At 45.6% G+C, this 72,089-nt stretch overlaps 1 long non-coding RNA gene across 1 annotated transcript; it reads right to left on the bottom strand.

Moving 5' to 3' along the window:
* Positions 1-33,529: 33,529 nt before the first annotated feature.
* Positions 33,530-42,106, bottom strand: LOC146177159 (uncharacterized). Its single transcript, XR_014701266.1, has 2 exons — positions 41,710-42,106; positions 33,530-33,663 (listed from the first exon to the last, which is right to left on the bottom strand). It is a non-coding gene; the product is annotated as an uncharacterized LOC146177159 (long non-coding RNA).
* Between the last annotated feature and the right edge of the window lie 29,983 nt (positions 42,107-72,089).

Raw genomic sequence — 72,089 nt, 5'->3', positions numbered from 1 at the left:
GTCTCCATATGACAGTTTCCTCTCTGGTGAGAGAACTGTGCGGTGGGGGATATCGCATTCTTCTTCCTCTATAGTTTTCTAGTATGGCCGAGTATGACTTGGGTGCTGGCAAAAGTTCCGCGGACTCGTCGGATGCTCGGAAAGTAGTGTATGCTCGAGCTATCCTGCCAGCCTCTAGGTTCCCTTGCAACCCCCATGTGCCCCGGTACCCATATAATTTTGTGTCTGGTCTTGTTTTCTTTGTGGTTAATTCTGTCGCTCGCTTTGAGGAGTATACGGAGCGCGTGACGACCAATCCTACCATTCATGAAATTTCGACAGGCTGTTTGAGAGTCCGTGAGTATCGTTAGCGACCGCCCAGCTCTATAGCCCTCCGCCACCGTTAGAGAAATGGCTACTTCCTCGGCCTCTGCTACTGTACAGTGTCGGATAGAGGCGCTGGTCACTTCGCGTAGAGACGAATTGACCACCGTGGCCACTGCATTTTTGTTGTGTCCTCCTCTCGAGGACGCGTCTGCATACATAGTCGTGTCTTGAGGAGCGTATGTTTTTTGAATAACATCGGCCCTTGCTTCTCTTCTACCTTGGTGGAGGTTAGGGTCCATGTTTCTTGGGATTGGAGCTACCTTGAGGGACTTGCGAAGTTCGTCGGGGATCGTTACCGGCCTCGCTATTTCTCGCATCTGCTCACAGTATCCGAGTCTCCGTAAGAGCGCTCTTCCAGTCGTTGTCTGCAGCAGCCTGAGTTTTTGCGACTCAAGCTGCGTCTCGCGTAGTTCTTCGAATGTGTTTTGCAATCCAAGCGCCATGAGCTTTTCTCTAGACGTGTTGCGCGGTAATCGGAGTGTCGTCTTATACGCTTTGCGTAGCAGGCCATCCGCTTGTTGTATTTCACTCTTGTTGAGGCACTGGTAGGGCAGGCTGTACATAATTCGGCTCACTACCACATTTCTAACTAGTTTTAGTGTGTCCCTTCGCGCATGCCATGCCACCTGTTCGTGATGCAGGTGATCATGCGTGTCACTTTTAGCGTTGTTGTTTTGAGCTTGGTAAAAGTGTGACTACTGCGTTGGTTCGATTGAACCCACATACCTAATATTCTTATTGTTGTCTTTTCTGGGATAGGCATTCCTTCCAGGTAGATGTTGAGTTTCAGGTTCTCACTGCTTGGGACGGTCCGGTTTTGTTTGCCTCTCCACACTCGAAGCAATTCCGATTTCTCGGTAGAGCATGCGAGTCCTCTTTCTCCGAGATATTTCTGTAGACAGGAGGCCACTTCCTGTAGTTTTTCTTCCTTCTCCCCGAGGGAACCGGTGTTCGTCCAGGCTGTTATGTCGTCTGCATACATGGCGTGCCTGATGCCTTCGATCTTCTCTAGTTTTCGTGCTAGACCTATCATAGCTATATTGAAAAGGATAGGTGAGATGACTGATCCTTGTGGTGTTCCTTTGTTTGGCGCGTGAATTTTGTTCGATCGAAGGTCTCCCATGCCGATGGTGGCAGTTCTATCTGACAGGAAGGCTTTGACGTACCCGTGGATTCTGCGTCCGCAGTCCAGGTCGTCTAGGCCTCTAAGGATCGCTTCGTAACTGACGTTATCAAATGCTCCCTTGATGTCAAGGGCCATTATGACATTTTCACCTGTTCGGGATGCGTTGCGGAGCACTTCTTCTTGTAGTTGAAGCAGCACGTCCTGCGTCCAGAGTTTTGCTCTGAAGCCGAACATGGTATGGGGTACATGTTCATTATCTTCCATGAAATTTTGCAGTCTGAGCATCACCACCCGCTCGTAAAGCTTGCCGAGACACGACGTGAGCGAGATGGGCCTGAGATTTTCAATTTGGAGCTGTTTGCCAGGTTTAGGTATCATAATTACTTCGGCGTGTTTCCAGTCTTCGGGAACCGTCTCCGCCTCCCAGTGTTTGTTTAGAAAGCTTACGAGCTCTTGTATGAGGTCGTCACTCAGGTTTCGGATCAGGGCATTGTCGATTCTGTCGGCTCCTGCTGCCGTGTTTCTGGTCGTATTCCTTATGGCCGCATAAACTTATTCCACAGTTATTGGGCGGTCGAGTCTCTCGTTTTAGGCTCCGCGATAGGTTCCTTGGTATCGTGAGGGGTTGCGATCACCGAAACATTTTTTTCGTGCCTTCTCTAAAAGGTCGGTGTCCGAACCCTCGAAGGAGTGGATGAATCTGTGGATGTTTTTATTGTTTTCTGATTTTGTTTTGGTCGGATCGATTAGTGCTCTTAGGAGATTCCAGGTTCTGGCCGTACCGTAAGCGAGTCGCTGAATTGTTCCCAATTTTGTCTCGCGAGTTGCGCTGCGTATTCTTCAGCTTTTGCCGTAACTTCTGCTATCTTTAGTTTTAGTTTCCTGTTGTGTTTTTGCTTCCGCCATCTTTTGCTGAGACTGCGTCTGGCTTCCCATAGGCGCAGAAGGCACCCGTCTACTTCGGGCGTTGTTGTTGTTCGTCTTACACTTTTTGTGCATTTGTCTCGCGTTTCTGTCAACATGCCGCTCCAGTCTTCTAGTGATTGAATGCCGCCTTCAGATTTTTTGCAAGCCCCGCGGAACGCGTTCCAGTCCGTGAGTTTTGCTTGTCCGATCCGGCATCTTATCCTTTCCGGAACGAAGAGGCATCCGTGTGCTGTGCGACGTCAGCGCACGTTAAAAATCCCCAGGTGGTCGAAATTACTCCGTAGCCCTCCACTACGGCTCCTCTTTCTCTCTATCCACTTTCACTCTTCCCTTCCGCCCTTTCCTTACGACGCGGTTGAGGTGTCCATAGAAAACAAGTGAGACAGTTACCGCGCCTCTCCCTTCCTATAAATCAACCAATCAGGTTGGCTCAGCTGCCCCGCCGGAGTGGTGCAGTGGTAAGACGCCCTACTACTGTGCCGGAGTACCCGGGTTTGAACCCGACCTCGGCGGCTGCGTTTCGATGGAGGCGAAACGAAGAGGCGTCCGTGAGCTGTGCGATGTCAGCGCACGTTAAAAATCCCCAGATGGTCGAAATTGCTCCGTAGCCCTCCACTACGGCTTCTATTTCTCTGTTTCCACTTTCACTCCCACCTTCCTCCCTTCCCTTTCGGCATGGTTGAGGTGTACACAAAAAACAAGTGAGACAGTTTCCGCGCCTTTCCTTTCCTATAAATAAGTAGGTGGCTCAGCTACAGAGCCAATAGCAGGCCTGCGCATTTTCTTTTCCTTTTTCCTACAGCCGGAACAACACCGGACGCGGCCACCGCGCCGTAAGGGTCAAGAGAGGAAAGTAGAAAAATGACAAAGGTGCATCGCAGTGGAGGGCTTCAGAGTGAGTTTGGACAACTGGAAATATAGCAAGTGTGACAGATACTGCGCCTTTCCCTTCCTGTGAACCAATCAATCAAATTTTTTAACGTGTCCTAACATGGCACGCCACGCAGACAGCTTTCCATTCGCCCTTTATTGAAACGCTTCTGTTGCGATCATATTCGAAACCGGGAACTACGGTTCAGTAGCCGAACATCTTAACCAGTGAGCCATCGCAGCGGGTAAAAAAAAAAAACTATGCTTAAGAGAGCTTTCACGCGCATGCTCAAGCCAAGCTTTAACCCCACCTTTTGTTGACAAAGCTGAAATTCTCTTCGTGATGCTGTGGAACTATTAATGCTGCCAGCTCCGTTTTCATTGATTTGCAATGTCATGACAACTAACGGTGTCTGCTAACGAAGACAATGCAACATGTGCCCGCGCTTTAACATCGCAAGCGCTTAATCTCTGCTATCATTACGAAGCACCTTGACATCCAATTTCATACCTGCTTATTCGCCGACCAGAACGGAATTTTTATGATAAACTATCAGCTGGAAAGAGTAGGAGTGCATCAAGGATGAACTTTTGCTCATCTGTGTCGGGCGCAGCACTGTGTCGTGCACAGCAGAGTTGAGACCGGGGCCGGACTAGGCAGCAAGAATAACGTGGATGCCATCAGAGCGCCCACAATCAGAATGGCGATGATTACCTTGGCCTCAGACGAAGCTCTGAATTGGCGGTTAGAAGCTGACGGTAGCGAGGCCGAGTTCTGTGACAGAGTTAGAGCAATCTAAGACTGACGCACTTTAATTCAACGTGAATCGTGATTAGACCGAGACCTTTGATGAATAATAGAAAGGAATACCTCGCTTGCTAATCTTTTGTTAATTAAAGAATAATTGTGTAATTAGCACGAAGAGAAATATTACAAAGATTAATTGAACTCTAGGGCAATTATCGACATAAGACGAAAAGTACACGATACAACAGCGAGGAAAATAAGGAGTAGTCTGAGCAACAACCACGAAAACAATCTTTTCCTATGAGCTCACACGACTGAGACTTCAACAGTGCATTTTAATTCCACGACTTTTTATTTTGCTTTATAATACAGGTTTTTAGTACTGTAATTAGCGCAACATCAGACATGCCAAAATACCAGCTTTTCATACGCAGTAGAACACGTTTATTACCTGCTTCCCTAGCATGCTTGACACCAACGACCCTCCGTGGCAGCAACGTAACGCACTCAGCTCTATACGATCACGGTTGCAAAAGGCACGTACCATATTTGTGCTACACCAGGTGATCAAGAAAAAAATTCTTCTTTATGACCCATGCGTTAATTGCTTGTCCCCATGTCATGCAGAGGGCTTTGTTTCCAACCCTAAATGATACAAATTTATTTGTGGAAATGATGTCGGTTGCTGGCATATTTCTTCGTAAGGCTTCTCAATTTTGAATCAAGGTAATGGGGCAGCGTAATGGTTGAACGAACCCAATAAGCTTTTGCGTAATTTAACGGACGTCCCCATCACTTCAGGGCTGCTCAGGCGCAAAAACAAATGTAGACAAGATCAATATACAATACAATTTTTTCTTTGAAACCAATGCATGAGATGGTGGACAAGAAAATGCACTACGTCATAAAACACGTAAACGAAGGTAGGGAAGAAAAATATTATTTGCACGTTCTATTTCAAATTTCTATCGCTTCACTGACAATAGTAAGCACCCAAAAAAATCTTGAAAATTATGTAGTCTAAACTCGGCAATATCAGTTCAGCATTTGTGCAGAGCAAGCTGATATTTCCCGAGTACAAATTTAGACATCACCAGTGAGGGAAAAATAAAGCATTTTTATATTTTTGGCGTGTCAATTTACAGAGTAAGATATGGCATCGTCGAGTATGGCGCGAGAATTATGGTATACAAACTGTCAGGTTGTCTAGTGATAATAGTGGCTTCTTACTAGTTCCATCGATTCCCTATCCAGTTGCAAACTCGCAATGATGAACTTACGAGATGTTTACATCAGTGGTATCACTAACCCTCATAACTTCATATTCCCGCATCTTATTGTGAAAAATCTGGCGCTGCTGCCTGTCTGGGAGACAGTGACTGACCGCCACCGAAACTGCCATCATCACTGTAAATGACACCATAACAGTTGCCAACCATATGTTATTTTTTTCTAAAACAAAGGCAAACGATTGCGTAGGGTCTAATTTCTCAGTGATTACGTCATACACGACCAGTTTATATTTGGCTGTCTCACATCCCTTACTTTCAGCAAAATATTAACTTTTTGCGTGTGGATAAGTGTAGTAGTCACCGCGTTTAAATGGAGTTTGTATGACGGTTTTCTGCTCCCCGCTTTAAAAGCAATGTTGGCAGTGCTTATATCAAGCAGCGCTGGCCAAGATTTAGTGCTTCTAGTGTTATATGCTGCTGCAGCACTTTTAGCTTGCCCTTTCTGACTGCGGTGGCAGTTTTTGTGGCAACATCCCGATAGCGGAACTATTCGGAGTTAAATATTATGACTTCGTTACAACTGTCAGTCAACACAAGTAAGCCGGATAAGACAGTACGCAAGGCCCAGTATTTTAACCATCCAAACCGAATAAAACAGCATGGTCTGTTTCCTCCTCTCAGTTTTTCCAATACATTAGCAAAGGCCTTGCTGAGCTCAGGGTAGCAAAGACTTTCAGCGCAGATTTTGTGCACCAATGTGCCCGAAGAGCAGAATATCAGCTAACTTTGTTGGATGCTGCATCTGTGCCGGCGGATAGTAGCTCGTTCAGTGCCTTTATGGATTCTGTCTTCATCCCCGAGCTGGCTGCCTTCGATGCAGAGGGGTGTAAAGATGTCGCAAGTGACCCAAGGGCCAGTGACTGCATGCGCTGCGGGGATGTCGTTCCGGAAACGGAGGTACCCGGATCCGGTGACTGCTGTTGCTGGACGGCTTTATTGGCCTCCTGCGAAAACGAGTTGACTTTGACCACTGTCTGCAGACATAACACGATGATGCCGCAATCGTGGCGCATAACCGTGCTTGCAGTCTGTGCACTCTCTAGCGACCTTGAGTTTGTTAAGCTTCGTCATTTTGTTTTCCCAACTGATGAGCAAAATTAAGATTTTTGGATTTCAGAATCTCGCAATTAGTAGGATTATCCATAGTACCAACCTTAGTGAAAGTATCCTTACCCTCATCTGCTTATTGACTCGAAACTCGGCATGTTTCTGGCCGTCGTAATTCGTAAGTGCTGTTAGAACACTTCAACACACCTGATGGCCGCGCTACTTCGTCGATGCACTCCAGGGGATACATGGCACTCTAACACTGCCGCTACAAGCGATACTTCTACAGGCGCATACTTTAAATATTTAGACTGCATGCAACGTAAATAGCCACAAAAGCAAGAGGTTTGGCGGTCGCTGCCATAGCGTAGTTTGGTGGAGCTTCGTACATGGAATGCGGAGGCCAGGCGATCGGAGCATACTGGCTGAGTGCGGGTATTTCGTCGTCGGCTATCTGTATTATCTATAATTCACAATGGGTTTGATACCTCAAATTATTCTATGATCGATGGCAGAAATGAAAAAATCCTCTTTGCTCTCCATGGTTTTTGGGACTATTGGTTTGCACCCTATGCTCTGCAGGGCTGTTTTGCAGTGACCTCGTATTACTTTATTAGCTAACAGGAAGAACAGCTTGACACGTCATGCCTTACACAAACATAGTAGAAACAATTAAAGGAAGGAAGCTTATTCTTCCTCCGAAATCATCGAGTTGCTTTGAGTATTTGCGCTATTTAGGTATATCTTGATGCAGACGTAACGTGCTGTTCCCTATGCACAAAACATTGGCTGCATGTGTTGATGGTTCTTAGAAGCATTAGTGGGAAAAATAATGCTCCGAGAAAGGACACAAAGTCGTATTTGCTCGACCTGTTAAATGAAATACTAGCAACTCCAGTGTGCGCGGATCGGCATCGTTACCACGCGATGTTTGCAGATTATGGCATATTTTTGTGGTTTTTGATACATAGTAAAAATGCATGGATAGTCCATTGTGCCACCTGGTGTTCTCCGGTGGCGCCTGAAAGGAAAGGACGTTGAAGTGGGTTGACGCGCTGTCGGCTTGTTAAAAAAACCTCGCCTGTCTTTTCAGTCATGTGTACACCTGCCTTCCGTAACATTGTAGTGGAAGTGCTGGGCATAGATCCTGGTACATGTCCCGTACACCTCCGCACGCTCAGGACTCAACTTCTGAGCCAGTCGACACCTCTGTGCACCATGCTACCCTCAGGAATCAAGGTCTGCACCCTGAGCACGGGCCGTTGGAGTTCAGCACCGCAGCCGACACACGACCTGCCATGCAAGAACCAGGTTACTACACCTTGCAGAACCCGCGACTGCCTCAGCCCTTCTAAGGCAGTCAGAATGAAGACGTTCAAGACTGGCTCATCCAGTTTGAACGGGTCGCCTCATTGAATTGTTTGGACGACGCCGTCAAGCTTAGAAACGTCCTCTTCAGCCTGCAAGATGGCGCTCGTACTTTGTACGAGAACCGAGAAGACACCCAAAGATTATTGCGTGAGTACTGCCGACGCACCCTTGAGAATTCCAGCGCGGATAGGCGAGAACTCACAGGAAGAGCTTTACAGTCTCGTATGCAGGTGCCGAACGAGACTTAAGCGCGTACGTGCAGGACATGACCCGGCTCTTCCGACGATCCGTCCCGGCCATGCCCGAAGGAAAAAAGGTTCCCCACCTCATGTGTGGCGTTAAAGAACCACTGTTTCCTGCTCCGTGAGTAATCCACCGAGCACGGTTGCCGGGTTTCTTGCGGAAGCTGCCACAATGGAGCGGATGCTCCAGCAGCGGTCTACCACCTACCAAAGGCTGGTGCACACCACTCCGGTTGCGGAGCCGTATTCAGCCTTCCTGTCCAGCGAGAATCTACGCAACATCATTCGCCCAGTTATACGCGAAGAGCTCCAGAAGCTTTTCGGTGCTCCCCAGCCGATGGTCGGCTTTATAGCTGGCATCGTCCGCGAAGAGCTTCAAGCATTTAGGCCTTCGGTACCGTCTGCTGACCCACCCCACGCCTACTACGACGCCATTACAGCCGCCCGATCAAGGTTCTTTCTATTCCGAACAAACTGAGCCGTACATCGACAATCGACGACCACCCCAGCGGAAGGCGGACTTGGCGCGCCCAAAATCGCCAGCGCCTGTGCTACCATTGCGGGGAACCAGGTCATCTGTATCGCCAGTGCCCCTATCGACACCTGGGACTGCACGGATTTCCCATCGACATGCGTTACCCTCCATTAGGCTAACGACCACGTGACATTGAGGATTACTTAGCCCAGCAGCGCATGGCGTCAGATACCCAGCGGCAAAAACGCTCCCCGTCTCCACGCCGACCTTCGCCGCAGCCCAGATCCTCCTGGATGGCGCAGCGATGGTCGCCAAGTCCCCGTCGGGAAAATTATAGACAGCGACATTCGGGGGTGAGGCCGCTTGCAATCGACGTAACAAAGACCGCCCGACAACAAGACCTGTAGTCAACCAAGATTTTACGGCACCGACGACAGTTCCGACACTTGAAGATCGATTCTCGCTGGACATACCCGTGGCTATCGATGGCTATAAAGTTAGCGCAATGGTGGACACTGGCGCTCAATTTTCAATTTTAGATGGGAAGCTAGCGGCCCTCCTTAAAAACGTTGACTCCATGATCTGGCACGCAGATTCTCACCGCTGGTGGACATGTACCTCCGACATGTACATGTGCCGTGCGGCTTGTGCACGGCAGGAGTTCAAACTAGCAGCTCGTTCGTTGTCAGCTGCCTCGTGATACCTGACTGCTCCCGTGACTTTATCCTCGGCGTTGATTGTGTCCGAGAGTGTGGAGCTATTATCGACCTCCGGAAGCGTACAGTGACATTCTCGACCGAGAAAGCTTCCGATACTGATACCGAGAATCGCCAATGCCGCGCCGCTCTTCGAATTGCCGCCGAGAGTGTTTCGAATCAGCCGCGCGACAGTATTTTTGTGCCTGTTACCTGTGACGACCTGCCTGACGGACCTGCGGTCGCGGAAGGCAACTTGTCTCTTTTGCTCGCCCATGGCATATGTACAGGCGCAGCCTCAGTCACCTCCGCGACGGCCGGGCTGAGCTCCTGGCGACTAACTTCACCAACAAACCCCGAAATCTTTTTCGTGCTACTTCCATCGCACTCGCCGACTTTTTAAGGGATGTTTCCGAATGTTTCACGTTTGCAACTGTTAGCACTGTGCAGCCGCCCTTTGACTGTGTTGAAACTAGTCCGGACCTCTCGGAAACACAGAAGCATGACATATGTGCCCTCCGACGAGAGTACAGTGCTTGTTTCGGTTCCCCATTGAAAGTACGGCAATCGCCTTTTTGTTAAACACCGAATCATTACTACCGCCGACGCCCGCCCTATCTACCAGCAGCCGTACTGTATCTAAACGACGGAACGTGAAGCGGTTCAGTCACAGGTTGATGAGATGCTTTGTGATGGCATCATACAACCGTCCAACAGCCGGTGGTTGTCCCCAGTTTTGCTGGTAAAGAAAAGAATGGGACCCTTCGCTTCTACGCTGATTATCGAAAGTTGAACTACATCACAAAAAAGTCGCCCACCCGCTGCCCCGTATCGATGATTCACTCGACAGGCTTCGTCGCGCCCAGTAGCTCTCCTCAATTGACGTAAAGAGCGGGTACTGGCAGATTGAGGTCGATGAGCGGGACCGCAAGAACACAGCCTTCGTCACCCCAGATGGACTGTACGAGTTTAGAGTGCTGCCTTTCGGCCTATGTTCCGCGCCAGCTACTTTTCAGCGCATGATGGACACGGTTACCGCCGGCCTGAAATGGCAAATTTGTTTACTTTATTTTGATGATGTAGTGTTCTCTGAAACCTTTCGCGAACACCTTGAACACCTGCTCACAGTATTAGATGACCTCCAATCAGCTGACCTGGCGCTCAAGCACTTGAAGTGCCACTTTGGCAACAATGAGTTGAACTTTCTCGGTCATCTCGTGAGCGCTGCTGGCGTGAGGCCAGACCCTGACAAGACTTCCGCTGTCGCCCAATTTTTCGTTCCTGACACAAAGAGAAGTTTGAAACGCTTCCTGGGTCTCTGCGCGTACTACCGCCGCTTCATCGCAGATTTTTCCAAGGTTGCCGCCCCCTGACTCGCCTCACGCGCGATGACACACAGTTCGTGTGGGGCGCCGAGTAACAAGAGGCTTTCGCGGAACTGCGCAAGCCACTGCAAACAACCCCTGTTCTTGCGCACTTTCATGAAGACGCTGACACTGAAGTCCACACCGACGCCAGCAATAGCGGCCTCGGCGCTGTACTCGTTCAACACCAAGCTGGCGTCGAAAAGGTCTTCGCGTATGCCAGCCGCACGCTCTCCCGCGCTGAGACAAACTATTCCACTACGGAAACGGAATGCCTTGCGGTTGTGTGGGCAACCATGAAATTTAGGCCTTACCTCTATGGCAGCCCGTTTAAAGTGGTCACCGACCATCATTCTTTGTGTTGGCTGGCTAACCTCCATGACCCATAGGGGCGCCTAGCACGATGGAGCCTTCGCCTCCAACAATTTGAGTTCCCCATTGTGTATAAATCTGGCCAGAAGCATGTAAATGCTGACGCGCTGTCGAGCGCACCTGTCGGTTTAGTCGATGAGAGCACGGACGACGAGAGCAGTTTGCGTGGACTGGTGAGTGCCTCAGATGTAATGACCCCATAACGAGCTGACCCGGACCTTCAACCTGTCATTGATCACCTGGAGTGTCACGCTGCAGATATCCCTCGCCCATTTGCTCGGAATCTGTCTGCTTTCTGTCTGCTTTCTGTGACCGAGCGTACCTCCTCGTAGTGCCGGCTGACCTCTGTGCCGATGTCCTTTTTGCTTGCCATAATGAACCCACGCTTGGCCATTTGGGCTTTGCGCGCACTCTCTCCCGAGTTCGTCAAGTCTACTATTGGCCTAAACTTGCCGACGCCGTTCATCGCTATGTCAGAGGCAGTCGTGAGTGCCAACATCGAAAGGCGCCGCCTTCCAAGCCAGCGGGTTTGCTCCAACCTATTGTCCCTCCACGAAAGCCGTTTGACCAAATCGGCATCGACCTTCTGGGCCCATTTCCGCTTGACATCGGCCGGTAACAAATGGAATATAGTCGCAACCGACTATCTCACATGGTATGCGGAAACCAAGGTGGTGCAGCTTAGCACGTCATCTGTGATCGCCCAGTTTATGCAGCAAATCTTATTGCTCCATGGCGCACCGTCCCAAGTTATCACCGATCGAAGCGCGGCGTTTACGGCACAACTTATGCACGAAGTATTTTAGCTTAGTCACACAAGCCATCGCAAAACCACTGCCTGTCACTCACAGACAAATGGCCTCGCGGACAAACTGATCGCCAACATGATTGCAATGTGCATAGACTCGCAGCAGAGAACCTGGGACGAGATTCTCCCGTACGTCACATATACCTACAACACTGCCATCTAATAGACGACGCGTTTTACGCCATTTCGCCTGCTCTACGAACGCGACGTTCAGACGATGTTGGATGCCATGCTTCCGTGCGGCACTGATGGTCATCCGCGCACGCCACACGCCGACGAATTTGATCAGCGCGCCGAGGAAGCACGTCAGCTTGCCACATTCACATTCAGCAACAGCAGGGCAAGGATACGCATCGCTACAACCTCAACCATCGACACGTCACATATCAACCTGGAGAGAAAGTTTGGGTGTGGACACCAGTGCGCCAGCCCGGCTTGTCTGACAAACTGATGTCGCGGTATTTTGGACCTTACGAAGTTCTGCGCCGTGTCGCTGAAGTGACACATGAAGTCATTCCAGCCGGTGCTGTGTGGCCCTCCCCTCGGCAACCACGCTCCGAGGTGGTGCACGTTGTCCGCGGGAAGCCGTATTTCACGCGGTAATGAGCAGTGTACTGTTGTTGTTGTTGTGGCTGTAGGCAGAAGGAAAAGAAAATGCACGGGCCTGCTACTTGCTTCCGCTGCCTCGTGCAGACAGAAGAGAAAATGAGAAGAAAAGGAAGAGGGAAAGAAAGACGCGCCCCGAAAAAACAGCCGTCGTCCCCCACCGAAAAGGTCGCGGGTGCAATGACGGCCTACAACAGATAAAAATTCGGTGGCAGGCCAGCCTGCACTGCAAGCGGCGGCCACCCACCTGGCCCAGCCCCATCAGGGGAGTATGCGCTTGTTTCTTTGTCGTGTAGGGCACCTCACCCCGCCTCCGTTATTCTGTTCCTGTTCTGCTTATTTTGTTTTCTCTTTCACTGCCCATCGCTCGCTCTCAGTCTCTGCTTTCGTTTTTTAGGATGGGGAGTAATGCCACCTGAGAGCACCAGGTGGCATTACTCCCCTTCCTAAGAAAACGAAAGCAGAGGGGCTGGGGCGTTTGGGTCACCACTGCTTGCGGCGGGGGTTGGCCTGCCACCGAACGTTTATCGGTTGTGGGCCGTCACTGCACCCGCCACCGCTTCGGTGTTGGTAGACGGCTGTTGTTGCGGCGCGCGTCTTTCTTTCCCTCCTCTTTTCTTTTTTTCTTCTCTACTTTCTCTTCTGTCCGCACGAGGCAGCGGAGGTGGCTCAGCTACAGAGCCAGTAGCAGGCCCGTGCATTTTCTTTTCCTTCTTCCTACAGCCACAACAACAACAACTGAAAGAAAAGGAGGTTAGTGGGTTCACGCGCTGTCGGCGGAACGCTGCTTATTGAAAAAGCCTCGCCTGTCTTTTTAGTCAAGTGTACACCGGCTTTCCGTGACAATATTGTGGTGGGCGTGGACAATGCTGTAGGTTGCGCATGTGCTGCGAATTAAATCAGATGTGCCCATGAAAAACGAGCAAGCAGAATTTTACACTCAGTGTGCCATGGAACTACAAATTTGCTCGAAAGTTGCAATGAATCAAGAAAATGTCTCGCCCTGCGATACGGTCACGATAAAGGCCAAAGAGGGAACTGAGCCACTTTGCAGGTTGTTATGGGAGCAGAAATAATTTTAGGATTTTCTTTTGGCACTCGGAAAAAAAACTATTCGCGTGTTCTTAGCGGTGTAAGTTTTACGCATGCCCATATACAGAATAGTGTAAGACTGTTTTTATTTCGTGTAAAAAACGATGTGATTGCACACAACCCTCATGTTTTAAGTCTCGAGAGTTGAGCAAAAAGACATAAACGTTTAAAATAAAACATATACCTAATGTAGTTAACGGAAGGAAGTGTATAGATAGATTTAACCAAGTTCTAAACACTATGGCTGCCTCACACCGAAGTAATTTCGGGGTGCACGAAAATCAGCTTTCCTTAACATGAGTCACAGGGATGCAGGGTTAAAGTCTGGTTGAGGTGGTGGCATTTGAGAACGAGCTCAATATTAATTTTCAAAGTAGCTGAGCGTGATCCCGCCATTGAATTAATGAGGTACAGGAGCCGAAGAGGATGCCTGTGCGAAACTAGCGCAAGATAAAATAGCGAAATGTTTTGAAGTAGATCAAAGGGACAAATGCAACAAAAAATCTCGTAACTTCCGGTTTGCCTTCAAAGCGGAGGATATATTGCGTGCAAACATTTTGTACTCTATGCACTGCACCGCGACTTTGTCCCCTGCCATGGTGGCTCAGTGGTTGGGCAGCTCGTCTCGTAGAGCCAAAGTCCGGGTTCGATCCCGGCCACGGCAGCAACTTTTTAATGCATGCAAAAAGCAAAGAGTCTTCTAGTGTGCTATGCCCTAAGTAATAATTAGCTGAAAGAAAAGAAAGTGGGCAGTATCTGCCTGGCTGTTTTTCTTCTGTGGACACCTGATCCGCCCTTTAAAAGAAAAGAAGATGAAAGGGAAATAGGAGAGAGGGAAAGTGTTTCCGCGTGAAGCGAGTGATTTCGACCTTCTAATAATCTTTATCGTGTTCCAGCATCGCACTGCACACATATGCTTCTCCGTTTCTCCTACATCAAAAAGCAGCCACGAGTAGGCGGGTTCAAACCCTTGTATCGCGGCACTGTAGTTATGCATCAGCTGCCGCAAAACATGGCGGGTCGCAACGCCCATGCAGGTAAACATTTCCAGAGCCCTATATGAGGTATTAATTATGGAGGCATTGCATCAGGATATTAAGTCACATAAACCAGCTGTAAAAAGCGATGACATTGAACCTACTGGGAGGATGGAAGAAATCTAATATTGTAATAACCCTTATGAAGGGGTTTACCAGTGTCATTAAATACCGAAGGACTCTGGTAATACTGAACACCTGAATAATTATGCATCGAGTAGCTTACATTTCCTAGGCACTTTGCAATTACAAGAAAATCGGTAATATAGTTGATTTCCAGGCCTACTGTTAATGGCATTGCTGATGCCATGATAGTAGTAATAATATGCAGTCCTGTTAAGTCTCCCCGCTGTTCCCTAGGAGCTAACCATGAGGGGGTATCCCGGCCGGTGTTTGGCAGGTAATTTTGAGTATTTGGTTGGTCTGGTTTGGTCTGTGGTGTTTAACGTCCCAAAGCGACTCAGGGTATGAGAGAAACCGTAGTGGAGGGCTCGGGAAATTTCGACCACCTGGGGTAGTTTACGCGCATTGAAATCGCACAGAACACGGGCGCCTTGCTTTTCGCCTCCAGAGAAAAGCGGCCTCTGAGGCCGGGGTTCGAGGTGGTGCAGTGGTAAGACGCCCGACTACTGTGCCGGAGTACCCGGGTTCGAACCCGACCTCGGCGGCTGCGTTTCGTTGGAGGCGAAACGAAGAGGCGTTCGTGTGCTGTGCGATGTCTGAGCACGTAAAGATCCCCAGGTGGTCTAAATTGCTCCGTAGCCCTTCACTACGGCTCCTCTTTCTCTCTTTCCACTTTCACTCCCATCTTCCTCTCTTCCCTTACGGCGCGGTTGATGTGTCCACAGAAAACGAGTGAGACAGTTACCGCGCCTTTCCCTTCCTATAAATCCATCGATCCCGTATCCTTGGGAACAGTAGTCGAGAGCCGTAACCACTGCGCCACCCCGGCGGGGTAATAATGAGTACTTATATTGGTCAATGGTTGTCCAGCTCTCGTACATGTTTCAGAGAGCTGCGACGCCGCATGTTCCAAGCGGGGCACAGATCTCTGCAGCTGCGAGAACCCTCCGGGGCCGGAGGCAGACGCGTCTGGAGGGTTTCCAGCTCGGCGGCTTCATTTGACCCATTTGTAGGAAATACTAACCTTATTTCACGATGGTAACGCTGTTTTTCTCCGCAGAAGGTATTTACTTTCTGATAGATTTAGTAAACATCTTAAATGGCCGTGTGGCTTTAAATATTCTGACCGAGAGGATTGTGTCTTGCATCCCTGGTGGAGAGATCTCTATGCTCAGAGAGCCTAGAATGCAGTGTTTTCAAATACAAAGAAGCACTCAAGATACAGCACGTGAATAAAGTGATGTGGATGTCACCTCTGCATTTGCAAACGAATGACCCCCGATTCACATTCCTAAGCTACCTGCCACTTATGTTGCCGTTGCAGTTTATGCCTGTTAAGGTTTAGTCTATCTTTGGAGCATATCTACTTTCTGCGCCTGCAGCTCCACTTGGTGATCCTCTTCGTGTACAATTCGTTTCGTTTACAGAAAAGGAAAGGCGCACTATCTGTCCCATATTTTTGTGGGCACCTGATCCGCGACATGAGGGAAAAGTAGGAAAGAAGAGTCGCAGTTGAAGGCTATGCTGTAGCTTCTACTAATGCGGATATTTAAAGTGCTCAGAAATCGCACAGCACACATACACCTCTCAGTTTCACCTCCACCGAAACGAAGCCGCCGGTGGTCGGGTCTTCATGTACGCGTACTTTTGTCATGCGTTCAATAACTACTAATTACCTAATTTATGCCTCTACGTTCATTTTCTCTCTCCCCACACAGATTATTTGAAGGAATACCCAAGTAGGTATAAAATGCCACTTCAACTAAGCCGTACGTATTTTCATACGCTGCCTATTGTGTTTGGGTTTGGATCCGAGGGTCCTGGGTCTGATTCCCATTTCACCTTCCCAACTTTTAGAAGCTAGCTACCCGATTAGTCTGATGCCGCAGAAATGTCTGCGTGGAAGTAGTTAACTGTCTTCTGTCTTCATGTGAACTGGTTATTTGCGCTAAGGGTCAGTATATATTAGAATTACGATGCCTACTTTACAGAAGAAAATGATGACAGCTTAGATGATTGCTGATCACTGAGTTTGAGGCCTTTAGGTTTACAGAGCTTCAAATGAATTGAATAAAATCTACCGCTTTTATTCCGAAGTGCACCTACGAATCTCGTGAGGTCAAGTGAAACACTGGGAGATCATAATGCTAAGCAATATAGTGGTACGGCCAATTAAACATTACAAGACAGAGCATAGCTACTGCTGTTAAGGTACTCAATAGTGCCCGGCAACTAGTTATTGCAGTACTGGGGGAGTTCTTTAGTGCGCACTAAGAACTCAGCACGTATGCTCTTTCCATTCAGCCTGAACTATGTGGAACTAGGGTGGCCGGTAACGATGGGCGCCTGTTGCTGGAACTCAAGATGGAGCATGATGCCTCGTGTTGGACATGCACATGGGAATCAGTAGGCACCCGAGCATATAACTGAAGTAAAACGGTTCGACGCATCTTTCGCACTGCTTTCTACAGCGATCACGATAGCTGGAAGTCTGCCTAAATGACCGAACTTATAACTAAAACTTCATGGCCTGCATTGCCGTGGCGGTATAGTCGCTATAACGTTCGATTGTATGAAACACGGGATGAGAAATCGAAGGGGGTGAACTGACTTGTTGATGATGCCTAACAATGCGATGTAAAAATAGGCAAGTATGCGGATTAACCGCACGTACCGCCGCGTGTGCAAAAGCCGAGGGCGGAGCAGTGGCAGAGGGATCCTGCGTAGAGATCGTCGCCGGCGGAGCCTTTACTTCGGAAGCCGTCGGCAGGAATTTCGACCGCTTATGTTTGCTGTGTGTGTCGCTTCGGGCTATTTGTAGTGGCCTCTTTGGTCTGCGGCCCAGGCTCGAGCGCACGATGAACAGAGAGAATGGCGATAAGCAGAAATCCTAAATAACTTAACACAAGCAATTATATTATAAAGAGTAATTCAGCTTGAATTTATTTATACGGGATGATTGGGCATGCACCTCACTTGTGTGGTCTGAATTCTCGCTATGATTGCCGGCCTCCAAACTGCCAGGCGGTGATGGATGGCGATGTCTGGGAGGCTGTTTAAATTGTAGGATATATTGATTGAGCAGTAGAGAATTCGGATTTATTGCCAAAAAAAAAACGATTTTATGAGTGCTAACACCCCGTCAAGCACGCAATCATATCCTTTCAATCTACTGCAGCTCCGGTAAAAACTCTGACAAACTGTCTTGTCAAGGCAAGAAGTTCCAGGATCGATATATGCCGCTGAAAATATACCATATCAATTGAAAAGTGAAAATGACACTTCGGACAGGTCAAGGATGCATAAAAACTTTTGAATATGAGTTTTCATGCACCCTTGACCTGTCCGACTTGTCATTTTCACTTTCTCTTGCAATGGTTAAAGTATTTCAAAGATGTCTGTTGGGTTGCCTGTCAGCATTGACAAGGATTTCCTGTGTTTGTATCAATACGTTGAGGGCAAAAACAATGCAATGAAGAATATGGGGCCATAGATTTCTATATTTGTGCGTGCATTTCCTGCCACACATCAATCCCAGGCTTCTGCTTCAGGGCGAGTCTATGAAGAACATCCTATAAGCATCTAACAAAATTACTTTCCATGTTTAGGTATATGTAATTTTGATGAGGCACAATGACATATATACCGCTCAATTTGAAGGTCTATCTGTGCATGTCATGGAGATGCTTGGCAACTGTTCAGTCATGCATGTTGAGCAAAAACATACCAAAAATAGGGCATGGAGATTCTTCAAACAATAATGGGAAAACGTGTGTGCTGCAAAGTTACTCAGAGGCAGCTTTACAATAATATACAAGTGACACCTACAGTTTTGGTAGCAAAGTTTATTCACACTATCAGCAAGTTATTTGGCTGGTTTAGAGGGTAGGACAACTCAAAATTACTTAGGCTGGAGCAATGTCTACAATTTATTACAATGTAGTATCACAACATAATGACATGTCAGAGCAAAATATTGCATCACTTATTTAGTGCGTGGCACCCTCTCCTAGACAGATGGCTAAGAAATGTATAGATATACAAAAAACGCATGTATATTTATGACAAGACAGCAGAACATACAACTCCTAGCACATGAAAATTGAGATACTTTAGGTGACTGTTCAAGAACTTGGTAGCCACCACTCTAGGTACAATGCATAATGAAAGAAGAGGCACCTAGAACATGTGTTGAATAGCTTGCAGTCATACTGATTGTTGAAGACCATGTTGGCGGACAGAACCGCTGCCAGTCACTCCACCCACTTGTCGCAGAGAACAGCTTTTCACGGTCCAGCTGGTTGCGCAGCAGGTCGACATCTTGAATATTTTCCCCAGAGTATATGCTGACAGGAGTAGCTGGTACACGAGTCCTGCAGTGGCAATAAAATATTGCATCAGTGCCGATTGCTGAAGAGGTATTCTTGCAACAAAAATTGAAAGTGCACAGGAAGACACACTTGAGTAAAGACGACACAGGACACGCACTGTCCCGTGTGTCCTGTGTCGTCTTCACTTGGGTGTGTGTCTTCCTGTGCGCTTTTACCTTTCGTCAAGTTGCAATGCATCATCTAGTCCATCTTCAAGATTTGTTAAAGTATTCCTTCAAACCCACTTCTTTTATAGCTACTCAAATGCTACAAATTATCTCACTATAATAAAAAGAATGTTAACAATACAAACGGCTTGTCTGATATTTATGCACACAAAAGTTGCTTACGCCAAATGTAAATTTATGGGAAAAGGCCAGCAAACCTACAATGTCTAAATTGGCAGCTTTCGTTTTTTTTTTTTGTAATTATTCAAAATTTCCTCACATCAATATGTTTGTAATTTAATTAAACACTGATGAAAATACACATGACACAATTTCTTTGCCAACTATAATCTGCAAGTTATTTAGAGATGTCATTAAAAATTTGTTATGAAACAGAAAAAGTGGCACGAGTGCAGGTGGAATGCTGACAATAGGTATGTGCGTGAAGACTGCACATTTTAAAACTTAGCCTTTAGTTGAAAGCAGCATTTGTTTTTTTTTGTTTTCATGTTGTATGATTGGGAAACTGCTCTACCTGATGATATAATGTGCCACCTGCCCTTGCTCACAGTTCTAGGGCTATTTGATGCTTCTGTTGCTCTTTACCGTTATAGCTCTAAAGGAATTATTTTCTTCTGACAATACAATTTTAAATGCTACATAGTAAAGCTTATAACAAATCCTGAAGACAGTAAGCTATGGAATCAAAATGACATTCAGAAGCTCTCCATAATGTGTTTCTAGGCCTTTAGATCACCTTTTATTTATGGTTTTACTTTGCATGTAGATTGACAGGACTACAGTTAGTCTTTCAGACTATAGACTGCCTTTTGGGCGGTATAGGCCTATAGAACTGTGGCCATTACCTGTACATAAACATACTACTTATTATAAGATGATCCTAGATAGAGCAAGAGCAAGGTGACTACATAGCATGAAAGAGAATTGAAGAGTAGCAGAAAAGCTTCAGTTTGCAAGCCAAGCCAAAAGTTTGAAAAGGCGATTGTCTATCTGGACACCATGGTCATCACTGGCAGGGAAAAACCTTTTACTTCCCAAGACGAAAACTAAGAAAAGGAGGGAGGGGAGAGAAAGAGGGGCAGAGCGAGAAGTGAAATTATGTTTAACTGGGTATTGACTTCTATGATTTTGGTCTTTGTGGTCTATCACCAGAAAAACAAAATAAAATGGTGGAACTAGCAGGGAAAACTACAGTATGGGGTAGAAAAGTCAGCATCTAAAGCAGGTTCAACGCTGGCACATGTTTCTTGAAAGGAACAGGCAATACAGCTGCAGTTAAATAGCTGTTAAAAGCTATTTGGAAATAGTTAAGTACTAGCATAGGCTAAGAATGCCATGCAAAACATAAATGAAATGCTGACGAGAAAGAATAACTTAAAAAATAAATTTGAGTAGCCTTACCTGCCAAAAAAGGCATTATCAGACGAAAGATTCAAGGGGTAACCAAAGTCACCAGTGATAAAGAGGAAATGTTTAATAAACACATTGAGCTTATGCTAGTAGAGATACACTTTCTGTAAATAAATTGCACCATTCATGGTGCATGTGACTGCCTTGCCAACTACTTATGGTGTGGGGGATTATATTTAAGGGATTCAAACGTTCCTTTCGAGATATTTATTTTCCACTGCTCCAAATTCATGGATTAGAAATGGCTCCCTATAGTTGTTTTTTTGTAGAATTAAAGCTTACTCGAGATAAATACCCTAATTTCATCAAAAGTATGGCCAATTTCACTTAAAAGCTATAGACTGCATTCAGGAAAGTTTTGCTTGTGCCTGCCCGACGACTATTGCATGTTGTGCTCATTCATTGTCCTGTCTTTCCAATTTTTGTTTTTCTAGACAGTAGGTGATGAATACTTTTTCCAACGCATGACTCAACGTGTTTACCCTTAGTTCTGTCTTTTTATATTTTTTCTTCTTGATAATGTTTGATAATTTTTCACTATTCACGTGCGACATATGTCTTTTTTTTATCGCTACACTCCTGGGCACCTAACGCTGATATATATTCCGCCACCTCCGGAATGCTTTTCAAAAGTACTCTGCTACTGCTGTAGCCCAGCTCAGAGAAAGCTATTTAAAAGATAACATTTTCTTTACCCTTAGCTCTATTCTCCTTCCCTCCTCTGCTTTCTTCTTGTAAAACAAAAGCATATGCTAGCTCCACAACTGATGACCACACTGCCAAGATGAGGACAAGTACCTGTATTGAAATGCTGGCTTCTGGACTGAGGCTCACCCTCAACCCTTGCTTAGTATTCTTGGCAAGAATGTGTACGGATAATGCAAAATACAAAGGATAATCATTATTTTATTTTCTTTTAAGGTCCTCTAGTTGAACAGAGGTAACTTTGAAGAGTGGCAGTAGTCTTACAGTTTAGATAATGCAGGCACCAAGAAAGAAAAGCCATGTACACATTTAATACACTTGAAAAATACAATTAAAAGGAAATAAAATGCAAAATTAGCATGTGGTTATGCTCCGAGTGAAATATAAGCTGCCGACTGAACTTGGAAGGGTCGCATTTAATGAGAGAGTGGTCCAATATAATGAATTCTTTTCATCGGTGATAACAGGAGAACTCCACGTGAGAGCTGCAATGATGCTCATAGGTGGCAGTAGAATTATGTCCCAAACAGCAGAAAAAAATGGTTATAAAATACCTATAAGTGAGAGATTTCTCTTCTATGTACTGTTGTGAGCAGAATTAAGATAGTTTATTGATCTTATTTCTGTACTGTTTGCCAGGCATGGGTAAAAAAGTGGTAGTAGTAACTTTCCGAAAAGCGGGCAAGGTAACCTTATAAAGTGAAATAAGAGGTGTAGTTCCGGTTACAGAAATAAGCCTAATGCATAATTTCCTTAGCAGTCTATATGCCATAATGCCCAATACACCACAACATTGAAGCCGGTTAAGCAGCTTCATGATTTACTGAAATATGAAACAGCTGTCATTGAAAAAAGCAATCTACAATATCTTATCGGCGTATTCAGATAAGACCTGTAATTTAGGTCCTATGACCATTTTTTGTTTTCAGTGAAATTGTTATATGTGGTGGGAAGTTGTCTTTGCACAAATATGGGCTTTAGTTTTGCAAGGTGTGGTGTAGATTCTTTGGGAAAAGGTCGTATATCGCTGCAGGTTGAAAATGCAGTTTTGCTATTTAAAGATGTTGAACGTCTGGAGACCTGCTGCTAGCGTACTAAAAGCTTGTCAGCTATTCTTTTATCCACTAAATCTATGCAAATTTTACTTTTATGGGAGTTATTAAAAACATCTTTTGTTGTTGCAGTTGATGTAGTAAAAAATCCGGAACTTTGCTCCAGAGGCACTACGTTTCAAAAAATCCATTTTCAACCTTAAATAGGGGCATGATGATCATATTTTTATGAAGCCTTTTTTCGTTTATAAACCCGATAATGTCCTCATTTTCAGGCAATACAGGGAGCTCTAGACTGCCCTGCGTGTTCTCGCCAATTGATCAAATCTGCCCAAGATTTGAAAAACCGCAAAAATGCAAATATTTGATTTCAACTTTTTTAAAATATCCTCGATTTTTATGAAAATATCCCTCAAGAATCCTCAGTAACTAATGAATATTACAGCTTGAAGAAGTGTTGCATTATATTGTTTAACATTATAAAAAGTTCAAAATTGAGCACTGGTTTTGAAGCTTGTTAATATTCAACCCTACATTCTGGCACAACTAAATAAAGTGCTGCCACTAAAACTCTTTCTGCACATTATCCTGGCGAGGTTCTCTATTTCTAAAAAAATTGGAAGTTCTAGACTTGCTTGTTCTTCCTCCATATTATCTTGCAATTGGGAAAAATTTGAAACAAAAAAAACAACAACTGACAACTGTGACTTGAATTAAAAAAAATACAGCATCTTCTTTTTCACTGAACTCACATAAAAACAATCCTTAGTACTTTATAAACATCTGGTACTAAAATGTGTTCCGCTATGTAAGCTAAAGGTATAAAATAAATATAACACTGAACGCATGTTGTCTCTGTAGAAATACCTATGGCTTCCTCTTAAGAAGTAGGAATCAAAAGTTCAATTTATTATTTGCTGAATTTAGTTTCATTCTAACATATGTAATATCCAAAGCCTTCTGTTGGCAGTGTTGATTGCTTGAAATGGATTAAATTTGCTATTGCTTAAAATTTCATGGCAGAAAGCCAGAACGGTTTAATTTGGTTTAACTTTTTTTCTATATCATATTTTATTTGATGAGCTGAAATTTTGCATGAAATTAAAAAAAATAAGCAAAGAATCTGAACAATAAACAGAAAAAAATTTTAATGCTAACGACAATACATCATGCCCATATATAAGTTTGAAAACTGACTTTTTTGTAGCGCGCTGTTTCTGGAGTAATGTTTGCGATCTTTTACTAACTCAAGCGCAACAGAAAAGCAGGTCTTTATTCATTCTCATAGAGGTAAACGTTGCATAGATTCAGTGGGTGAAAAGGGATGGATGAGAAATTTTCTGTACGCTAGCAGCAGGTCTCCAAAGTTTCAACTTTCTGAAAGGGCAAAAATTGCATTTTCCACCTGCAGTGATTTCCGACCTTTTCCTTCCAGAGAAAACTACACCATATTATGCAAAATTAAGGTTTTTTTTTTTTTGTATTGAGACATTTGCCCGCCACGTATAAAGATTTCATTGAAGACAAAAAATGGCCATGGGACCTTAATTACCGTTCTTATCTGAACACACCCTTATCCTCAGCATATGTGCACATTTCCTATGCTTCTCATCAGTGTGCAGGATGAAACAGGTATTCAATTTGCCCAGTCTTTCTTAGTGCGCAAGCACAAAATGGCCAACAGCCAAATGTACCTTCAATGTTTCATAGAGAAGGTAATAAGAGTGAGTTAAGCGAGGATTTTGTATTCTGTAAGTTCCAACTACAATAAAGCTTTTCAGATAAATTGTACGGAATGCAGGCAGGCTACTATGTGTGGTCTAGGGTTAGTTAGCTTAGGAGTATGAATCGGGGGTCATTCGTTTATAAACGCGGGGTGACATCCACGTCATTTTATTCACGTGCTGTATCTTGGGTGCTCCAGTGTATTTGGAAACACTGCATTTTAGGCTCTGAGCGTGAAGATCACTCCACAAGGGATGCAAGGCACGATCATCTTGGTCAGAATAGTAAAGCCTCATGGCCATCTAAGATGTTCACGAAATCTATCAGAAAGAAAATAATTTTTTCGATGCAAACAGCATTACCATCTTGAAATGAGGGAAGCTCAGGCAGGAATTCACTCCATTTCCTGCAAATGGCCGATCGGGAACCCCCTGCAGACACGTCCGCCTCCGACCCCGGAGGGCGGTCGCAGCTGCACAAATCTGTTGCCCGCTTGACACATGCGGAGTCGCAGCACTCCGAGGCATGTAAGAGAGCCGGGCAACCAGTGGCCATATAAATACTTATAATGACCTGCCGAAAAACCAGCTTTGATCCCCCCCCCCCCGATTAGCTATGGGTAGCTCCTAGGGAACAGCGGGTAGCATAACGGGCTGCATATTCTTACTACTACCAAGGCATCGCACGCCATTGGCAGCCTGTAAATTCACTGTAGTACTGATATTCTTGTAATTGCACTCTGCCTAGCGAATGTAAGCTGCTCGATGCGTAATTATTCAGGGGTTAAGTATTACCAGAGTCGTACGGTATTTTACGACACTGGTATTATTCTTCCAGAGGGTTACTACAATTAGATTTCTTCCATCCTTCCAGTAGCTTCGACTTTATTGCAGTTTACAGCTTGTTTACATGACTTTACATCCCGATGCGACGCCACCATAAGGAATGCCTCAGTAGAGGGCTCCGGAAATGTCTGCCTGCATGGGCCTTGCGGCTCGCCACGGTGGTGGAGCAGTTGATGCCTAACTACTGTGCCGAAAAAAACGGGTTCGAACCCGATACGCTGGTGGGTGCGCTTCGATGTAGAGAAATGGAAAGGCATCCGTGTGCAGCGTGATGCTGGTGCACGATAAAGATCATCAGAGGGTCGACATGACTCCGCACCTACGCACCCTCGTTTCCTCACTCCGATTTCAAATCCACTTCCTCTCTCTCATTACGTCGCGGAGGCGAAACGAAGAGGCATCTGTGTGCTGTGAGATGTCAGCGCACGTTTGAGATCCCCAGGTGGTCGAAATTACTACATAGCCCTCCACTGCGGCTCCTCTTTCTCTCGTTCCACTTTCACTCCCTCCTTCCTTTCCTTACAGCACGGTCGAGGTGTCCAAAAGAAAACAAGTGAGACAGTTACCGCGCCCTTCCCTTCCTAAAAAACGATCTCTCTACGTCGCGGATCAGGTATCCGCCCCGCCGGGATAGTGCAGTGGTAAGACGGCCGACTGCTATGCCGGAGTTCCCAGGTTCGACTCCGACCACGGCGGCTGCATTTCGATGGAGGCGAAACGAAGGGGCGTCCGTGTGCTGTGCGATGTCATCATCATCATCAGCTAACTATACCCACTGCAGGGCCAAGGCCTCTCCTATATTTTTCCACTTAACCCGGTTCTGTGCTAGCTGCATCCACTTGGCCCCTGCAAACTTCTTAACCTCATCCCCCCACCTAACTTTCTGCCGCCCATTGCTACGCTTTCTTTCCCTTGGAATCCAGTTTGTTACCCTAAGCGACCATTGGTTATACTCTCTTCGCAATACATGTCTTGCCCATGTCCATTTCTTCTTCTTTATTTCAGCTAGAATGTCACTAACGACTTATTTCTCTGTCCCACTCTGCACGCTTCTTATCTCTTAATGTTACGCCTACCATTTTTTGTTACATAGCCCTCTGAGTTATCCTTAAGTAGAACTCTTTTGGTTAGCCTCCATGTTTTCAGCCCCATAGGTGAGTACAGGTAAGATGCAACTGTTGTATACTTTCCTTTTGAGCGATACCGGCAAGCTGCTAGTCATAATCTGCGAGTGCGTCTCAAATGCTCTCCATCCCAATCTTATTCTTCTTGTTATGTCCTTTTCATGGTCCGGATCTGCGGTTAGTACCTGTCCTAAGTAGGCATATTCGCCTACTACTTCCAGTATTTCGCTACCTAATGTAAACTGCTGTTCCTTCCCGAGGCTGTTGAACATTACCTTAGTCTTCTGCATACTGATATTCAAGTTTATCTTTCTACTTTTCTTGTCTAGGTCATCAATCATTATTTGCAGTTCATCCTCGAAGATTATTGAGGTATTTTTCATCTACCCTTATCCTTAACTGCTCCCCATTCCAAGTCACTGACTACTTCCACTAAGCAAGCTGTGAATAGTACTGGCGAGATTGTCTCTCCTTGCCTAACACCTTTCTTTATGGGAATTTTGTTACTAATCTATGCACAACTATGGTTCCTGTGCAGCTACTATATATATGTATCTTCCAGCACTTTCACGTACGGCTTTTCTACCCCCTGATTTCGCAATGCCTGCATCACCGCCGAGGTTTCAACTGAGTCAAATGTTCTTTCGTAATCAATAAATGCTATGTATAAGGGCTGGTTATATTCCGAGCATTTTTTATCACCTGATTGATGGTATGGATATGATCAATAGTAGAGTATCGTTTCCGAAAACCTGCTTAATCCTTTGCTTGATTACAGTCTATGGTTGTCCTAATTCTATTAGCGATTACCTTAGTAAATACCTTATAGGTAACAGACAGTAAGCTGACTGACCTGAATTTTTAAGGTCCTTAGAGTCCCCTTTCTTATGAATGAGGATAATGTCTGTTAAAAGTCCACGTTAAACATCCCAAGCCGGTCGAAATTACTCCGTGGCCCTCCAATAAGACTCCCGTTGCTCTCTTTCCACTTTCCCTCCCACTTTCATCCCTTCCCTTACGGCGCCGTTTAGGGGTTCACAGAGCGAGTGCAACAGATTCTGCGCCTTTCCCTTCCTGTGAACCAATAAAAATAATCAATCAATCAATCAATCTTTATTTAATGTGCGCAGGAACAACCATGTGGTCTTTGTGCTGCAGCACAAATAAAAAAACAAGAAACAAAAATGAAAAAGCACAAACATGTTTACACACACAGAGAGAACACAAAAAAAGAAATAAATAATACATGAAATGAAACTGAGACGTAAAGTATCACGGAAAGTAAGCAAACAATGAGTAGCATCACTTATATACACAGTGAGAGAATTTTTTAGCACACCAGGAAATAAAGAAAAAAAAAAGAACGGTAGATAGAAGAGAAAAAAAAAACAACAACAAATAACTGACATTGATTATAGTAATATAGAAATATACATAAAATAAACAACCATTCCAGGCGCAACAAGTGCATGGTACTTAAAACACAGGCTAGAAATACAGAATAATACAATAAAGAAGTAAAATTAAACAAGGGACAGTAAGATTCGAATATAAAGTTTAAAGTTGAAATATAAGTAAGAAACAGATAAAAAGTAGTTCACGATACAGACAGCATTGAACAGGAGAAAAAGCAAAAAGTGAAGTAAATACAATTTAAGGCTAGAAAGTGGGAGTTATATGTGATAAAGTACTATTTAGAATACAACGCTACGAACATCCAATGTAAATGAACAGAGCGAGTTTTGGAAGATGTCAAGGTGAGGACAAAAATAGTTAAATAACCACTGCATCCTGTCCAGAGGGGAGTGAGAATTAAGAGGAGAAACCTGAAATGGTCTAAATTCCCTCATGCTCTTTCGCGGAACGCGCCGTAGGATGTACTCTAGGAGCTGAGGGCACATAATGTGGCCATGAAGGAGTTTGTACAGAAATATGATATCAAGTCTGATACGACGGCAGTGAAGGGAAGGAAGATTCAGTTGGGCGCTCCTGGTGGAGCGAGAGGGGGAAGTTGCGCAAGGAAAGCGATAATGAAATATCCGTAAAAAATTTTTTTGTACTCTGTCAACCTTGTCCAAGTTCGATTTGCAAGTGCCATTCCAAACAACCGACGCATACTCCAAGGCCGGCAGGCATATGGACAGGTACAGTTTTAGGAACGGAAGTGGAGTATGGAACTCTTTCGAAAGTCTGCAAACGAATCCGAGTGTGCGCATAGCCCGCTGAGCAATGCGTTTAGTGTGAGAGGAGAAGCTGAGGGTGGGGTCAAAAAGTACACCAAGGTCATTAATTTCATCAACCCTATCCAACAGCACAGAATTCACAGAATAATGGTAGAGAAAGCTATGTGTTTTACGAGTAAAGGACACAACCCTAGTTTTGGAAGAATTGAGGGTAAGTCGATTCATCGCACACCAATCAGAAAAAGCAGATATGTCCGATTGCAACAACACGCAATCTTGAAAAGAATGTATTACCATGAATATTTTTATATCATCAGCATAAAGAAGAAACGAGGAGTTCTTTATCGCCGAGGAAACATCATTAATAAAAACGGAGAAGAGAAGCGGGCCTAGTACTGAACCTTGAGGAACTCCACTCGTTGCAGGGTAAACGAAAGAAGTCTGTCCATTGACGCTGACAAAGCAGAAGCGATCAAGGAGATAGTTGCGTAGGAGGGCTACGAGTGAGACTTCAACGCTAGAGAGTAGAAGTTTTTCAAGAAGTAGTGAGTGAGTAACAACGTCGAAAGCTTTGCTCATATCACAGTACAAAGCGTCAACCTGACCTCTCTGAAGGACTGCTGCAGAGGCATACGTCATAAACGGGACTAGGTTGGTAGAAGTAGAGCGACCCGACATGAAGCCATGTTGATTCGGTACTATGATATGTTTGAGATGGAAGGAAAGTACGCTGTGCAAAGCTAATTCGAAAAGCTTAGAGGTTGCACATAGAAGAGAAATCGGACGATAATTGTAAACATCAGATTTGTTTCCATACATGAAGACAGGGAACACGCGTGCCATTTTCCACACGCGAGGAAAGGCAGCATTTTTTAAAAAGTTATTAAATATGGCAGTCACTACTGGTACGAAGATATAACTGAAGGCTTTTATTATGGCAGCTGGAATGCCATCAGGTCCAGGAGACAAAGATGGTCTTAGACGCTTAAGAATCTCAGTTATCAACTCCTCGTCAAAGAGAATGGAATCAGTGCACCAGATGGGAGGCAAACGGAATCACAATGTGGATGTTTGTAAACGGAGGAAAAATGTTGTGCAAAACTGTCGGCAACACCCCGAATTTTCTAACCCTGAGAGTCAACTAAGCTGATACTTAAATCTGATTTAATGGAACGCTTGCGAACGTAACGCCAGAACTGACTAGGATGATTTGAGGCATTCCTCTCTAAAGACTCAAGATAGGAGTTGTAGTCCCGCTTGTATAAGCTTTTGCAAAGAGAACGCACACGGCGAAAATCATCTGCCCAATTGTGAAACACAGGGCGTTTCGCTTTACGATGGGCCCGTTCCTTGAGCTTTAACGCCGTTATTAGTTCCCTTGAAAACCAGGAAGGGAACTTCCTACGCGTAGGAGTATGCAAAGGTATGTGCCGACGCATACCATCAAGAACTATTTCTGTAAAGCGACTGACCTGTCCATCTGAATCATTAATGTCATTTAAAAGGGACCAGTCGACGGAAGAGCAGGAATTGAAAAGACCGACATAATCACCACGTGCATACGCGAAACGGGGCGAATTCCTCACCCGACCTGAATTAGTAGATGAGGCAGTGACAGCAGTAGTAACTAGAAGCGAGGGTGACATTTGTCACAGCGAGTTAGTGGTACGTCTGAACTCGAGACTCGAACACTTTCAAAATTCGATAGACAGATGTCAAGAATATTACCGCAACAGTTTTCAATGAAATTGTGTTGCTGCAAAGAGCTAAAGGCTATAAAATCAAGTAGAGCGTTACACTTACTTAATATGTAATGATTTTTGTGAGAAGAGATAAGTGAGTTCCAGTTGATACCAGGAGTATTAAAATCACCTAAAATAAGAAGTTTGTGTTTGCTATGACGGGTTATAACATGTTCGATTGAGAGCAGAACATCATCATTGGCTGAAGGAGGTAGATTCGGAGGAATGTAGGAAGCTGTAAGTAAAAGTTTTTCATGTCGATTTAAAGTGAGCTCGAGCCACACACATTCTTCAACAGTTTCCAGATCGGAACGTCGAACACACTTCACAAAACTGTCAATAGCAATGAGCACTCCACCTCCTCTTGATTTGGGACCCGTTTCAGGGCGGTCGCTACGAAAAACAGAGTAATTATTTGGAAAGAAATCATTGGAAGGAATATCACTTGACAGCCAGGTTTCGGTAACCACAACAGCGGTATAACAAGAGCACAAGACACTAGAAAAAATTCTGATCCCTTAGTCCGAAGACCTTTGGCGTTTTGATAATAGATATCCAAATTAGGGGCCACTGCAATTTTGCGTCAGTTCAGAGGGATGAAGCATATCGTCGTAAAGCTTTCCACGAAAGTCCTTGTATATGCAACCCCTCGGCCACATCGAAGGCTCAACAAGCTTACTGTAGGATTCTTCATCAACTTCAATATGGAAGGACGAGTAGGAGTCGTACCTTGTTTTCAGCTGCCGGCAGGAAATGGGAGTAATATTCACTGATTTTAGATGATTGGTAAGGTCTATCGATGTAGTATCGGGACTGAGTTTAGAGACGAAAATAGTCTTCGGACGCTTCTTTTGGTAAATGGCAACGTTCAGGACAGATGAGCTCGATGCGCCAGTAATGGCTCGACTTCGGTGCTTCTTCATCGCACTGGGTAAGTCAACCGCACGGCGAGGAGCAGAGGCAGAAGATGAACAGGTAATATCTCCAGGAGTCATCCCTCGATGAAGAGCGGCGGAGTAGTCCACAGATGGCTGCTCCTCACGGGTAGGATTGCCCACGGAGACAACGAGAGGACGCTCGACGAGAGGACACTCACACTGCGAAGCAGCGCACCGCACAAGCTCCTGGCGTAGGCCGTGTTAGGTTTGGGTCGCGGGCGCCGGGGTAGCGTACCGCTGCGGCGCGCGGCCCCTCGGTCGCGTTGGCCTGGCGGCTCCGTGGACGGCGGACGGCATCAAAGGTGCCATCGAAGACGAGGCGTCTTTTAACGAAACAACCTTTCCTGTAACATCAGGAAGAACGGGCAGTGAAGCTGACCCGGATAGATTACAACACTCTCACACAGCTGGTGTCTAGCGTCGTGCCAACGGCGCGTCAAAGTAGTCTTTATCTCAGCGGAGTCGGCCGCTGCTTTTTATAGGTTTTCCCGTTCACAGGGAAAGGGTAAACCCTCACAGGAAAGGGAGAGCCAAACATGTTGGTTCACGACGAATGACTCAATCGCAGGTGTTCCGACCTCATCTCCTCCACCTCCTGCAGACAGGAGAGGGCAACGCACTTTCCCTCGATCTCCAGGCTTGGCCAGCTTTTGCACACATACGCACGCACACACATTTGGCGCGTGGCAGGAACACGCTGAGACTTGTCGGCGGGAGGAAGCGTTGCGCGGCCGATGAACGGCGTCGAAATGGCCGATCCGCTCGCGGTTCTGCCTGTTGCTATGCGGTGGCCGCGTCCGCTGTCCCACTTGTAGGTGGAGAAACGTAACAGACTGCCCCGCCGGGGAGCGTATTGACAAACCATATCCCGTAGGAGCACTCGAGCAGACGACGCTCTGACGCGCAAGCACGTGACATAACGTCACTTCCGCGAGTAGCAGCGACGCTGTTTCTCCCTAGCGCCTTGTGACGAGACTACTCATGGTTTCAGTTTCGTTTCATGCAGGGCTCGCATTTACGTTTTTTTCCCGCTAATGTTTGTCAAAGGTACTCATGTTTCGGTGTCGTTTACGCGCAGCGCCCGTATTTTCGCACGGCTGTCGGCTGAAGTTCACGTAAAAATAACGCGAATTGCCGTCGGCTAAAAGTTCGGTCACGCGATCACGTTAATTTCGGTCCAGTGACCACTGCGCGGGTTTTTTGCTCTGGTGTTCTGTAAACGTCTGTCGGTTGCCGGTCACGTGTTACGTAAATTTCAGTCCAGTGGTCACTTGCGCGGCTGTTCTTGTTCTGGTATTTTCTGGAATCGTCGCTCGGCTCGGCTGCACCCCGAAGTTTGCACTTCTCCCCATCCGCATAGCTCCACGCATTTCGTCCGGTGCTTCTGGGTTGTACGCACGTGCACTTTGCTCATCCGTTGCGCGCTGCGCTAACCAGGGTGATTTTGTGCTTGGCGAACTTGTGTGTCAATTGCGGATAACTACCCCACTGAAAAACCAAAAGTTCTACGGGGCAATAACCTCATAAAATCTCATTTAATCGCATAGAGTCTCATACGGTGCACATCATTATCATACAATATCGCACATAATTTATGACAATGTACAAGAAACTGTGTGAGAAAATGTGAGGTTATTGCCCCTTACAGTTTTTTCAGTAGGGTAGAGATGATGGACGAGCTCCCAGAGCCGCTCGAGCTCGTAAAAGATGAGCTCGCGTCAAAAGGGCTCGGATCAGTGTATCGCGCGAACCTGACAAACGAGGCAGCCGTCAACGAATGGCTGGAAGCCTACAGCGTCGAAACCAACAAGTCTTGGATTGTGCAAAAGGTTCAAAAGGATGGAGAAAGATACGTACTTTGCCGATCAGCCAGTATTGCTCATAGCAGTATATTTTTAATCATTGTCAAATAATTTATACTCGGCTAGTGCTATATGTGGGTTGAATTTCAGTCAATTTAACAAAAAGTGGAGCTATATTTCTCACTTATACTGGAGTCGAAAGTACACGAGCGCAATATATTAGGCGATAGTTTCCATGCAGACCAATGCAGTTAGCTGGCAAGCGCGAGAGAAGAGACTTTTGAAGGAAGTCATCACCTCGAAGCTAAATGACTAATTGTAGAAATGATGACACAAAGTGCTAGTCACATGCCATCAATCTGATAACTTTCCCTTGTAAACGTTCGTAAAATCAGTTTACAGAAAAAAAAAAATCTTAGCCAAAGAACTTATACTGAGTGAACATCTAGTGAATATCTGCCGCAAATGTTAATAATATATCATTATAGTATACATTATAATGTCCACGTTGAAGAGAGTAGAAAGTGGACATGTACCGAATACCCACATATGCCCACACATCTCTTGATGAGATATTAAATGATATTCTGTAGATATGTAGCCAACATCTTTTTAGGGATCAGAGCAATTGCTGAAAAGTGCCAAAGAAGATAATTGTTTATCCAAGGTAAAAATTTCCTACTGGTTTCTTGCGGGGATCCTACTAGTTCCAGTAGTACTGGTTTATAAACACATTCCCCATAGCCACTGGAATCGGTAGCGGCTGGGTCTCCCTGCAGAAGGTCGGTTGGGTGCATTGGTTCTGGTGGGCCTGTTGACCTATGAAAATCTTGGTGCAGCAGCTGCCTAGGGCCGCACTATCAAAATAAAGACAAGGGCAAAGGTTTCATAAGTATGAATCATACTTTATTATTTTCCATGTCTACAAAAGTTCTGCAATCTGCGTGGACACTTTTGTCTTGCTGTGTGGTACTGCTGCAGGTGTTCCAGCTTCAATCAGATGTTGCAATGAAGTTAGCTGCACAGCAAGACTTTTTTCAGAAAAACATACAGCACCACACTACTTTAATCTAAATATCAACAATTTGGAAAGCAGCCATTCAAGAACAATGCATTTGGATTGTTTGTGTACTTGCATCACCAAGGGCTTAGATTACTTCCAACCAAAGCCATCATCTCAGCTTTTAGACATTAGTTGATGGCATGGTACCCTGCCAATTTAACAGTCAAACCATTCCATATGTGACACACCACAAATTGTTAGTGCTGTGCTTCGCATGCTATACAGCTGCTTACAGTGCGATCAATATTGTTTCTGTCTAGTTTGAGCTTTTTCAGAATCAGTGCGTGGCGAGCCTGTGTATGCATTTGGACCAGAATATGAGAGTGAAAGTGTGTGCAATGACAACTGGTGCATGTGGAGAATATGCACTTCATGTGTTATATGTCGACTATGCGAGACAAGTGCAATCTACTGTGTGCGTGGTCTTCTCTATAACTCGAACCAATTCACTGCACTACAACATTGTCATCAACCATTTGTATACTCATTCTCCTTTTATTTCCCTTTTCTCCCTTCTCTAGTGTGGAGCAGCACGCTAGGGTCATATTGCTGCTGGCTGAACTCTCCATCTTTCTTTTTGTTGAATTATTTTCATCGCTATCTTGCTTATTCACTGTGCTTTGGGCCTCCTTGCAAACACAAATGTGGCTATTTGCAATTCAAAGTAGGTTCTTTGATGGCTGCATGGCTGCCCAGTGTCATTTGTAGAACTGAAGTCACATCTGCCACTTTTTCCTGCCAAAAAGTTGAAGGCATTTGCCAGTAAAACAAACTGCTTCTGCATAAATGGTTTACAATGTATTGCTTGCCATGCATTTACTAAACAGCAAAGGCATTGTTTCACCTAAATTTAGAAGCAGCGTATTTCAGTTTTGTTTAGTATAGTGTCCCAAATTGACTTAGGCTTTGCAGGATTCTGTAGTGTAGGTCTCCGGCTCATTTTTGACCAATGATTTTTTTTTAACATGCACTGACATCACACAGTAAATGGGTGCCTTACATTTTTCTCTATCAAAACATGGTCACTATGGCTGGGATCGAACTCAGGTTCCTCAAATTTAAATGCCTAAAACTGGTTGTTTCATACTATTTCCTAGACGACTTTCATCGGGGTAGCCTTGTAGTACCTAATTTACTATAGCCACAAGTCCTTGTAGTACCTAATTTACTATAAACACACTTGTGGCACATGATGATGACATTAACAAGCGTTTCTTTGAAATGTTGGATTGCTAGCTGACCAGTGTGCAAACCATAAGGGAGTGACGTCAAAATACTCTGGTTCTCCCCTCTTCAAGTGTTGCTATAATTTGTGAGCTTAATCCTTTAATTTTGTAGCAATGATTCCTTCTTCAAAAAGATTGGTAGGCATAATGGTGCATGTACAACATGTCACCTAATTCAGAAGCTTTTGAAGTGGCTGTAAGATAGTTTGGAATTCAAGTTAGCCAAGGTCACTTTGAGATGTATACAAGGAATAAACAGTTGTTGTGAAAACCAGCACTTATTTATTTGACTCAATATTGAACTGCACCATTCTGCGTAAGCATGTTATGGGGTGCCCACAACTTCAAAAATAAACACTGTTGTTTCTTCTTGCCATGACACTTGAGCAGAATACCAATCACATACACCCCGCAGGGGGCATCTGTTAAAGCAGATGTTTGCGTGTACTGTGCGACACCACGGACCCCGAGCACCCACGCTTAGCCGTGCGTGGCATCGCCGTGTCTGGGGAAAAGGGGATCCTGGTGGTTGAGCCGATGCCGAGTGTTTGGACCTTTAAGGCCCCTCGGCAGAGGCAACACACCACTTCGGCCCACGCTTCCCACAGACGGCACCTCCGGGCTGACCCACCCGGGGGAAATCGGCAGTCGCCTTTTCCTGTCCTCCCCTCCATCTTTCACTTTCCTATCCCCTCTCTTACAACTGTCCTGTCTTCTCTTACCTTCTTCGTTTCTTCCTACTTCCAGGCGGCGAGGGTTAACCTTGTGTGGCTAACCACCCTGCGTTATGCCATATTTGGTTATAGTCGGGGTGTATGGCTGGCGTGGGCAGGACTGCTTTACGAGTTCCTGTCCCGTCCCCTCGTTGGGCTCCATGGTGGGTGGCCGCCACCCCGGCTGAACAAAAACTTACTGTATGGCTTCTTCTTTGCTCTCCAATGATCGTTCCCGAAAAAGGGGACGGACCGATGAAACTGCAAACTTCTTTCTAAAGAATGCAAACAGATTCCCACGCTTCCACGTGGTGCACAGTGAAGACCCTCAGAAAACAGCTAGGCAAATATCTCCTTTTGTCGTGACCAAGACATTGACTGAAGCAATAGGCCAAGGATACAATGTCAAAAAACTTCCAAATGGTGACCTTCTCTTGGAAATTATGTACCATCATCAGAATGAAAAACTCCCAACAGTAACCAGCTTTGGGGAATGCCCAGTTAATGTCACCAAACACCGCTCTCTAAACATGGTGAGGGGAGTCATTTCAGATGACGACCTAAAGTATCTAAGTGAAGAAGAACTCCTTGAAGGACTAAGAGAACAAAATGTCATCAATGTGTTCAGAATTAAAATCAGACGGGATAACAAAGAGATACCGACTAGGCACTTAGTCCTTACCTTCGAATCGAGCACACTGCCCGTGGCTGTGGAGGTAGGGTACACGAAGATAAAACTGAAACCATACATACCTAACCCGCGCCGCTGTTTCAAATGCCAAAGGTATGGCCACGGCTCACAGACTTGCCGAGGCCAACTTACATGTGCGAAGTGTGCCTCCCACGAGCATCCCGCTGAGAACTGTGAATCCGAAACGCATCTTTGCATCAACTGTGAGGGCAGCCACGCTGCTTACTCACGAACCTGTCCAACATGGAAACACGAGAAAGATATCATCACACTAAAAGTCAAAGAAAACCTCACTTACAGGGAAGCACGTAAGAAACTCACGTCCACTCACACCCCAACTTATTCTGTTGTGACGCAAAAGGGGGCGGCGTCACAGCAGTCCTTGGAACCTGCCCAGGTGACACACGGTGCACCTAAGGCAGGGACCTCTACGTCCCCGGTGGAAGTAGCTGGGGCTGCTCCACCACCCCCAAAGCAGGCTGCGCGGGCCTCTAGGTCAGCTGGCCCCAAGGTCTCTCCAGTAACGGAGAGATCTACCACAAATGTGTCTGTGCAGTCTGCACAATCGTCCAGCACGTCCGAGGACGCAATGGACACAACAAACGATGACCGTCCGGGGCCGTCAACATCTGACAGGCGACGGAGCTCCTTGGAGCGAACCAGAAAAGAAAAGGCCCGAATCACCGGGCCAGAAAAAACTTAAGTCTCTCTACCTTCCTCATATAAAATGGCGTTCTTAGTCCATTGGAACTGTAGAGGACTTTTAAAAAACTACAATGATATAACAGACCTTTTAAATTCACTGTCCCCTGTGGTCCTATGCCTACAAGAGACCAATCTGGGACCTCAACAAAAAAATTTTTTAAAAAAGCACAAAGTGTTTCGATGTGACAGAGAACAAGCAGGTCGCCTCTCCGGAGGCGTTGCTGTTGTTGTGCAGAGCAGTATTGCAACGCGAGAAGTCCATCTCAAAACTAATTTCGAAGCTGTTGCAGTTACTGTTGTTCATTATAAAACAATCACAGTATGTTCTGTCTACCTTCAACCTCATGTCATTGTTACCCTTCACGATTTAGAGGAACTTCTACAACAGTTACCTGAACCATATGTTTTAGTTGGAGATTTTAATGCACACTCCTCCTTTTGGGGGAGTGAGCAAACAGACAGTAGAGGACGTATTTTAGAAGATTTTTTGCTGTGCAACAACGTCTGCCTCCTGAATACAGGTAAACAAACATATTGCTCCCCAAGCTCGGGAAAAATGAGCTGTTTAGATCTATCATTTTGTTCACCATCAATTTTTACCGATTTTAAATGGGACGTTCTCGACAACCCATATGGAAGTGATCATTTACCTGTCATAATAAGTCTAACATCCTCACCATCCATCACTCTAACCAAACCACGGCGATGGAAACTTCACCTGGCAGATTGGACACTTTTCCAGTCCAAAGCTGACCTCATAAAAGTATTTTCAGAAAATCTCAGCATAGATGAGCTAAATGAAGAGATTACAGCTTGTATTATTGCTGCAGCACACCTAGCTATTCCACAGTCCTCGGGAACTATACAGCAAAACCATAAAGTGTGGTATACACAAGAGTGCAAAGAGGCAAAACGAAAACAAAATAAAGCTTGGGGAATATTCCGGAGATATCCTACACATGAGCACCTTATAACTTTTAAAAAGGCCAGGGCTAAAGCACGGTGCATTCGCCGCGAAGCTGAAAAAGCCTCATGGCAAAATTATGTGTCATCAATAAATAGCTCAACCACATCTAAAAAAATGTGGGAGCAGGTTAATAAACTAGACGGCAAATACTATCCTTTCACGATTCCACTTTTAACAACTCCTGGTACACAAACGAGTGTAGAAGAACAAGCAAACATATTGGGGGAACATTTCGCTACAATCTCTAGTTCGGCACACTATACACATTCCTTTATAAAATATAAAACAGCAGCTGAAAAACAAAGACTCCCAATAGCTGGAGGCACAAATGAACCGTTTAACTGTTTAATTACACTTGAAGAAATAACTAGAGTATTAAATGCCGGGAAACAAACTGCACCAGGACCAGATGAAATACATTATAAAATGCTTGCTCACTTGACTCCATTGTCAGTAGATGCATTATTGAATTTTTTTAATAAAATATGGATATCTGGAACAATACCAGAAGCCTGGAAGACAGCCGTTATAGTACCTCTCTTAAAGCCTGGGAAGCCACCGGACTCCCCAGGCAGTTATAGGCCAATAGCCCTGACGAGCTGCCTTGCAAAAGTTTTTGAAAGCATTGTAAATACAAGGCTCATGTTTGTTCTTGAATCCCGGAAACTTCTTGATACTCATCAGTGCGGCTACAAAAAAAACATGTTCAACTATTGATCACCTTGTCCGACTGGAAAATACTATCCGAGAAGCCTTTATCCATAAACAGCATTGCCTTGCTGTATTTTTTGACCTCGAAAAAGCCTATGACACCACGTGGAGGTTTGGGATCCTGCGTGATTTGGGAGAGCTTGGCATTCGCGGCAGGATGCTAAAATGTATAAGCGACTTTCTCTCTCAACGCTCATTTAAAGTACGTCTCGGTTCTACCCTTTCTAAAACCTTCATACAAGAAAACGGTGTGCCTCAAGGATGTATTTTAAGTACTACTCTGTTTATAGTAAAAATTAACAGTATAGCAAAAATAATCCCAAAATCCGTTATGTACTCTATCTACGTAGACGACCTCCAGATTGCATGTACATCCTCCAATGTGTCAACATGTGAGAGGCAAATACAGCTCACAGTAAATAGACTGGCAACGTGGGCAGATAGGAATGGCTTCAGGTTTTCTACTCAAAAGTCTGTAGTTGTTTTGTTCTCTCTCAGAAGAGGACTGCACATTGATCCCACCATCCACCTTAATGATGTTAAGCTACCTGTAAAGCACGAACATAAATTTCTAGGGCTAACTTTTGACAGAAAGCTTTCATTCCTTCCCCACATAAACAACCTAAAAAAGAAAGCTTCGAAATCTCTCAATATATTAAAAGTCCTTTCACATAAACACTGGGGATCTGACAGAACATGTCTTTTAAAAATTTACCGCTCTGTGGTTCGCTCATGTTTAGATTATGGCTGCATAATATATGGATCTGCAAGGCCGTCATATTTAAAACGACTGGACTCTGTACACAATTCAGGCTTGCGTATTTCAACTGGTGCATACAGGACATCCCCCATAAACAGCTTATATGTAGAAACCAATGAACCATCTCTTACAAGCCGAAGAAACATGCTCACATGCTCATACATTTTAAAGATCCGTTCACTGCCAAACCATATCTGTTACCCAATAGTTACAAAATGCCAGTCTCGAACACTGTTCATAAACAAACCTCAAAAAATAAAACCACTTCTGCTCCGCTTTGAAGAGAAATGTCAAGTTTTAGACTTAATAGACTCATTACCTAATATTACCCGAAAACCTGATCCACTTCCACCATGGTACTGCCTGCCGTCTGTATGTGACTTCACATTAAACCAATTCCAGAAAAACCAAACACCACATGAACACATATTGCAGGAATTTTTAGCCCTAAGTGAAAAGTACAGAAAATATGTGGCATTCTATACAGATGGTTCAAAATCTGCACAATACGTCGGAAGCGCAGTGGTCCAAAACAATTGGAATAGAACAGTACGGCTACCACAGTGTGCATCCATTTTCACAGCCGAGTGTTATGCAGTCCTCATGGCCCTAGAAAAAATTAAAATTGAAAACATAGAGAATAGTGTCATTTACACTGATTCTTTGAGCATACTAACAGCATACAATCATAAAAATGCAGGTAAATCGCTCATTGGTGACATCATACACAGCATAAAAACAGCCACTACCCAGGGACATACTGTAAAGCTTTGTTGGGTTCCAAGTCACATAGGAATTGATGGAAATGAAAACGCTGATATATGCGCTGCACAAGCTCGACATATAGAAATTAAGAAAGTGCACGTTCCCTACAAAGAAGCAGCCAAGTTAATGCAGTCTAAGCTAAGAGATAGATGGCAGTCCAAATGGAATAATGAAGAAAATAATAAGCTACACCTAGTAAAACCTGTCATATCTGAATGGAAGTCATGCACACACCAAGAACGATTCACTGAAGTCATTTTATGTCGCCTCCGTATTGGACATACACACCTTACACATGGTTATATTCTTAGAAAAGAGGAAATACCAACATGCGACCTTTGCGGAGAAACTATCACAATTAATCACATTTTATATTCCTGTACAAAGCTAGAAGAACTAAGAAAGAAGCATTTTCCAATATTTTATTCAGAATATATTCCTCTTCACCCTAGCTTACTCATAGGAGAAAATGCTCTTGTTAATATATCATGTGTTTTTATGTTCTTAAAAGATGCCAACCTTCTTAACAAATTATGAGTTTTAACTACCATATTACCATCTGCTGCATGGACAGCAGATCTCATCATGTGTTTGGCGCATGATAGCCTTAGATGCTTATGCGCCATAAAACACAACACTCAACACTCAACAATCAATCACATACACAAAGAGTTACAAAAAACAAATTACACAGCATGCTATGCCACTGCCTCTGCTTAACAGGTGCAGTTAAGTTAGCTATTGCGCTCAACAAATGCCTATTCAACACAGTGCTCTCAAACAAGCGTGAGTACTTTAAGAGGGTGGAAATTCTGGCTGGTTGGTGCATGATCTGTGGCTAAAAACAGCGCTAACACGAGACGAAGCAGACGAAACAGCGTCGTGTAACCTCTGCTTTGTCTTGTGTCAGCGCTGTTTTTAGCCACAGAAGCGTGAATACTTGGTTATCGAGTTCACCTAATATCCCACTACTTTCAGAATCAATAGTTTGACGTCGCCAGATTATGGGCTTCAGAAAAGGGCGGTTGCCGCTATGACCAGGGCGCCGTAATCATGCGTGCGTTCACAAAACGAGAGCATGTTTTCATTTCAAGGATTATTACCGCTAATTTCAGAAAACTGGCTTCGCTGTTCCAGCATGTTGCCATATAGAAACATTTCCGTATTTAAATGCCGGAAACTGGAAAAAAAAAAATCCTGAGTGAAAACAGCTGCTCACAAGGTAGCATAAAATGAGAGACGGCCTTTGAGGTGTAATTTAGCATCTGTAGTAGTCTACATTTGCCCTTGGGTAGGCCAGCAGCTTTAGCATCCTTAGCGAAGACCCCCGAGCAGCGATGCAGCATCACAGCAAATGTTGCACAAATACACCACGTAACCACGTTTTTTTTTTCCTCTTTTTTCCCCCCTTTTTACCCCCCATATTCCAGCGGTGCTTATCTAAATATTGCAGTGCTACTAACCAAGGCACTTTCAACGATTAGTGGCTCCAAGGCGAGCGCCAACGGCGCTGCGCAGCTTTCTTGGAATCGACACACTTGCACATCCAGCACCAGCACAGTCGGCATCCAGCATGTTTAGGCAGCAAAAGTTCAGCAGTCGTGGCTTCACAAAATCGCTTTTTGTCAGAGTCAAACACCAGACTTCGAGATGACGGCCAAGACACTTGTTTCGAACTGCAAACATCACAGTATCCAGCATCCAAATGGCACGGCTTGGGCCACTGCATTTATAAAGCCTCAAAACTGCGGCCGCAGCACCCCTTAAGCCACAGGCACTACCACTAAGCCATGGTAGACGTTTGTCTGGTTAACCAACGCCCCAACGCCAGCGTCGGCGAAGCAACGGCGCGTGCTTGTGCGCCACCATCTTCCTTTTGCATAAAAAAAAAAATAGAAACAAGCAAAAAAACAACTTAAAGGAAGTGACGTCGTGTCACGATCTTGCGCGTCAGAGCGTCGTCTGCTCGAGTGCTCCTACGGGATATGGTTTGTCAATACGCCGCCGGGGAAGGGAGATCCCGAAGGGCAGGGGACTGCATCCGCTGTCCGGAGGGATCGGGATATTGCTGCTAGCCGGGTTCGTCCGACTCTTGTTTCTCTTGAGCCAGTCTGCCTGAAGAAGTCCTTGGCAAGTCCGGTTTCCAAGGCACTCTGCAACTTGTCTTCAGGGGAGATTTCTGACAACCTACAGCATCACAACCACGCTAGACTAAACCGTTCAGCCAGCAAGCACGGCACAAACTTCACTAAGTTTTGCCAGACTATTTCCCTCTTATGCCCCCATCTACATTAAATGGCAGCTCAGCAGCACTTGGAACGCGTCCACAAATTTGAAAATCGCATTTTCAAAACAGCACTTCAAACAAAGATAATACAATACAAATTTTCAAAATCCTATGCCAGGAAGAAAAACACCAACAAGTGAAAACTGAGGCTTCTTCTCACGTTATGGGCTCCGACTTAAGCCATCGGCGTTACCGTTGAGATCACCCTTTTCACTAAAACTTCGGCTGTCCGTTTCACGGAACAACCGTACCTTCCTGTTTCTGTGCAGAGAAACGCATGAGCATGAATCACTCACTTTTCAAACAACCTATCCCTCTCCTTACGCTTTGCGCACCAGTCACGCATTTTCTGGGCATGGGCGCATTTGTGCCTTTGGGATAGTCGCTTTCTCTTTCGCGATAGCTTACACTTGCTCCATTCTTTCTCGCGCCTGCCTTTACGCTTTTTTCTACGGCAGCACTGAAACACAGGCTTTCTGCTTTCTTTTTGCAATCGTTGGAGTTTGCTCTCCTTACGATGATAGCATTCTTTCTTGCGTCTGCCTTTCCGCGTTTTTCGTCGGCAGCACTGGAATACTAGCCTTCTGCTTTCGTTTTGCAACCGTTTGAGCTTGCTCTCCTTACGACGGCAGCAATCTTTCTCGTGCCTGCCCTTCCGCGTTTTTCGGTGGCAGCACTTGAATACTCTAGTTCCACTTTCTTTCGGCGCGAGCTCTGGCAAGCTAGCGGTAACCGGAGCTAGTAGGACACCGGTGTCGTCAAAGTGGTCAAAGTGCGGCGCCGCGTCTACATCGCGGCCAGCAGCGCAGGACTCACTTTCAGTCAAGTCCGAACGAAAACAACGGCTGACGTCAGTCGCGTCAGTACGCCTAGGCATTTGCTCTGGCGGCTCGCCACTCAGTGCGTCGCCTCGCTCAGAGCTAACCAGCGCACGATCAAGCTCTTTCGACAGCTGGGGCGCTTCGGATTGCGTGAGGGCCATATGTGCCACGTCCGCGTTCGCACCGGAGTTGCTTTCGCGAATACAACGTAGCGTGGTACTGGGGCACGAACGATTCTGACTCTGCTCTGGTCGCTCGCTGCCGCCTTCGCAAGTCTCGCTCTCTACAGCGTACGCGCACTCCTCGTCGGTCTGCCCTGGGTGATCACAACTCGCGGGCTGCTCAGTTTCGTTGATCGGCACTTCGTTTTTCTGCGTGCCCTGCTCTACGACACAGCTGATTTCGGAAACCGAAATTTTCTCATCTCCGTCGCGCTCTCCACAAGCTTCTGCTTTCGACTCGAGAGGCGGTTCAGTTATTGCCAGTTCCCCACTCTCATTTGATGGAACTGTATCTCCTGCAGTTACTTGGGTCGGCATGCAGTTCACCTCGCTTAACGGCGCCACTTCGGACTTCTCGCCGATTAAGCCTGTGCTAACCGTCTCAGCTAGTGGCTCGACCAAAGTAACAGGATACTCTTCTGTTCGAGGCTCGGTCGGCTCGCTACTGCGGTCACATTGCTCGGCCGCTTCCCCAAGCTGTTTCTCACACTCCGGTGCAAGTTCGATTTGCTCCGGAACTTCCGCACTGTCTAGCCATTCGCTTACAGCGGCTTTCAACTGATAGGCCAAATCAAAGTATGCCTCGTTACAATGTTTCTCGCTCTCATATCTCTTCCGAAGATCCTGAGGCGTTATCTGATATCGTATCAGCAATGACTCTTTTAGTTCATCGTAATTTTTCAAGCGGTCGCCAACCAATCGCTTGATTTCTTCCGACGCTTCAGCGGAAAGAAGAGCTACCAACTTCTGCGCCCAACTATCTCGCTCGAAGCGTTTACTTCTGCAGATATTCTCAAAGTCTGCCAAATAATCTGCCATATCCTCGGCGATGAGGAACGGTGGTAGACCATCTCGCGGTATTGAACCGTTACACCGCATGGCATTGTTAATGGCATTGCAAAGCTTTTCCGCGCTCATTCCATGTGCTGACGCCTCCAGCTGTATTAGTTTCATTACGCGGGCAGACTGCTTTTCTCTCTCCTCGCGACGTTCCCTACGTTCACGTTCCTCTTCCTCGTGACGTTCGTCAATGATCTCAAGGCATTCCAAAAGCTCGTCATCTTCAGCTTCCAACGCAAGAATAGCCTTTAACACTTCTGGTTTTTTGAGTTTGCCTGACAAATTCAGACCCAACTCCTCCGCAAGCTTCAGCAATTTCGGTTTGCGCAACGACTTCAAATCCAAATTCATGGCTGTTCCGAGTGCTGCCTTCTCTACTGCCCACTATTGCCTTGCTGCACTTAACCCAGCAACAACGACAACACAATTACCAGCTCTGTTCTCTACTTAACAAAAGCCTGGCAAAACTCAGTAGAAGAAAGTCCCGCACTCACCGAACCTCGCAGCCAAGAATCCAACGCAGTCGTTCCGCTGCAGGCAACCAGTCATCACACAGGGCTCGTTGCACTGCTCCTGACTTTCCGCTGAGCTGCTTTCATTCACGGGTCACGCCTCGGACATCTCCGCTCTTCCCATCAGATGTTGCACCTCGGGCAGGCCTGGCTCGCTTCACCGACCACGGTCACTGCTTGGTCGTCCTCGTACCTCCGCTGTTCACGTTGGACGATGGTATCACCTGGCTCCTCCGACCACGGTTACGGCTTGGTCGTCGTCATCCCACCGCTGTTCACCAAGTGTTAGGTTTGGGGGTCGCGGGCGCCGGGGTAGCGTACCGCTGCGGCGCGCGGCCCCTCGGTAGCGTTGGCCTGGCGGCTCCGTGGACGGCGGACGGCATCAAAGGTGCCATCGAAGACGAGGCGTCTTTTAAAGAAACAACCTTTACTGTAACATCAGGAAGAAACGGGCAGTGAAGCTGACCCGGAGAGATTACAGACACTCTCACACAGCTGGTGTCTAGCGTCGTGCCAACGGCGCGTCGAAGTAGTCTCTATCTCAGCGGAGTCGGCCGCTGCATTTTATAGGTTTTCCCGTTCACAGGGAAAGGGTAAACCCTCACAGGAAAGGGCGAGCCAAACATGTTGGTTCACGACGAATGACTCAATCGCAGGTGTTCCGACCTCATCTCCTCCACCTCCTGCAGACAGGAGAAGGCGACGCACTTTCCCTCGATCTCCAGGCTTGGCCAGCTTTTGCACACCAAGAGTGCCGCCGCTAGCTCAGGCTGGCATACGTCGTGCCAAGTACCCCATCCCCCATCATCATAGTCACCACCACCACCACATACGCACGCACACACATTTGGCGCGTGGCAGGAACACGCTGAGACTTGTCGGCGGGAGGAAGCGTTGCGCGGCCGATGAACGGCGTCGAAATGGCCGATCCGCTCGCGGTTCTGCCTGTTGCTATGCGGTGGCCGCGTCCGCTGTCCCACTTGTAGGTGGAGAAACGTAACAGCCGTGAACATCGGCACGTAGAGAGGCGATAACCTCGGCTTGTTGTACGAAAGCCCGCGAGTTCTCTACACGAAGGCGCTCGTTCTCTTTCCGTAGCTGGGCAACCTCATCGCTCAGAAAAGAGATTCCCTCAAGCGCGTCGAGCCCGTAGCGAGGCAAACTCACCGCCATGTTCGCCGGTCGCGGCTGAAGGGGGAAAACCGGTCGGGTGGCTGGGCAGGAGCGGGGCACCAGGGACTCTAGCACCACCGTCGCTAAGCCTAACACCGTCAGACGACGACGACGCACACAAATTACACAAGAATGGCCGAGAGCCGGACTTAAGAAGTTGCAGCTCGTCATCCGCCCAGGTGACGCACTTCGTGTGAACACGTTTTGCACAGTCGGCACATCGTAAAAACTGCTGCTTGCCAAAAAACTGGCGGGAGCACAGCGCACATGCGTCCTTACTGGGCGCCATCTTGGAAAATAATAATAATAATAATTATTATTATTAATATTATTATATTATAATAATAATAATATTATTATTAATAATAATAATAATAATAAATATTATTATTATTATTATTATTATTATTATTATTATTATTATTATTATTATTATTATTATTATTATTATTATTATTATTATTATTATTATTATTATTATTATTATTATTATTATTATTATTATCGCCAGGTCCCAAACCAAGGTCCCAAATCAACAGGTCCCAAATCAAGAGGAGGTGGAGTGCTCATTGCTATTGACAGTTTTGTGAAGTGTGTTCGACGTTCCGATCTGGAAACTGTTGAAGAATGTGTGTGGCTCGAGCTCACTTTAAATCGACATGAAAAACTTTTACTTGCAGCTTTCTACATTCCTCCGAATCTACCTCCTTCAGCCTATGATGATGTTCTGCTCTCAATCGAACATGTTATAACCCGTCATAGCAAACACAAACTTCTTATTTTAGGTGATTTTAATACTCCTGGTATCAACTGGAACTCACTTATCTCTTCTCACAAAAATCATTACATATTAAGTAAGTGTAACGCTCTACTTGATTTTATAGCCTTTAGCTCTTTGCAGCAACACAATTTCATTGAAAACTGTTGCGGTAATATTCTTGACATCTGTCTATCGAATTTTGAAAGTGTTCGAGTCTCGAGTTCAGACATACCGCTGACTCGCTGTGACAAATTTCACCCTCCGCTTCAAGTTACTACTGCTCTCTCTGCCTCACCTTCTACTAATTCAGATCGGGTGGGGAATTCGCCCCGTTTCGCGTATGCACATGGTGATTATGTCGGTCTTTTCAATTTCTTCTCTTCCGTCGACTGGTCCCTTTTAAATGACATTAATGATTCAGATGGACAAGTCAGTCGCTTTACAGAAATAGTTCTTAAAGGTATGCGTCGGTACATACCTTTGCATACTCCTACGCGTAGGAAGTTCCCTTCCTGGTTTTCAAGGGAACTAATAACGGCGTTAAAGCTCAAGGAACGGGCCCATCGTAAAGCGAAACGCCCTGGGTTTCACAATTGGGCAGATGAGTTTCGCCGTGTGCGTTCTCTTTGCAAACGCTTATACAAGCGGGACTACGACTCCTATCTTGAGTCTTTAGAGAGGAGTGCCTCAAATCGTCCTAGTAAGTTCTGGCGTTACGTTCGCAAGCGTTCCATTAAATCAGATTTAAGTATCAGCTTAGTTGACTCTCAGGGTTCGGAAATTCGGGATGTTGCCGACAGTTTTGCACAACATTTTTCCTCCGTTTACAAACATCCACATTGTGATTCCGTTTGCCTCCCATCTGGTGCTCTATCTAATTCCATTCTCTTTGACGAGGAGTTGATAACTGAGAGTCTTAAGCGTCTGAGACCATCTTTGTCTCCTGGACCTGATGACATTCCAGCTGCCATAATAAAAGCCTTCAGTTATATCTTCGTACCAGTACTGACTGCCATATTTAATAACTGTTTAAAAAATGCTGCCTTTCCTCGCGTGTGGAAAATGGCACGCGTGTTTCCTGTCTTCAAGTCTGGAAACAAAACTGATGTTTCCAATTATCGTCCGATTTCTCTTCTATGTGCAACCTCTAAGCTTTTCGAATTAGCTTTGCACAGCGTACTTTCCTTCCATCTCAAACATATCATAGTACCGAATCAACATGGCTTCATGTCGGGCCGCTCTACTTCCACCAACCTAGTCACGTTTATGACGTATGCCTCTGCAGCAGTCCTTCAGAGGGGTCAGGTTGACACTGTGTACTGTGATATGAGCAAAGCTTTCGACGTTGTTACTCACTCACTACTTCTTGAAAAACTTCTACTCTCTGGCGTTGAAGTCTCTCTCGTAGCCCTCCTACGCAACTATCTCCTTAATCGCTTCTGCTTTGTCAGTGTCAATGGACAGACTTCTTTCGTTTACCCTGCAACGAGTGGAGTTCCTCAAGGTTCAGTACTAGGCCCGCTTCTCTTCTCCGTTTTTATTAATGATGTTTCCTCGGCGATAAAGAACTCCTCGTTTCTTCTTTATGCTGATGATATAAAAATATTCAAGGTAATACATTCTTTTCAAGATTGCGTGTTGTTGCAATCGGACATATCTGCTTTTTCTGATTGGTGTGCGATGAATCGACTTACCCTCAATTCTTCCAAAACTAGGGTTGTGTCCTTTACTCGTAAAACACATAGCTTTCTCTACCATTACTCTGTCAATTCTGTGCTGTTGGATAGGGTTGATGAAATTAATGACCTTGGTGTACTTTTTGACCGCACCCTCAGCTTCTCCTCTCACACTAAACGCATTGCTCAGCGGGCTATGCGCACACTCGGATTCGTTTGCAGACTTTCGAGAGAGTTCCATACTCCACTTCCGTTCCTAAAACTGTACCTGTCCATATGCCTCCCGGTCTTGGAGTATGCGTCGGTTGTTTGGAATGGCACTTGCAAATCGAACTTGGACAAGGTTGACAGAGTACAAAAAAAATTTTTACGGATATTTCATTATCGCTTTCCTTTCGCAACTTCCCCCTCTCGCTCCACCAGGAGCGCCCAACTGAATCTTCCTTCCCTTCACTGCCGTCGTATCAGACTTGATATCATATTTCTGTACAAACTCCTTCATGGCCACATTATGTGCCCTCAGCTCTTAGAGTACATCCTACTGCGCGTTCCGCGAAAGAGCATGAGGGAATTCAGACCATTTCAGGTTTCTCCTCTTCATTCCCACTCCCCTCTGGACAGGATGCAGTGGTTATTTAACTCTTTTTGTCCTCACCTTGACATCTTCCAAAACTCGCTCTGTTCATTTACATTGGATGTTCGTAGCGTTGTATTCTAAATAGTACTTTATCACATATAACTCCCACTTTCTAGCCTTAAATTGTATTTACTTCACTTTTTGCTTTTTCTCCTGTTCAATGCTGTCTGTATCTTGAACTACTTTTTATCCGTTTCTTGCTTATATTTCAACTTTAAACTTTATATTCGAATCTTACTGTCCCTTGTTCAATTTTACTTCTTTATTGTATTATTCTGTATTTCTAGCCTGTGTTTTAAGTACCATGCACTTGTTGCGCCTGGAATGGTTGTTTATTTTATGTATATTTCTATATTACTATAATCAATGTCAGTCATCTGTTTTTTTTTTTTTTCCTCTTCTACCTACCGTTCTTTTTTTTTTTCTTTATTTCCTGGTGTGCTAAAAAATTCTCTCACTGTGTATATAAGTGATGGTACTCATTGTTTGCTTAATTTCCGTGATACTTTTCGTCTCAGTTTCATTTCATGTATTATTTATTTCTTTTTTTTGTGTTCTCTCTATGTGTGTAAACATGTTTGTGCGTTTTCATTTTTTTTTTTTGTGCTGCAGCACAAAGACCACATGGTTGTTCCTGCGCACATTAAATAAAGATTGATTGATTGATTGATTGATTATTATTATTATTATTTCTTCACACAACAATCATTACATATTAAGTAAGTGTAACGCTCTACTTGGTTTTATAGCCTTTAACTCTTTGCAGCAACATAATTTCATTGAAAACTGCTGTGGTAATATGCTTGACATCTCTCTATCGAATTTGGAAAGTGTTCGAGTCTCGAGTTCAGACATACCGCTGAATCGCTGTGACAAATTTCACCCTCCGCTTCTAGTTACTACTGCTGTCTCTGCCTCATCTACTAATTCAGGTCGGGTGAGGAATTCGCCCCGTTTCGCATATGCACGTGGTGATTATGTCGGTCTTTTCAATTCCTTCTCTTCCGTCGACTGGTCCCTTTTAAATGACATTAATGATTCAGATGGACAAGTCAGTCGCTTTACAGAAATAGTTCTTGATGGTATGCGTCGGTACATACTTTTGCATACTCCTACGCGTAGGAAGTTCCCTTCCTGATTTTCAACGGAGCTAATAACGGCGTTAAAAATCAAGGAAGGAGCCCATCGTAAAGCGAAACGCCCTGGGTTTCACAATTGGGAAGATGAGTTTCGCCGTGTGCATTCTCTTTGCAAACACATATACAAGCGGGACTACGACTCCTATCTTGAGTCTTTAGAGAGAAGGGCCTCAAATCGTCCTCGTCAGTTCTGGCGTTACGTTCGCAAGCGTTCCATTAAATCAGGTTTAAGTATCAGCTTAGTCGACTTTCAGAGTTCGGAAATTCGGAATGTTGCCGACAGTTTTGCCCAACATTTTTCCTCCGTTTACAAACATCCACATTGTGATTCCGTCTGGCTCTCATCTGGTGCACTATCTAATTCCATTCTCTTTGACGAGGGGTTGATAACTGAGAGTCTTAAGCGTCTGAGACCATCTTTGTCTCCTGGACCTGATGGCATTGCAGCCGCCATAATAAAAGCCTTCAGTTATATCCTTGTACCAGTACTGAATGCCATATTTAATAACTGTTTAAAAAATGCTGTCTTTCCCCGCGTGTGGAAAATGGCACGCTTGTTTCCTGTCTTCAAGTCTGGGAACAAATCCGATGTTTACAATTATCGTCCGATTTCTCTTCTATGTGCAACCTCTAAGCTTTTCGAATTAGCTTTGCATAACGTACTTTGCTTCCATCTCAAACATATCATAGTACCGAATCAACATGGCTTCATGTCGGGTCGCTCTACTTCTACCAACCTAGTCACGTTTATGACGTATGCCTCTGCAGCACTACTTCAGAGGGGTCAGGTTGACGCTTTGTACTGTAATATGTGCAAAGCTTTCGACATTGTTACTCACTCACTACTTTTTGAAAAACTTCTGCTCACTGGCGTTGAAGTCTCACTCGTAGCCCTCCTACGCAACTATCTGCTTGATCGCTTCTGCTTTGTCAGTGTCAAAGGACAGACATATTTCGTTTACCCTGTAACGAGTGGAGTTCCTCAAGGTTCAGTACTAGACCCGCTTCTCTTCGCCGTTTTTATTAATGATATTTCCTCGGCGATAAAGAGCTCCTCGTTTCTTCTTCATGCTGATGATATAAAAATATTCAAGGTAATACATTCTTTTCAAGATTGCTTGTTGTTGCAATCGGACATATCTGCTTTTTCTGATTGGTGTGCGAAGAATCGACTTGCCCTCAATTCTTCCAAAACTAGTGTTGTGTCCTTTAGTCGTAGAACACAAAGCTTTCTCTACCATTATTCTGTTAATTCTGTGCTGTTGGACAGGGTTGATGAAACTAATGACCTTGGTGTACTTTTTGACCGCACCCTCCCCCCCCCCCCAGCTTCTCCTCTCACACTAAACGCATTGCTCAGCGGGCTATGCGCACACTCGGATTCGTTTGCAGACTTTCGAGAGAGCTCCATACTCCACTTTCGTTCCTAAAACTGTACCGGTCCATATGCTTGCCGCTCTTTAAGTACGCGTCGGTTGTTTGGAATGGCACTTGCAAATCGAACTTGGACAAGGTTGACAGAGTACAAAAAAAATTTTACGGATATTTCATTATCGCTTTCCTTGCGCAACTTCCCCCTCTCGCTCCACCAGGAGCGCCCAACTGAATTTTCCTTCTCTTCACTGCCGTCGTATCAGACTTGATATCATTTTTCTGCACAAACTCCTTCATGGCCACATTATGTGCCCTCAGCTCTTAGAGTACATCCTACAGTGCGTTCCGCGAAAAAGCATGAGGGAATTCAGACCATTTCAAGTTTCTCCTCTTCATTTCCACTCCCGTCTGGACAGGATGCAGTGGTTATTTGACTCTTTTTGTCCTCACCTTGACAGCTTCCAACACTCGCTCTGTTCATTTACATTGGATGTTCGTAGCGTTGTGTTCTAAATAGTACTTTATCACATATAACTCCCACTTTCTAGCCTTAATATTGTATTTACTTCCCTTTTTGCTTTTTCTCCTGTTCAATGCTGTCTGTATTTTGAACTGCTTTTTTATCCGTTTCTTACTTAAATTTCTACTTTAAACTTTATATTCGAATCTTACTGTCCCCTGTTCAATTCTATTTCTTTATTGTATTATTCTGTATTTCGAGCCTGTGTTTTTAGTACCATGCACTTATTGCGCCTGGAATGTTTGTTTATTTTATGTATATTTCTATATTACTATATACAAAGTTAGTTATTTGTTGTTGTTGTTTTTTCTCCTCTATCTACCGTTCTTTTTTCTTTTGTTTCTTTCCTGACGTGCTCCAAAATCCTCTCACTGCGTATATAAGTGATGCTACTCATTGATTGCTTACTTTCCCTGATGCTTTTCGTCTCAGTTTCATTTCATGTATTATTTATTTCTTCTTTTGTGTTCTCTCTGTGTGTGTAAACATGTTTGGGCATTTTCATTTTTGTTTCTTTTTTTGTATTTTTACTGCAGCACGAAGACCACATGGCTGTTCCTGCGCACATTAAATAAAGGTTGATTGATTGATTATTATTAGGTGCCCACAGAAGAGAGTCTGGCAGGTACTGCGGATTTCCTTTCCTGTGAGCTAATTGTTATCAATGGGCTAGTGCACAAGAAAGCGGCAGCCGCATCCGGGATTGAACCCCGACTTTGGCTTTACGAGACGAGCTGTCCAACCACTGAGCCACTGTGGTAGGAGACATTCAAAATCACAGGGCCATGAATATTATAGGGTACAAAATTATTACACAATATACCGTCCGCGTTTATGGCAAACCGGCGGTTACGAATTCTCTTGTTGCATTTGTCCGTTTGATCTACTTCAAAGCATTTCACTATTTCCTCTTTTGATAGTTTCGCACATGCAGCTCTTTAGGCCCCTGTTCCTCATAAAGTCAATGGCGCGATGAATTTCATCAACTTCGAAAATTGGTATTGACCTCATCCACAAATGCCACCGCCTCAACCAGATTTTAATGATGCATCTCTCTGCCTGCTATGCAGGAAAGCTGAATTTTGTTCACCCCCTAAACGGCGTGAGGTAGCCATAGTGTTTAGAGCTGGGTTAAATCTATCTACATTTCCTTCTGTTTACTAAATTAGGTATATATTTTATTTTGAACGTTAATTTTATTTACTCAATTCACGAGACAAAACACCAGGGTCTAATGCAATCACATCGTTTTTCACATGAAATAAAAAAATCATAGAATGTTCTGTATTTTAATTGGCATGCCTAAAACGTACATCGGTATACCCTCACGATAAGTCTTTTCCGAGTGCCAAAACACTACAATAAAAATGTTTCTGCTGCAATAACAACCTACAACGGGGCTTAATTCCCTCTGTGGCCTTTAGCGTGAGTGTATCGCTGGGAGAGAGACATTTTCTTGAATCATTGCACCCTCCGAGCAAATTTGTAGTTGCATAGCATACTGTGAGTAAAATTCTGCTTCGTTTTTCATGGGCACATCTGATTTAATTCGCGTCACATACGCAACATACAGCAACGTTGCCGCCTATCAAAATATAGTCTAGCCATGCATCTTCACTAAGCTTAAAAACACAAAAAAATCATCCATAATTTGCAACAGCGTATGGTATCGGCACCCCTCCTCCGCGCACCGTGTAGTGGCTAGTACTTCAGTTAACAGTTCGAGAATATACCACTTCGCGTCCTGTCCCGGGGCATTAACTTTAACGCTAACGCCTCTAAAAACCATCAACACATGCAACCAATGGTTTGTGAATAAGGGGCAGTACATTAAGACAGCATCAACACACCCCTCAATAGCATCAATACTCAAAGCAACTTGATCTTTCGGAAGAAGAATAAGCGGTCGTTCTTTCATTGTTCCCACTATGTTTGTGTCATGCATTATGTACCATGGTGCTCTTCCTGTTAGCTCGTGAAGTAATACGAATTCACTGAAAACGAGCCCTGCAGAGCATAGCGGCCGAACCAATACTCCCAAAAACCATGGGGAGTAAAGAGGACCTTTTCATTTCTGCCATCGATCAATGAATAATTTGAGGTATAATTCATTTGCGAATTTTAGATAATAGAGGTAGCCGACGTCGAAATACGCGCACAGAACCAGTATGCACTTATCGCCCGGCCTCCGCAATAAATGTACGAAGCTCCGCCAACTACGCTATGGCGGTGACCGCCCAACCTCTCGCTTGGGCTATCCATGCATTTTCACTATGTATCAAAAACCACAAAAAATATGCCATAATCTACAAACATCGCGTGGTAACGATGCCGATCCGCACACAGTGGAGTGGCTAGTATTTCATTTAACAGGTCGAGCAAATACGACTTTGTGTCCTTTCCCGGAGCATTATTTTTCACACTAATGCTTCTAAGAACCACCAACACATGCAGCCAATGCTTTGTGCATAGGGAACAGCATGTTACGTCGGCATCAAGATATCTCTAAATAGCGCTAATACTCAAAGCAACTCGATGATCTTCGGAGGAAGAATAAGCTTCCTTCCTTTAATTGTTTCTACTATGTCTGTGTAATGCATGACGTGCCAAGCTGTTCTTCCTGTTAGCTCATAAAGTAATACGAGTTCACTGCAAAACAGCCCTGCAGAGCATAGAGTGCAAACCAATAGTCCCAAAAACCATGGGGAGCAAAGAGGATCTTTTCATTTCTGCCATCCATCATAGAATAATTTGAGATATCAAACCCATTGTGAATTATAGATAATACAGATAGCCGACGACGAAATACCCGCAAGCAGCCAGTATGCTCCGATCGCCTGGCCTCCGCATTCCATGTACGAAGCCACACCAAACTACGCTATGGCTGCGACCGCCAAACCTCTTGCTTTTGTGGCTATTTACGTTGCATGCAGTATAAATATTTAAAGTATGCATCTGTAGAAGTATCGCTTGTAGCGACAGTGATAGAGTGCCATGTGGCCCCTGGAGTGAATCGACGAAGCAGCGCGGCCATCAGGTGTGTTGATATTCTCTAACAGCACCTACGAATTACGACTGCCAGAAACATGCCGAGTTTCGAGCTATTAAGCAGGTGGGATTAGGATACTTTCACAAAGGTTGCTAATATGAAATGTGGTAACTTTTTTTTGAGATTCTGAAACCCCACAATGATTTATTTTGCTACTCTGTTGCGAAAAAAAATGGGGAAACTTAACAAACTCAAAGTCGCTAGAGAGTGCACAGGCAGCAAGCACGGGCATGTTCCACAATTGCGGCATCATTGCGTTGTGTCTGCAGAGAGCGCTCACCGTCAAATGAATTTCGCAGGAGGCCAATAAAGCCGTCCAGCAACAGCAGTCTCCGGATACGGGTGCCTGCGTTTGCTGAACGGCATCCCCGCAGCGCATGCAGTCACTGGCCCTTGGGTCGCATGCGACATCGCCATACTCCACTGCGTCGAAGGCAGCCAGCTTGCAGATGAAGGCGGAGTCCATAAAGGCACTGAACAAGCTGCTATCCGCCGGCACAGATGCACAATCCAATAAGGTTAGCTGATATTCGGCTCTTCTGGCACACTGGGGCACAAAATTTGCGCTGAGAGTCTTTACTACCCTAAGCTGAGGAAGACTTTCTCTAATGTATTGGAAAAGAAGAGAGGAGGAAAGACACTATGCTGTTTTGTGTGATGTCCATGGTTAAAATGCAGCGCCTTGCGTACCGCATGATCCGGCTTAGTTGTGTGGCCTGACTGCCGTAACAAAGGCACAACGTCAAACTCTGAATAGCTTCGTTATAGGGACATGCCGCCACAAAAACTGTCCCCGCAGCCACAAACGGTAAGGTAACAGTGCTGTAGCAGCCGAGCACTCTAGAAGCACTAAGTGTTGGCTAGCGCTTCGTCATATAAGCACTGCCAACGTTGCTTGTCAAGCGGGTAGCAGAAGACCTTTCTACAAACCCAACTCGCTGACTATAGCATTTATCCCCACGCAAAAAAGTTAATATGTGGCTGAAAGGAAGTGGTGTGAGATTGCCAAGCATAAAACAGGATATTGTTTATGTCGTAAGCACTTAGATATCAGAGCCTAGGCGATCAGTTCCCTTTTTGTTTTAGAACAAAAATCCCTATGGGGTTGGAATCTTTTATGCTGTTATTTTGAGTGACGGTGGCAGGTTTGGTGGCGGCCAGTCACTGTTTCACAGACAGGCAGGAGCGTTAGATGTGGCTTCGTGCGGACATGAAGCTATAATGGTTAGTGATATCAATGATGCAAACATCTCGTAAGTTCATTATTGCGAGTTTGCAACTCTAAAAGAAATAGAGGGTGCTAGTAAGACGTCACGATTATTGCTAGACGTCGTGACAATTCGTATATCACAACTCTCGTGTCATACGCGACAATGCCATAGCTTACTCTGTAAATTCACGCGTCAAAACTATACAAATTGGTTAAATTTCCCTCACTGGTGACGTCTAAATTTTTACTCAGGACATATCGGCTTTCTCTGTACAAATGCTGAGTTTAGACTTCGTAATTTTCTAGACTTCGTGAAGCATTTACCGTTGTCAGTGAGGCGATAGCAATTGAAATTATGACGTGCAAATAATTTTCATTTTTTCCTTCGTTTACGTGTTTGATGACGTAGTGCATTTTCACGTTAACCGTCTCATGCATGGGTTTCAAAGCAAGAAATAATATTATATATGGCTCTTGTGTACATTTGGTTTTGCGCCTGAGCAGCCCTGTGGTGATGGGGTCGTTCGTTAAATAACGCGAAAGCTTACAGGGGTCGTTCAGCCAAAAAGCCACCCCCATTACCCTAACCCGAAAATGAGAACGCTTACAAAGAAGCACATCAGAAACATACCACATTCACTCAAATAAATTTGTATCATTTCGGGTTGGAACCGAAGCCCTTTGCATGACAGAGGGACATGCTACGCATATAGGTCATAATAAAGGAATTATGGCTTGATGACATAATTTAGCACAAATATGGTACGTGCCTTTCGTGCAGCCGTGATCGTATAGATCTGAGTACGTTATGTTGCTGACATGGAGGTCGTTGTTATCAACCATTCTAGGAAAGCAGGTAATAAACGCGTTCGAATGCGTATGAGTCGCTAACGTATTTTTTCTTTTGTGATGTTACGCTAATTACATTATTAAAACTTCATTTTTAAAGCAAAATAAAAAACAAAGCATGGAACCAAAATACGCTATTAAAGTCTCTATCGTATCTACTCTTAGCAAAAGATTGTGTTCCTAATTTTTGCTTAGACTACTATTTTTCCTTGCTGATTTAGAGTTCGCTTTTCATCTTATATAAATAATTACCCTGCAGTTCAATTAAATTTTGCAATAATTCTATTCATGCTATTGACACAGGCCTACTTTAAATACCAAAAGATTAGAAGCGAGGTATTCCTTTCTATTATTCCTCAAATGTCTCCGTCTAATCTCAATTGGCGTCGAATTGCAGTGCATGTTACGTTTCTCAGTCTGAGATCGCTCTTTGTCGCAGAACGCGGCCTTGCTATCGTCAGCTTCTAACCGCCAGTTAAACATTTCAACGGAGGCCAAGGTAATTGTCGCTATTCTGATTGTGAGCGCTCTGTTATATCCACGTTAATCCTGCTGCCTCAAACGGTGGAGATCTCAACTCTGATCTCCAAGACACAGTGCTGCGCCCGACACAGGTGAGCGAAGGTCCGCCCTCCATGCACTCCTACACTTTCCAGCTGATAGCTTAGCATAAAAAGTTGATTATGTTCGGCAAATAGGCAGGTATGAAGTAGGATGTCAAGGAACTTTGTGATGTTAGCACAGATGAAGCACAGGCAATATTAAAGCACGGGCCCATGTTATGTTGTGTTCGTTACGAGACCCGGTTAGAGTTAGTTATGACATTGCAGAGCAATGAGAATAGAGCTGTTAGCATTGAATACTTCCACAACGTCACGAAGAGAATGTCAGCTTTCACAAGAAAAGGTGTGGTTTAAGCTTGGCTTGAACATGTGCGTGAAAGCTCTGTTAAGCATTGTTTTGCAACCCGCCGCGTTGGCTCAGTGGTTAAGACGTTCGGCTACCGAACCGCTGTTCCCGGGTTCGAATACAATCGCAACAAAAGCATAGTAGCAGAGGCCGAGGAAGTAGCCGTTGCTCTAGCGGTGGCGGAGGGCTATAGAACTGGGCGGTCGCTAACGATACTCACGGACTCTCAAACAGCCTGTAGAAATTTCATGAATGGTAGGATTGGTCGTCACGTGCTCCGTATACTCCTCGAAGCGAGCGACAGAATTAAAAACCACGAAGAAAACAAGACAAGACACAAAATTATGTTGGTGCCGGGGCACATGAGGGTGGCAGGGAACAAAGAGGCCGACAGGATAGCTCGAGCATACACTACTTTCCGAGCTTCCGAAGAGTCCGCGGAACTTTTGCCAGCATCCAAGGCATACTCGGCCATACTAGAAAACTAAAGAGGAAGAGGAGGAGGAGGAGAAGAATGCGATATCACCCACCGCACAGTTCTCTCACCAGAGAGGAAACTGTCATATGGAGACAATTACAGACGGGTTCATACACAAAACTATACATACTAAACAAAATGCGCCCTATCATATACGCGGACCGATGTCCGTGGTGCGATGAAAAATCAACATTATATCATATCGCATGGGTCTGTCAAAATGCGTTAAGGATACCCAGTTGGCCGAAACTACTCTGAAGCCCTTCAGTACGATGCACCTTTGTCACTTTCCAACCTTCCGCTCTTAACTATTACGGCGCAGTGCAGGCATCCAGCGAGGTGTGATAGACATTCCTGCTTTCCTTTCCTACTACAAAAATAGGATTTAAAGACTACATTTTTCTGAATTAGCAAGATTGTAAACTGCTTGACGGCGTCAAACAGGGGGACGCTCAAGCTGGTCCTTAAGAGTAGAAACGATAGGCGCTGACAGTAACCCACCGTTTTCCTTGAGAAAATTTTTCAGTTGACTGATATTATTGGTTAACAGAAAAGGGAAGGCTCAGTATCTGTCACACTAGTTCCGAGTGCACCCGATCCGGTCCGTAAGGGAAAGAAAGTAGAGGGAGTGAAAGTGCATAGAGATAACGAGGACGCTAGTGGAGGGCTACAGAGTAAATTTTACCACCAGCAGATTTTTAACCTGTAATTATAGGAGATGTGGAGGGCGGGTGCACTGACCGATCTGGAGGGAGGCAGCTCCTGCTCTTGGGGTTGGTCCTACGGGGCTGGGAGCGGCAGGTCAATACCGCTTGCGGCGGGGACTAGCCTGCCTCAAATTTTTTTTTGGTTGTAGGCCGTCATTGCACCCGCCACCCATTAGCTGGTGGATGACGGTTGTTTGCGGCGCGATCCTTTTTTTCCCTCCCTCTTCTTTTTTTTCTTCTCTACTTTCTCTGTTCTGTCCGCACGAGACAGCGGAGGTGGCTCAGCTACAGTTACTGTTGTTGTCGCTGTAGGGAGAAGGAAAAGAAAATGCACGGGCCTGCTACTGGCTCTGTAGCTGAGCCACCTCACTGCCTCTTGCGGACAGAAGAGAAAATAACGAATAAAGGAAAAAGAGGAGGGAGAGAAAGACGGGCGCCGCAACAACAGCCGTCGCCCCCCACCGAAGCAGTGGCGGGTGCAATGACCCCTGCCGGTGGTGAAGGGTGGTAGTTCCAGGCCCTACGGGGCTGGGCCGGTAGGTCATAGAGTTTCTTACTCTTACCTAGAGGGAAAGCTGTGCGCCATCTATGGCAGTTTACATGGAGTTTCCAGACGACCAGTTCAGCCACCATGGGCGCTCAAAGCATCATGGGCCAGAGAGCTACCGAGTGCAGAACTACAACTTTTGGCCAAAACTAATGCAAAGTTAAACGTTGTTCTACCGTAAAGAATGCCCTAATATTGAATATTGTGACTATAAATTGGAAAACGAGAGAGAAACAGGATGTCAGTGTGAGATTTATAGAATATAAGCGATGGCGCTTTCTACTATTGGTTTAGTTCTGAGCAGCAGAAATACCAATATTTCGCACTTAATAGGCAAATTTCGAAAGATAAATTATGAAAATATTTATGGTTGTGCAATCACTTAAGAAAGCTTTTAGTTGCATTTCGGGAAACAGAAACCTTTTATTGGCGACGTCTGCTTTTTCGCCTTCGCTACTATGGCTTCTGCGGTCTATTTACTCACCTTGAGATGATGATGATGATGATGATGATGATGATGCCGAAAAAAGAAACATCGCAGTACGCCACTGCACGCAACCGAGAAAAACCGACTGTCCCGCATCAAGTAGCACACCGGCCCATGATTCTTAGCGCGCCCATTGTGGCTGAAGTGGAGCGTCCACAGCTTTCCCTCTAGCTAGTGTAAGAAACTCTATGCGGTAGTTTAACACCGCTTGCGGCGGTGATTAGCCAGCCACCGAATTTGATCTGTTGTAGGCTGTTGTTCTGGCTCTAGGAAGAAGGAAAAGAAAATGCACGGGCCTGCTAATGGCTCTGTCGCGGAGCCACCTCCGCTGCCTCGTGTAGACAGAAGAGAAAACGAAGAAAAGGAGCAGAGGGAGAAAGACGTATGCCGGAACAACAGCCGTCGTCCATCAGAGGCCTTGGGACACGTAGGCCACCGCCGCTTGCGACGGGGGCTTGCCTGCCAGAGAATTTTTATCTGTTGTAGGCCGTCATTGCACCCGCCACCGCTTCGGAGGTGGACGACGGCTGTTGCTGCGTCTCGAGTCTTTCTTTCTCTCTTCCTTTTCTTCTCTATTTTCTCTTCTGTGAAACGAAGAGGCGTCCGTGTGCTGTGCGATGTCAGCGCACGTTAAAGATCCCCAGGTGGTCGAAATTACTCCGTAGCCCTCCACAACGGCTCCTCTTTCTCTCTTTCTACTTTCACTCCCACCTTCCTCCCTTCCCTTACGGCGCGGTTGCGGTGTCCACAGAAAAGAAGTGAGACGGTTACCGCGCCTTTCCCGCCCTATAAATAAATCAGATCAGATTCTCTTCTGTGCACGAGCCACTCCTCTTTCTATCTACCTTTACTCCCACCTTCCTCCCTTCCCTTATGGCGCGGTTCATTTGTCCGCAGAAACAAGTGTGACAGGTACTGCGCCTTTCCCTTCCTGTGAATCAATCAGTGAGGTGGCTCAGCTACAGAGCCAGTAGCAGGCCCGTGCATTTTAACGCGCTAGCGTTAAGGAGCTCGTGTCGCAGAAAAGCCGGTGTCGTCGGCGTCGGCGGCGTTCGCCGTGAGCGATAAATCCCGGCATGCACTTCATAAATAAAAAGCAACTTCCAAGATAGGCTGGGTGGGAATCGAACCAGGGTCTCCGGAGTGTGAGACGGAGACGCTACCACTCAGACAAGAGTTCGATGCTTGAAAGCGGTGCAAACGCACTTCTAGTGAATGCGGTATTGCCTTAGAAACGTGCCGTAGAACATTATACTGCGGTGTACATCGGTAATTATGAGCATGGTACAGAAGTCGCAGTTACACGAGTAGCGAAGTACGTTTCCGCTACATTTCTTCTGCGCTCTGCGCACATGCAGAGCCATCTTGCGGCAAACACAGAAGAACCCCTTCTCGCAATGTGCTGCGCTGCCCCGACACGTGGCGCGCCACTCGCCCCTGGCGTTTCGCCGTGCACCCTCACGGGTTGTAGAATCAAGCGTCTTTCCTTTCTTTAGATCACTATCTTCGCTCACCCGCTTCTCCCCTTCGGGCCGCGCGGGTACCGGTGCGAGGATGCCCCAATACCCTTTCGTTTAATAAGTTTTCTCGCTCTCTCCCCTTCCAACATCCAGCGTGCGTCACTCGAACAGTGGTGTTTAGGCGACGCGGGTCCTCTTTCCGCTCACAGCGCGATTGCTAGGTGCAGAGTCTGATGGCGGACGCCTCTGACGTGATCGCTACGCCGTAGCGCTTCTGCTGGAAAAGCGTCCCCTGCGATGTGTGCCGAGCTGCTTCCGAGGAATCATGCTTCTGCGTGGTGCTCCCAAGCGAGATAGAGGACGATTCCATCAAGGCGTCAGCCCCATGATCGCGTCCGCCTTCATGGCGCGTCGCTACCCGGCTTTCTCCCTCCGAGACACCGAGTTTTTTGGTTCATTCCGCTTGCTCAGGCGCACGTTTCGTTGCCGCGCCGAACGCTGCGTTGCTCGGCGCTTACCGCGTGATTCGTGAGTGCAAAGTCCGACGCGGGGCGCCTCATCAGTGATTGCTGCACCGGAGCGCATTGTCTTACACTCCTTGGCAGGTCGACCATTGGGTAGACGGGTGTTGTATTGCAGGGCCTTGCGCGCTCGCTCTTGAGACGCGTGTGATGGAAGCGGCGCCGTCTACCAGTGCCGGTAGCGCTGGGAGGTGCGAACGAGGTGCAATAACGCTATCGCGTTCCACTCTTGAAGGCGAAGCTTAAGCTTCCTCCAAATTTTCTTTTCCTTCTTACAGCCCCAACAACAACAACAAGCGGGGGGCGGGTGCAATCACGGTCCACAACAGACAAAAATTCGATGGTAGGAAAGCCCCATCGCAAGCGGCGGTGACCTACCTGTTCGTCATTGCACCCGCCACTGCTTTGGTGGTAGACGACGGCTGTTGTTGCGACGCGCGCCTTTCTCTCCCTCTTCTTTTTCTTTCTTCTCTCCTTTCTCTCTTCTGTCTGCACGCGGAGGGTTCTAACCCGACCTCGACAGCTGCGTTTCGATGGAGGCGAAACGAAGAGGCGTCCGTGTGCTGTGCGATGTCAGCGCACGTTAAACATCCCCCAGGTGTTCGAAATTGCTCCGTAGCCCTCCACTACGGCTCCTCTTTCTCTCTTTCCACTTTCACTCCCACCTTCCTCCCTTTCCTTACGGCGCGGTTGAGGTGTCCACAGAAAACAAGTGAGACAGTTACCACACATTTTCCTTCCTATAAATCAATCAGGCAGCAGAGGTAGCTCAGCTGCAGAGCCAGTAGCAGGCCCGTGCATTTTTTTTCCTTCATCCTACAGCCACAACAACAAGACAGTTCGTCAAGCAATCGGAGAAGAGGGAGAAGGTAGCTGCCAGTGTGGAGCCAGGAAACGAGAGTGAGCTTCCGCAATCTCCCAGGCTTAACTGCAACTAAGGCACTGTGAATTTTTTTCTTCAAAACATATACTGCTAGACACTTGCTAACATTGCCTATAGCGTTTTCAAGTCAGTTTAAGATATTTGCGAAGGTTCTTTCTGCACGTCTGCAGCTTGTGACATTAGTCTCTTGGGCGCGCAACGTTTCTATGGGTCCACGCGCTGCCTCCCAAATCCTGCTCTCTTCATTTTTCCGACCACCAAGCTTCCTTCATGAATATCACGAACAGTTAGTGGAGTGTTTCTTGAAGGCATATGTGTGAAAAATAAATTTGTAGTCGGTAATATTACATACATGCTTGATTAAAATCTTAGCCTCAGTCTATCGCGAACAGCTGAGGAGCTGCGCTCTAATTTCGCATTAGGAAGTATCGTAATAGTGTTTCTTTTCCTTTTCCTTCAGTCACAACAACAGTGACATCCCACAGCACTTGAACTTTTATTAACTGGTTCACAGGAAAGGAAAGGCGTAGTATCTGTCACACTTGTTCGCTGGGCACCTGAACCGCGCCGTTGAAAGAGGGAGAAAGTGGAAAGAGGAGCCACAGTGGAGGGCTCCGGAGAAAGTTCGACCACTTGGGGATCTTTAACGTGCGCTGTCATCCCAAAGCACATGGACGCCTCTTCGTTTCGCCTCTATCGAAACTCAGCCGCCGACGGTCAGTAATACCGCGGCGGTGCCTTGCACTTTTGCTTGAGTTGTTTTTAAAGCGAAAGCATTATTTCGCTATGTTCACAGATTTCCGTTTGCAGAACATGTCCGCAAAATCGTATCCGCAGCAGTTGTGAAAATAGAGAAGTGGTAGAGGATAATGAGGTGTCAATCGAGTGAGGGTGACGTAATGTCGTGTCGGAAAAATTATTTATGCCAATAAGAGATGTAAATAGTTACAATAACTGGTTCACAGGAAAGGAAAGGAAGTTTACCCCGCTGGGGTAGCGCAGCGGTTACGGCGCTCTACTACTGTTCCGAAGGATGCGGGATCGAATCCCGCACTCGGCGGCAGCTTTTCGATGGAGGCGAAAAGCAAGGTGCCCGTGTGCTGTGCGATGTCACTGCACGTTAAAGAACCCCAGCTGGGCGAAATTTTCGGAGTCCTCCACTATGGCGTCTCTCATAGCCCGAGTCGGTTTGGGACGTTAAACCCAAAAATTGAAACCGAAAGGTTTAAATTTTTCCGCGCTTGTTCCGCAATTTTCCGCGAAACCGCGCTTGTTCTGTAGATATCTGACCCGCGCCGTAAGGGAAGGGAGCATTGTGGGAGTGAAAGCGGAGACAAAGGAGTGCCCTAGTGGATGTGACGCCACGAAACCGGAAGGGAAGCCAAAAAAGGGCATAAGAAGGAATTGATACGCAATTTGAAAGTACCAATTACTAAAATGGGTAAGCAAGAAGTGAATTAAGCAACTATAGAAGCAATCAGAAGGAACCACCAGAAGCGTTCGTGCTTTTGCATTACTCCAATGCAGATTCTGCAGTGCTCTTTATTTTTTAGGAAAAGGAAGGCGCAGTATCTGCCTTCTAATTTATACCAAACTTAAACCACTTCTTTTATGGCGATTTTCTATATTTTGGTTAAGGTTAGTTTTGCTGGAATGTATAATAATTTGCTCACAGGAAACGAAAAACGCAGTATCTGTCACGCTTGTTCTGCGGACACCTGAACCGCGCGTGAGGAAGGGAGTAAGGTGGGTGGGAAAGCTGAAAGAGAGAAAAAAAGGTGCCGTAGTGAAGGGCTCTTGAGTAATTTCAACCACCTCGGTACAATGCCCTTCTAGGGCACTGTAACCTCGGCATTTTTAACGTGCACTGATATCGCACAGTACACGGACTCCTCTTCGTTTTGCCTCGATCTAAACGCAGCCGCCGACGGTCGGGATCGAACACGGGTACTCCGGCACAGTAGTCAGGCGTCGTACTCTGCCCAACGCAATGTCTTCCGTCAAGATAGTTCTGACTCAGCGCGGCGAAATTCGAATGTTTAGCCCGATTAATAGAGTTTACACTTAAACGTAATAAGTACAACTGTATATATAGGCTATTATATCAAGTCTTGGGAATTAAGTTGTAAAAAGGTTCTATGAAAAGCGACATCAACAATGAGTAAAGATAACACCAAGGGACATTTGAGCTTCATATTAAACAGCATGAGGCAACAATGTGCGAGAGCCGTGCACTTCTGTGATCATTGCTACTCTTTTTAACGCGACAGCGTTAAAGAGCTCGTGTCGCAGAAAAGCCGGTGTCGTCGGCGTCGGCGGCGTTGGCCGTGAGCGATAAATCGCGGCATGCACTTCATAAATAAAAAGCAACTTCCAAGATGGGCTGGGTGGGAATCGAACCAGGGTCTCCGGAGTGTGAGACGGAGACGCTACCACTCAGCCACGAGTGTTTTTTTCTTTATTGCATGAATTGGTACAGCTACCTCAGTAAAAGATCGTGGTTGCGATGCCCCTTGGCTGACAACCGTGTCTGATGGACTTTGATTACCACTGATGGGTGAACTCAGTCACGAGTTCGATGCTTGAAAGCGGTACAAAAGCGCTTCTAGTGAATGCAGTGTTGCATTAGAAACGTGCCGTAGAACGTTATGCTGTGGTGTATACGGTAATTATGAGCATGTTACTACAGAAGTCGCAGTTACACGAGTAGCGAAGTACGTTTCCGCTACATTTCTTCTGCGCTCTGCGCACATGCAGAGCCATCTTGCGGCAAACACGGAAGAACCCCTCCTCGCAACGTGCGGCGCTCCCCCGACACGTGGAGCGCCACTCGCCCCTCACGTTTCGCCCTGCACCCTCACGGGTTGTAGAATCAAGCGTCTTTCGTTTCTTATAAATTGGTTCACAGGAAGGGAAAGGCGCAGTAACTGTCACACTTGCTCTGTGGACACCCGAACCGCGCCGTAAGGGAAGGGAGGAAGGTGGGAATGAAAGTGGAAAGAGAGAAAGAGGAGCCGTAGTGGAGGGCTACGGAGTAATTTCGACCACCTGGGGATCTTTAACGTGCGCTGACATCGCACAGCACACGACGCCTCTTCGTTTCGCCTCCATCGAAACGCAGCCGCCGAGGTCGGGTTCGAACCCAGGAACTCCGGCACAGTAGTCGGGCGTCTTACCACTGCACCACCCCGGCAACTCTTTCGTTTCTTTAGATCACTATCTTCGCTCACCCGCTTCTGCCGGGACTTGGGCCGCGCGGGTTTCCTGTGCGAGGATGCCCCAATACCCTTGCGTTTAATAAGTTTTCTCGCTCTCTCCCCTTCCAACATCCAGCGTGCGTCACTCGAACAGTGGCGTTCAGGCGACGCGGCTCCTCTTTCCGCTCACAGCGCGATTGCTAGGTGCAGCGTCTGATGGCGGACGCCTCTGACGTGATCTCTGCGCCGTAGCGCTTCTGCTGGGAAAGCGTCCCCTGCTATGTGTGCCGAGCTGCTTCCGAGGAATCATGCTTCTGCTTGGTGCTCCCAATCGAGATAGAGGACGATCCCATCAAGGCGCCAGCTCCATGATCGCGTCCGCCTTCATGGCGCGTCGCTGCCCGGCTTTCTCCCTCCGAGACACCGAGTTCTTTGGTTCGTTCCGCTTGCTCAGGCGCACGTTTCGTTGTCGCGCCGAACGCTGCGTTGCTCGGCGCTCACCGCGTGATTCGTGAGTGCAAAGTCCAATGCGGGGCGCCTCATCAGTGATTGCTGCGCCGTAGCGCATTGTCTTGCACTCCTTGGCAGGTCGACGGGTGTTGTATTGCAGGGCCTTGCGCGCTCGCTCTTGAGACGCGTGTGATGGAAGCGGCGCCTTCTACCAGTGCCGGTAGCGCTGGGCGGTGCGAACGAGGTGCTATAACGCTATCGCGTTCCACTCTTGAAGGCGAAGCTTAAGCGTCCTCCAAATTTTTTACAGAGCAGTATGTACCTCTGATATTTCATGCATATTCATTAAAATACAATCGTCAGCTTCCACTTCATGTGTAAGACTAGCTGGCATAAATGATGCCTCGTTTATCTTACCCTTAGGATCGTAACCTCATTGCCAATGGTTAGCATGATTCTGTGTGATTCGGAAATGAAGACTCCCGGATTGTTCCACTTACCTCACCCTTCATCAGTTCAGTCGTTCAGTCGTGTCCGACTCTTCGTGACCCTATGCACCATATCACGCCACGCTTTCCGGTCTCTCACTATCTACCTAACATCACATAAATGTGTTATGGTGCATGTTTAAAAAACTATGCCTTGATTGCTTGACAATGTATGTCCCTAATATTGGGAAGAAAAAGAAACATAACCCATGGATTACGCGGGACATAACCCACACTAAACGTAAATTAAAGCGGATGGGGCGTTCTAGTAGACGGAATGAGGCAAATGTGAGCATATTGGGCAACATAATGAGAAGTAATATCAAGCAAGCCCGGGACTCATTTTTTACTAATACGCTTGGTCGTTTTCTCAGAGAAGCTCTAGAACCCCTGCGAACTTCTTAAACTCATCCGCACAACTTTCTGCTGCCCCCTGCTACGCTTTTCTTCCCTTGGAATCCAGTTTGCTAGCCTAAGCGAACATCAATTATCCTCTCTTCGCACTACATGCCCTGCCCATGTCCATTTCTTCTTCATAATTTCCGCTAGAATGTCGGTAACTTGAGTTATTTCTCTGACTCACTCTCCACGCTTCCCATCTCTTAATGTTACCCCTACCATTTTTCGTTCCATAGCCCTCTGAGTTGTCCTCAACTTAAGTAGAACCCTTTTGGTTAGCCTCCACGATTCAGCCCCATAGGTGAGTACAGGTAAGATGCAACTGTTGTATACTTTCCTTTTTGAGTGATACCGGTAAGCTGCTGGTCATAATCTGCGAGTGCTTGCTAAATGCGCTCCATCCCAATCTTATTCTTCTTGTTATTTCCCTTTCACGGTCCGGATCTGCGGTTACTACCTGTCCTAAGTATACATATTCGCTTACTACTTCCAGTACTTCGCTACCTAAAGCAAACTGCTGTTCCTTCCCGAGGCTGTTGAACATTACCTTAGTCTTCTGCATATTGATTTTCAAGCCTACCTTTCTACTTTTCCTCTCTAGGTCATCAATCATTATTTGCAATACATCCCCCGAGTTGCTTAGCAAGTCAATGTCATCAGCAAATCGCAGATTACTGAGGTATTATCCACCTACCCTTATTCCTAACTGCTCCCATTTCAAGTCACTGAATGCTTCCTCTAAGCAAGCTGTGAATAGTACTGGGGAGATTGTGTCTCCTTGCCTAACTCCGTTATTTACGGGAATTTTATCACTTTCTTTATGGAAAGCTATGGTTACTGTGCAGCCACTATATATATCTTCCAGCACTTTCACGTACGGCTCATCTACCCCCATCACCGCCGCGGTTTCAACTTAGTCAAACGCTTTTTCGTAACCAATGAATGCTACGTATAAGGGCTCGGTATATTCTGAGCATTTTTCTATCACCTGGTTGATGGTATGAGTATGATCGATAGAAGAGTACCGTTTCCGAAAACCTGCTTGATTCTTTGATTGCAGTCTAAGGTTTTCCTGATTCTATTAGCGATTGCCTTAGTAAATATCTTATACGTAACGGACAGTAAGCTGATTGGTCTGTAATTTTTAAGGTCCTTAGAGTCCCCTTTCTTATGAATCAGGATAATGTTTGCATTGTTCCATGGTTTCGGTACCGCCGATGACACCAGGCATTGCGTATACAGGGTGGCCAGTTTTTCTGGCACGATATTCCCCCCGTCCTTCAACAAATTGGTAGTTATCTGATCTTCTGCAGCTCATTTCCCCCTTTTTATACCTTGTAATGCTTTCTTGACCTCGTCCTTAGTCCCCGGTGGAACGTCTGACTGCTTTTCCCTAAAGCCTCATTACGGTCCTGACTACTTTGGCTACTGTAGAGGTCTGTATAGAACCTCCTCGGCTACTTTGACTATCTTCTCCATATTCGTGATGACGTTGCCCGCCTTTTCCCTTATCGCATACATCTGGTTTTTGCCTATGCCCAATTTCTTCTTTACTGCTTGAAGGCTTCCCCCGTTCTTTACAGCATGCTCGATTTTATCCATGTTATACTTCCTTATATCGGCCACCTTGCACTTACTGATTTAGCTGTGATATCTCTGCCAATTCTATCTGCTCTGTTTGATTGGAAGCTTTCATATTTTGGCGTTTCTTAATCAAATCTTTCGTCTTAGACAGCTTGCCGGTATCCTCTCTAATTATCCTACCGCCTACTTCTACCGCACACTTAGTAATGATATCTCTGAAGTTATTGTTAATTCTTCTAGGGTAATGTCGTCATCCTTGGTTAGAGCTGAGTATATATCTATTCTGTCGCGAGATCCTGAACTTTTCTGCCCTCCCCCTCACCGCTAATTTGTTGATGGGTTTCTTTCTTGCTAATCTGTTGCGTTCCTTCTTCAGATTTAGGCTAATTCGGGACCTCACCATCCTGTGGTCACTGCATCGCCCTTTCCCGATTACCTCTAAATCTTGAATAATGGCGGGGGTTGAACACAGCATGAAGTCAATTTCATTTTTAGTCTCCTCGTTAGGACTTTTCCATGTCCATTTCCGATTCCTCCGTTTTCTGAAGAAGGTATTCATGATTCTTAAGTTATTGCGCTTTGCAAACTCAGCTAGTAACACCCCCCTGCTATTCCTAGAACCAATGCCATAGTCACCTACTGTCTGGTCTCCTGCCTGCTTTTTCCCTACCTTGGCAGTGAAGTCGCCCATTAGTACAGTATACTGCGTCATTACTTTTCGCATTGCCGATTCTACATCTTCGTAGAAGCTTTCAACTGCCTGGTCATCATAACTACATGTAGGTGCATAGGCCTGTACAACCTTCAGTTTATACCGCTTATTAAGCCTAATTACGATGCCTGCCACCCTCTCGTTAATAATATAGAATTCATCTATATTACCCGCTATGTACTTATTGACAAGGAAATCTACACCTAGTTGTCGCCTCTCCGGTAAGCCTCGATAACACAGTACATGCTCATTATCAGTAAAGTATATGCCTCATTCGGCCTCCTAACCTCACTAAGTCCTGTGACATCCTATTTCATACCCTTTAGTTCCTGTAACAACGCTGCTAAACTGGCTTCACTAGCTAGGGCTCTAGTGTTAAACGTTGCCAGGGTCAGTTTCCAATGACGGCCTGTCCAGCGGAGCCAGAAATTCTTAGCACCCCTGCTGCGTCACAGGTCCGAACGCCGCTGTGGTCAGTTGTTCCGCAGCCTCTGGTGACTGAGGGCCGCGGTTTTATAGAAGTCATGGAAGTAATCGTGAGAGGGTGCGGCCAATTACTGCACCAGGGTGGCCAACGCCTGTTCTGGTCAGGGAGTGCGTTTCCCGAGGTGTTCACCGGCATCAGGTCGAACCCCAAACCTGTTTATGCAATTCCATCAACACGCGGATTTTTTTTCCGGTGCAGAATCGCGTGGCACCGGGATTTGAACCCCGGTCCTCTTGCATGCGAGGCGGATATTCCACCGTTACACCACCGCTGCACCAAATTGGTGTATGCTGATAAAAACTCGAGTTTTCCTTCTAAGCCAGGCGACTATTCCTCTTTAATGCCAGATGTTGTCGTCTCCCGCAAAGGTATTTTTAATCTGCGTTTGAAACTAGACGCCAAAGAGTCCAGTGGCCCTGATAACATTCCCCCAGCTTTTCTTCGCCACTATGCAGAATGTGTGTCCCATTATCTCTTTGTTATCTTCAATGCCTGTTTGGCTCAGTGCACAGTACCGTCAGAATGGAAAACTGTACGTGTCCTGCCAATCTTTAAGGGAAACGAGCCAACTTGTGTATCTAATTATCGCCAGATTTCTTTGCTCTCCATCAGTTGCAAAATGTTTGAGCATGTGATTTGCTGTACCTTGACAGAATGTTTGGAAGCCAGCAATTTTTTTTTCTAATGAACAACATGGGTTTAGGCGTGGCTTATCAACCGTCTCACAACTGATTACCACTTGTCATGACTTTTTTATTGCAGTTAATACCAAACTACAAATGAACGCTTTTTTTCCCAGATTTCACCAAAGCCTTCGATAAGGTTCCGCACACTAAACTCGCAGAAAAACTTTACATTGCCGGAATCAATCCTATTATTATTGACCTTATTAAAACCTACCTTTAAGACAGATTTTAATATGTTAATGTTAACAATGAGTACTCCGATGCACTACCGGTTTCATCTGGTGTCCCACAAGGAACTGTTCTAGGTCCTATTCTATTTCTGATCTATGTAAATGACTTAACGAATATAGTTGACCGAGAAGTTAGAGTAAAATTATTTGCTGATGACTGCGTTCTATGCTCTACAATTAACTCCACAGTGAACCAGATTAAGCTCAACAGTAATCTGCAGAAGATATCTAATTTGTGCACCCAATGGGGCATGTTTCTTAACATTAATAAATGCTTGGTCCTCAGAGCTTGTAAAAAGAAATCTGTCTTGACACATTCATATTGTATAGCAGGCGTAAAGCTTCCAGAATCCGCGTCTGTAAAATACCTTGGCGTCCAGATAGGCAATAACCTAAGTTGGAACGCTCACATTGGCTTTTTTTTGTGGGACAGCTCTGAAGACTCTCTGGTGTTTGCGGCGTAAGCTGTCAAAGGCCCCAGCAAACGTGAAATTAGTAGCGTACAAGGCTTTGGTGCGTCCTCATCTCGAATATGCATGTTGTCTATGGG

The sequence above is a fragment of the Amblyomma maculatum genome, chromosome 10, assembly GCF_055883805.1.
Source record: "Amblyomma maculatum isolate TAMU_Amacu chromosome 10, ASM5588380v1, whole genome shotgun sequence".
In the NCBI taxonomy this organism is placed as follows: Eukaryota; Metazoa; Arthropoda; class Arachnida; order Ixodida; family Ixodidae; genus Amblyomma; species Amblyomma maculatum.
This window is presented reverse-complemented; position numbering and strand designations above follow the sequence as displayed.